This window comes from Nuphar pumila, chromosome 16 (genome assembly GCF_984573655.1).
Source record: "Nuphar pumila chromosome 16, dmNupPumi1.hap1.1, whole genome shotgun sequence".
Lineage (NCBI taxonomy): Eukaryota > Viridiplantae > Streptophyta > Magnoliopsida > Nymphaeales > Nymphaeaceae > Nuphar > Nuphar pumila.
In genome coordinates, this window is record NC_143264.1 from 27,042,665 (window position 1) to 27,114,753 (window position 72,089).

The window sequence follows — 72,089 nt, forward strand, 5'->3', positions numbered from 1 at the left end:
TTATGACATGGAAATTACATCATGTGAAAGCATTGAAAATTTCATTTATGAAAAAGATTTAAAAATGCATGAAGTAATGATGGAAATGCAAACCAATCAATATGTGATATATGTGCTTTGAATGGACTAACATTTAATGTTTTGAATCATATTGATAAGGGGAGTAAAATCTCCATCTATGCATCTAAATGCTTCATCTTTGATTAAGTTTGTCATCATAAAAAAGGGGGAGATTGTTACGACAATGAAGTCGTACATGATACTTCAAGTATAAGGTTTTGATGATGAGCAAGTGAAATCAACTGCATTTCAGCTAAGGCAATGAAAAAATTGAACAATTCAATGAAGAATCTTTGAAGACTAGTGTGCAAATGTTAAATTCATTAAAAGTCTTAGATTCTTGTAAGAGCCTTACTTAGAGTGCATATTTAGGTTGCATTTTACCTAAAAAGTCTTTAGAAAAACTTTTCTAAAAGAACCCTTCATGAAAATCTTTTTAGAAAACTCTTTTCTTAAATTTTCGTGTTTATTAGTCGACCAATAGACTCACCAGTCGACTAATCCTTTCGCACCATATTTTCTAAAAAGTCATTTTTGTAAAATTAGTCGACCGAAGGTATTATCAGGCGATTGGACAGAATGTCTGTTTTCTGGAAAATTTAGCAGCAGTCGACTAATGATTTTATCAGTCGACTGGACAGAACATATGTTTTCTAGAAATTTAGCAGCAGTCGACTAATGCTTTTATCAGTCGACCCTACAGAATGTATGTTTTTCAGAAGATTTTATCAGCAGTCGACTGAAAGGTTTTTCAGTCTACTGATGATATTATCAGTCGACTAATTTTATCTCTAGTCGACTAAGTTTCAAAAGTTCAGATTTTAAAACGGCTCGATAAACAGATCAGTCGACCGACGATAATTGTCAGTCTACTAATAACTAACTATTAGTCGACTAACTACTGTTTCAGTCGACTAATTTTGTCGTTTTTCCTGAAACTTCAAAAAGGCGTGTCTTTTCATTTTTCAAACATTTTGATCGTTCAAAATGGACTGTTTTGACACCCTTTCATACCCTCAACGTATGAAAACTTTCAACTATAAATATGAGTGCATTTTACACTCAAAAGTACTTCAATTCAATTAATTTGAATCAATTACTCTTTGCTTTTCACTCCTATTCATTTTCTCACTCACTTGATATTTTCACTTCAGTTTTTTCACTCAAATTCCTTTGAGAGATAGTGAATTCGTGAGTAGAGTATTTCAACAACCTCAAAAGCCAATTGCATCTCATTTGCATTCAAAAGAAGGGCTCATAGGTTGTATTATAAGTTTTTACTTATTTTCTGTAAAAGGAAGGACTCCTTGGTTTAAAGGAGTTGTTTGCTTTTAGTAGGTGTGTTACTGAAAGTGGGACCAGATTTAGTCTGTATGATCTTGTAGTTACACAAGATTGATAGTGGAAATCTCAAGCGGGTTTTGCTTGGGGACTGAATGTAGGTCGAGAAAGATCAAACCAGGATAAATTTTGTGTTCTTTGTGTGTTTGCTTTTCAAATTGCAAAATCCGTCAATATTCCGCAAACAATTTTTAAAAGCACTATTCACCCTCTCTCTATTGCTAGTTGCCTCGATCCTACTGCACTTTCATCAACTATTGTCAAGTTGAAGACCGATGGGCGAGTTAGACCTCTGGGAACAAAAAAGACTCGGATCATTTTCAAGTTGAAAGAGCATGTGCCAGATCCTTCTAGGGAAAAACCCCAAGAGAACTTAATTCTATGCCTCACAAAGTTCAAAAAAAGATCATCATGGGTAAAAGACAGATATCCAACTACCAAATTTCCAGAAATCATCTTTAGCTATGTGAAATTCTTTTATCAATATTATTTCATCCACTTGCTTTTATGAAACTAAGAACAAATTTGTCTCTTTTCATATCAAGGAAATGGATAGCTTCCTTTAAGAAACTCAACATCAATAAAATTGAATTTGATTCTTGATTCTATGGAGTTAGCCCGATTAGAGGTAATACTCTAGGTATAAAAAGGGAATATTTTTTGCACAGATGTGCACATTTAAATTGTTTTGAATCAATTATAATTTTTATCTTATTGGCAATATTTTCTGACTATCCCGACATGAAATGAGAACTTGATATCCATTTTGATATATCCTGACCCTGTTCAGGATTTGATAACCTGAGTTTTCAAGATCCTTTCCTTCTGTTTGGTCTGAGCACCCGGGCTCTCAGATCCGTGCATTTCTCTGCTTTCTCCAGTGTCCCACTATAGACAGTTATTTTCAGGTTCTAGGTTGAGCCTGGTTTTTGAAATAAGGTTATTTCAAAAAGCTTATTTTAGTCTTAGTCATGAGACACTCCATTTTCAAATCCCTTTTCAAGCTTTAGAGACCCCCATTTTCCTTGCCTTTTGCAAACCCCTTTCGGATTCTTTGTGCGAAATCTGAAAGTCCCATTATGGTTTCTTCATCTGAAGATTCCATATCTGTTTAGGTTAAGGATTGTACTTGAGCCTCATTTCATGAGGTATTTTCATCCCCATTCAGGTAAGGGTCAAACCTGAGCCTCATTTCATGAGTTATTTTCGTCCCCGTTCAGGTAAGGGTCAAACTTGAGCCTCCTTTCATGAGGTATTTTTCGTCTATTAACATTGCAAAATTTTACTTTTGCAAGTCAAACTGACCTTTTGAAAAAGTTTTGAAAATAGCTCACCTCCGTTTTAAAATGCAGGAAAATTTTGAAGAATGGGACTCGAGTGTCGGTACGAGGTTCAACCGTTTCTGGCGCCATAACCAGGGGTAATTGAACCAAGGATTTATCATGTACTTTACTTTGCTCAACTGTCTAAATCGATGTTCTATTTCCTAAATGCATAAAGAATCAGACATGTGCTATGACTTAGAAAATTTTTTACTGAAAATATGATGTGTGCTTGGAGTATTTTGAAATACTTGAAAAAAGGGATACCTTGAAAATCATGAATTGGATTAAAAAAAGATTGAAATTTTCTTGAAAAAAGGGGTTTTTGAGAAAATTGATTTTGAGGAAAAAGACAGAGAAAATAGATTTTTCTGAGATTGAATTGAAAAATATCAAAAGGGATGGGCGTGTGGCCCTGTGAAAGTTTTTTCATGATGAAATCTAACCTAGATGATACATGAATGCAGTTTGTGAAAATATTTTTTGAAGAACTTTGAGAGAAAATCATTGATAAAAAGGATTTTTGGTGCCTTATAGAATTTAGATAAAATAAATTTGCCACATATCCTTGACTATGGCCATGAATATGTATTGAATATAGTTCATTTGATTCTAAAAGGGAAAATACTTAGAAAAACTTTAGAAAATATACAATGATTTCTTAAGATAGCCTAAAAGTGTAGGTTGTTTGTGGCTTAAAAGAAGATGATAAATTTGGAAGTTGTTCGTATTCTGACTATGGCCATAAATACAAACTCAATCGAGTTTATTAACTCTTTAGAAGTGAGTGCACGTGAGATTCGTGTAGACCATTGTGAATTTAAAATATGCATGAATCATCATCCATCACACGATTAGTATTATTGAAAATAAATTATATGCAATGCAACCCTAATCTAAGCAGAAAAAGTAAATTCTTATTCCAAATTTATAATTTGCATCAATAATAAACTAAATAAAAGAAAAGGAAAATAAAGAAAAATATAATCTTGAGTGTCTTTGCAAAATTAGCAAACTCATTAGTGGACAAATGTTGGCTTTTCAGGACTTATCCAACAATATCTAAAATTGAGGGATTTATCCGGATATAAGCCTTTTTCTATGCTTTCATGAAATAAACACAATATAACATAATAGATGATGTAAAACTGAATAAATAATGAAAATAAACAACTTTAAAATTTAGAATTTGAATAGAACGGACCAAAATACCCTTGAAAATTGACCTTTATTATAAAACAAGGTTAAAAACATGATTTTTCAGAAAAGATTTTTGTAAAACGCTTAATCTGAGGATCAAACGGATTCAAAACAACACCAAATCGGGTGGAGAGCACCCTAGCATGACTATGAACATTATCAAACCCTGAAAATATAAACTGTTTCATAAAAAAATTTAAATATTATAAAAAATTCAATTATTACCCGTATTTCAATTGAATCAAGACTTCGCGGGTATCCTATTTTTATGAAATAACTAAATAATACATCAAATAAATTCCAAAATTCATAAAAATTGACATGGACACTTCTAATAACCCTAAACTTAAAATGCGATCAAAAAATATAATTTTTAAGATTAGTTTGATATAAAAATTAAATAAAAAGATGAAAATATGTGATTTTACCTATGGTCACATACCTGTCACAGTGTCAAACACGAATTAGATATCAAATAACAATGAAGGTTCATAAATTTTTACAGGAAGAAACTAAATAGATGAAAAAAAATAACCCTTTTTATAGATCAGAAAAATCATCTTTGGTTAGAGAGATATGATTCAGGAAATACGTACCTGATTTCGGCCTATACGTAACGATGTGAAATAGACAAATCTGGTTTTAGGTTTAAAGAATGATAACAAAATAGAATAAAAAATTATGAAAATTTTACAGATAATAGTAGACATGCAGATAAAGATACTCCTTTTTACGAATTATCAATACAATCTTCGGTTAGGGAGAAATCTTTCCTGCAAGTTGGCTTGTATTCTAAATAATGATTGACAGTTGTAGAAATACAAATCCGATTCTTAACTAAAATAAAATAGCAATCTACCATAGAAATTTATAAAAAATTCATAAAACATACTAGAGGTTCAGACAAAAACAACCCTTTTTACGGATCAGAGAGATTATCTCGGATTAGGGAGATATCGCTTCAATAATATGACCTAGAGTTTAATCAAGCTTATCGCTTTCTGAGAAACAAATTCTGATTTTGGTTTAAGGAAAAATAGAAATATATGGTAAAAAATTATGAACTTTTTACAGATTAAATTAGACATGCTGACGAGCACACTGCTTTTTTCGTATCAGAAAAGCAATCTTTGATGAGGGAGATATGCCTCCGACAAGATGACTTTGGATTTCTATAGCGTTTTCTTGACTCAGAAAACAGATTCCGGCTTTGGTTTTTCAACACAAGGTTACAGATGTCTAAAAATCTTGATTTTTTTATTGAAAATCGTAGGATTCATGACTTCACCATAAAAAAAATATTTTTTTTAACGAATATAAACTGGCAAAATAAATACATTAACAGACGACTAGATTTGTAAATAACGAATCTAAAACCCTAGAATTAAATAACGTGGATTATTCATGCTAAAAATATAAAAAAAATATATAAATAATGCAATGAATCATGATTTGATACTTGAACAACTAAAATAAATATGAATATGATGAAATAAACAAAAAAATTAGGAAAGCATGGTTGAAAATTTGATTTAGCCATTAAAAGAGGGATTCAACCTATAGAAAGGTCGAATCTCGATCTTTTTCAAGCATTTAACATAATAAACGTATCATCAACGATTCTAATGGATCAAAAACATAAAAATAACCATGAATGATCTGTAGATCATCATCTTGAATCATTTTTGGGGTCCCTTGAACAAAAAAAATGAAAAGAGCTCACACATAGAGCGGCAATGGTGGAAACGCATAAAAAAATAAGGAAAATAAGAAGAAGAAGAAGAGAGGCTTACTTTGGCTGCACCAATGGAGGAGGAAGGAGGTTGAGAGAGAGGAGAGAGAGCAATTCAATTTGAAAGAGAGAGATAGGATGCCTTGGTTGACCCCCCATAACCCCTTTTTATAGTTTTTTCCCAACTCTTAATTAGTGAGTTTTGTTTTTTTGAAACTCCTCTTAATTAATCCAATTAAGGGGGGCGATTTTGCTTGGGAGTCTTAACCTAACTAAAACACTTATTGTGCTAATTAAGTTCTAATTAACCTAAAATAATCTCAAATGTGGTGTCACCTATTGTGGGCCCACATTTGGTTTTTAAAGCCCTAATTACAAGATTTAAAAATAAAGTTTTAAAATGTTAAAATAAAGATTGAGTTTCAAAATCAATTTTGACTTTTTCAAACTTCTAATTTAATTAGAACACAAACTAAACTTGAAATAACCAAAACTTCTTCAAATGTGGTACCACCTATTGTGAGCCCCATTTAATTTTTCAGAAAACGATTTTGAAAATTTAAAAATAAAGATTTTAAAAGAAGTTAAAATGAAAGGTACATTTTGAAAATAAAAGTTTTCAAATCAACTAGATTCCTAAATGAGTTGAAAATCTCTCAAATGTGGTGCCAATTATGTGGGCCCCACATTTAGGTTTTGAAAATGTTAAAATAATGATTAAAAAGGGTTCTTAAAACAAGATTAAAATCACCAGATAAGAATCGAAAGTTTAAATAGAGCCCTAAACTAACTAAAACTCCAGACTAAAGTCCTAAACCTAGTAAAACTCTGGGATAAAGTCCTAAACCGACTAAAACTTTGAAATTTGATTTTTTGAAAGATAAATGAAGAGGGTTTTTTAAAAGATTTTCTCAAAAATTAATAAAAATGAAGTGAAGGTTAGAGTCCTAAACCAACTGAAACTCTGGAATAGAGTCCTAATCCAACTAAAACTCTAAAAGTTTGGTTTCTTTTGAAAGATTTTGAAATGTTTTCTTGAAAATAGGTAAAAGTAGAAATAAAAGGTAGAGTCCTAAATTGACTGAAACTTCGGGATAGAGTCCTAAACCGACTAAAACTCTAAAAAAAGGCCAAATAAAAGAAATGGGCAAGGGGTAAGGCCATCTCTGATTTAAAACCAATAAAATGACAGATTGAAAAGGTTTAAAAGGTAAAAAGACAAAGTCCTAAATCAACTAAAATTCTAAAATAACTAAAATTTGAGAAATCTAAATGAAAGAAGTGATCCAGAAGCGACGCCACCTAGATGGGTCCCATTCGAGAATTGAGATCAGTTAAAAATTGAGTTTAAAATGATTTCAGATCGCTTTCTAAGAAAAATATTTTGAAATAAAGGAATATAAGATCCTAGGGTTGACAAATGGCAAATGTTGATTTAAAACCCATGTATTTAAAATCAACTTCGAAATAAAGGTTTTAAAATTCGAGTCTGGATTTGAGATTTTGAAAAGCAAGAGTGTTGGATCTCGAGAATGACATGCAATGTGATGCGATGCGATGAAATGATATAAAATGATATGAAATAACAAGAAATGACATGAAATGATATAAAATGATACGAAATGATTACAAAATGTAAACCCTGGATGAGAGATTTGAAGTTTCGGGCCCTTAGCAAAGACAAAGAATTGAACATTCCTGTTCGAGGATGAAAATTGAGGATTGAACATCAGACCCGACATTGGATTCGATCCAAATGTAAATTGGGTCTCGGATATGACTAAATTTTTTAGGAAAGGAATTGATCCGAGCTCTAATTAGTGGTTGTACCAGTTGGGAGAATGATAAAAATAAAGTTTCAGACAAAATGACTGAGAAATGATTATGCCTCTGTGGGGCATAAAGTGACACTGGAGATGAGGTTTGAATTGGTCTTGACCGGTTTACCCTGAATCATAGAGTTTCTAAACTCAGGTGAACTGAAATAACACTAACATGTCAGAACTTCTATGTTGGATGATCAAAAAATGGTACAATTCTCAGAAAAATGGTGAGAAATACACACTGAAGTGAAATGACTAAGAGACAGTACTGAGTTTGAGCTGGAATAAAGGTCAGTAATACTGAGATGAACTAAATCTGAAGCTCAAACACTAGCTCAACTGACTAGATTGAGCTCAATTTCAGCTGAAATGAGCTGAAATGGGCTCCGACACTATGAAAAATAGATTTGAACTAAAACTGAATCACTTTAACTCTCAGTGAGCTCAAGTTGGACTTAGAAGAATAGAATCGACTAGAATTGACTGACTCAGAGACAATTGGCTATAATTTGAGCTAGAAATGAGCTTATTTCTCAGAAAATGAACTGATTTTAGCCAAAATGGTAAAAAATGGACAGTGTTTGCTCATCGTGAGCTCAGGAGGGCTAGAAATGACTGACATTCTAACTATTCTGAACTTGGAATGAGCTAGACTAGGTCTAGCTGGCAAGGGTCTAGGGTGAAATGAGAATTTTACTAAAAAATGATGAAATAACACCTAAACTAAGACAAACTTAGGGTAGACTCCTAAAGGGGATTGGCATCTACTAAAAAGGAGTGTATGAGGACAAATGAGGAAAAATTGGGGTGTTTACAGATGCCCCTCTTTACTACTAAGTCGGTTGAAAGCCGAGCTTATTGGCATAGAAAAACACACCAAATTTTGGCTATAAAAATGCCCCAGTTAGAGGATCTGACTGGGTATGAAATAATTATCTCTGGTGATGATGGTAGATATGGAATGGAGAATGGAGAAGAAGATTCACCTCATTGGTATGAGGCACAGGCTTGACCCTTACCTGAATGGGGGAAAGATACGTCGCAGAAGAGTCAAGTTTAACCCTTACCTGAATGGGGGGCTAGAGTGGGAGTCCTCGAGAGAAAAGATTAAGAAAACCGCAAAAAATACCTCATAGAAAATGAGGGTCTGCAAAGAAGGCAATGAAGATGGGGTTCCCTAAATGCTTTAGAAAATGGAGTGATCTTGGATGTCTCATTGTTGGGACTAAATAGCTTTTGGAAGATGGTTTTTTTGCGAAAGATGATTTAGGTTTGACCCTTATCCTGAAAGGAGAAAATAACTCATGGGAGAACGAGATTCAAGCTTGACCCTTAACCTAAACAGGATGGTACCTCATGGAAGAACGAGGTTCATGCTTGACCCTTGACCTGAACAGGACAATACCTCATGGAAGAACGAAGTTCAGGCTTGACCCTTAACCTGAACGGGACAATGGAATCCTCGAAAGAAGAAAACCATGATGGAACCTTTAGATTTCACACAATAAATCTGAGAGGGGTTTGTAAAAGAAAGAAAATGGGGTTCTCTAAAGCTTCAAAAAGGGATTGATCTTGGGCGTCTCATCACTGAGACTGAATAGCTTTTAAAATGATGACCTTTTGCTGGAAAATATAAATGTTGGTTCGACCTCAATCCAAAAACAAAATAAACTATTTATGGTGGGACAGTGGGGAGCACAAAGAAGTGTGCGAATCTGAGAGCCCAGGCACTCAGATTAAAAAGAAGGGAAGGATCTTGAAAACTCCTATTATCAAGTCCTAAAGAGGGATAACAACAACATCATGATATGTCAAAATAGACATCAAGCTCTCACTTCATGCCGGGATAACTTGAAAAATATTGCCAATAAGATAAAAATTATAGTTGATTCAAAATAATTGAAAACTAAGCACATTTATATGAAAATATATTCCCTCTTTTACCTAGGAGTATTACCTCCAATTGAGCTAACTTCATAGAATCTAGAATCAAATTTAAATTTATTGTTACTGTTTCTTCAAGGAAGCTATCCATTTCCTTGATATGAAAAGAAAGCAATTTACTCCCAGTATCATAAAAGCAATTTATGAAATGGATATTGATAAAAAAATTCATATGAATAAAGATAATTCTTGGCAATTTGATATTTGGGGTTTACCCATGATGATCTTTTGCACTCTTTTGAGACATAGAGATTGAGCTTTCTTGGGATTTTGTGAGAATTTCATCACATCAACCTTCAACTTGGTGATGTTCTGATTTTCCTGAAAGGACACGTCACATACTTCTTCAACTTGGAGGTGATCCGAGTATTCTTTGGTCCCAAAAATTATATTGATAATATGGTCTCTTGGATTGAAATCTCTTGATGGTAATAGTGATCAAATATCTTTTAGGAATTGGCAGGAGGTTCATCGCATTAGCCTTCAACTTGACGATGATTTGAACTTTCCCTAGAAAGACACGTCACATACTTCTTCAACTTGGAGATGTTTCGAGACTTCTTTGGCCCCAGGGGTCTAACTCGTCCATCAGTCTTCAACTTGGCGATGATTGAGAGGTCCCTTTTGTAGATAGTTAATTACAGATTGAATTATTAGAGAGATATTGAGTGGATTCTTTTTATCACGCGAGATATTTCCGTTGCCTTATTACCAGAATAATCTTTAAAAATATGTCATAGCTATGATCAATATCAATTCACTTATGGCTTTTCAACATAATTGGATTTTTCTTTACCAGTCATATCGGAGATTTTTATTCATCCTTTTGGTTGACCAACAAAAAAGGCTTTGAATTTTGAATCTTTCTTTGCAAAAGCTTTGTCCTTTTGGAAAAAATACTAAAGGTAATTTGAGGTAATTCTTTATGCAATAAAAGTTTGAGATCGACAATTGTTTTTTATGATAAATTGACAAAATATTCTTGAAATCCTTGATGAAAGAAAGTACTTGACATCCGATTAACACATCCATGACTAATTCTTCTCTCCTTTCCCCAAAGGAGAGACTCGAGCTTGACCCTTACCTGAACGGGTAATAAAAAGATACTCATCTCTTTTCTGAAGAGGGGGTATTTGCAAAGCGAGACTTTCAAAGAGAAATTAAGTTTTTGTCAAAACTCTCTAACTTTAGGCTTCTCTTATGGAAAGATGACCAATTGGATAAGGTCGATGATTGTCATAGAGGAGCAAGTTCATCACACTTTCCCTGGAAAAGGGTCCTCAATGACGAGATGGCCTAACAAAAGACATTTTGGTGATCACAAGAAAAATGAGCTTCCGTCGAAACTCTCCCTGGAAGAAGGGTTTTTTGTGTAATAATAAAAAATTATTTTGCAAACTATTTATGAAACATGAGTCCCTTCAAACTCTCCTTAGAAAAGGGGCTCAGCGAACAAACAAAAATGACACGCGAAGGGAACGAGCTCCCTCAAACTCTCTCTAGAAACAGGGTCCCTCGCAAGAAGAATGATTGATATATGATATTGAGCCAATTGGCAACAAGTTCAACACGAAGGTCGAATATGGGAAAACCAGGATTGACGAAATACAACCCAAATGTTGGAAAATAATTGACTTGATAAGATTGGTAACCTGGAGGTCTGCTTGATGAGAATTGGTGACCCAAAAAGGTCGATCTGATAAAATTGTTTGACCCAAAAGTCTGAAAATTGACAATGAGTCTGAATCTTGATACGAGATCAGTACACAGATTGGATCTGAAAGAGCAATCAGTACGAATACTGGATTTTGATAAAGCACCAACACTGGATTTTGAAAAGGCAGGCTGGCGCTCTAAAAATATCTGAAGATCGTGATGGGAATTTTAATCTCCACTTCCACAAAGAGTTGTCATAAATGACTGCCAAGGTCTCAGGATTTATCCCTTATCCTGAATTGCTAGCAAATCGATGCGAGATGATACAAATCGATGCAAATCAACACGAATGAATGCAGATCAAGGTGAATTGATGCCGATCGGTGCAAATGAATGCAAATCAGGCAAATTGGTGCTGATCGATGCAAATGAATACAGATCAGTCAAATTGGTGCCGATCGATGCAAATGAATGCATATCAGGCAAATAAAAGGACAATGCTTGATAATGTTTGATAATAATGCTTGATGAAAGAATTTGCTTGATAATAAAAGGATTTACTTGATCATGTCTGCATACAGGACATTTGAAAATAAAAAACAAGTTAACAAAAAGCTTGTCCCAGTGTAGCCTGGGAGGAGAATATTAGATAAAAGAATAATTGATCATTGAAGGAAATTCATTGAAGAATACAAAAGATAGAACAAGCGTTCTAAGCATAGAATTTCTTTAGATGCAGGGCATTGATAGGATCGGGAAATTCTATCTCATCTGCATTGATCAGACGATATGAATTGGGTGGTAATGCTTCCTTGACCACGTAGGGACCTTCCAAATTTGGTGACCATTTACCATGTGGGCGGTGCTTGAGATGAGCTGTTTATTTGAGGACCAAATCGTTGACTTAAAATCTTCTTTCAATGACTGACTTGGCATATTGTCTCGCTATCCTCGGACGGTAGGATTGAGCATGCTTTGCTGCTTTGAGTTTTCTCTCATTGAGTAGATCAAGTTGAACCAACCTCTGTTGCTGATACCGATCAAGTGGTAGCTCTAATAGCGATGTGAATTTAAGGGCGGGCTTCTGAACATGAAGAGGTAGTACCACCTCGATTCCATAAACTAGCTCTGATGGAGTGACATTAGTTGGGGTTCGAATAGTAGTTTGATACGCCCAGAGTGCATCATAGATTTTCTTGTGCCAATCACGACCCATCTCAACGATTCTTTCCAAGATGTGAATCGGGATTTTATTGGTGGCTTCTGCCTGACCATTCCCTTAAGGGTAATAGGGAGCTAAAAAATGATGATGAATCCTGAATTTTGAACAAAAGATCTTCATTCTCTCGTTCTTGAAGTGACTGCCATTATCTGAAACTATGTCATGTGGTATGCCAAAATAACAAAGGATATTCTTGTGGATGAATAAGACCACATGTCGGCCTTCCACTGTATGCAAAGTAACAGCTTCAACCCATTTCGTGAAATATTTTGTTGCGGCAAGAAAGTATTTTGCAACCTCACTTCATGAGGATCATTTTTTAGAGATCAATTCTTTCATACCTAGTCAGATTTCCTAACTAGGGCATTTTTATTTTTTGAAATTTGGTGTGTTTTTCTTTGCTACTAAGCTCGACTTTCAAACCAGCTTAGCAGCAAAGAGGGGCATCTGTAAACACCCCAAAATTTTTAGGTCCATTCCGGACACCCACCTTTGCAGATGCCAAACCCCTGCAGGGCGAAGTAGAGTCTCACCTCTAGGTTTATCCCAATCTAGAGGTCAGTTTGCCCCCATTTTGTCAATAAAATTATCATTTTACCCCTAAGTCACCCTTAGCCCTTTGTTAGTCAAACTTGGTCAAACTCATCTTAAGTTCAGAAAAGTTAGAATATCTATCATTTCTAGCTCCACTGAGCTCACGATGAGCTATGTCAGTTCATTCTGGCTAAATTTAGTTCATTTTAGGCAAAATGAGCCTATTTTTAGCTCGAATTTTAGCCAAACTATCCCCGAGTCAGTTAAACCCAGTAGATCCTATCCCCATGAGTCTAATAGGAGTTCATCAGGAGTTTGAATGGTCTGGTTCTAGTTCAAAACCACTCTCCATATCTCGGGACCTTCATTTTAGCTTGTTTGAGCTCAATTCAGTCCAAATTAAGCTAACCCCAGTCGATTGAGCTAGTGTTTTAGCTCCGAATTTAGTTCATCTTAATATAATTAACTCCCAATTCAATTCATTCCAATTCTAGCCTGTTCAAGTCAGTTTAGACTAGTTCAGTACTGTGTTTTCTACCCCCTACAGGGCAAAAACAAAAAAAAAATCTTCAGAACATCGTTTCTATCAATTTTGCAAACTGGGACAAGTCCCAATTCAGAATTGAATCAATTCCTTTATCTATTATTTTATCAATATCTAAGATCTAATCTACATTTTAAATTGGATACTGAATCCAATGTCGGATCTGATGTCCATTTTTTATCCCAGACATGGATTTTTCATCTAATTCATTCTATAATCCATATCCAGAGTCCAATTCACTTTTCTGAACCTGAAAGATCTCATTGGATATCCAGGATCCAATTAATCATTCCAGATCCATTTCCATTTGGATCCACCTTCTGATACATGCAGAAGAATAAAGTGGACCAATTTCTGATTTTGAACTCGGATTCCTCTGATATTTGAGACCCAATTTCACTTCTTGGATTTTGATCCAGATCCAAGATCCAATTCCCTTTCTAGGCTTGATCCAATATCCAAATTCGAGATCCAAATCCAAATTTCATCATGAGCTTGGATCTTTTATTTTAATTCATTTTATAAATCCATATCCATGGTTCGAACATCGTTTTGAACCAATTTCTTTCATTTTTATCTTCAATCGAGATCCAGATCCACTTTACTCAAAATTTTGAATCCAGATTTAAATTCAAAATCAAATCTTTATTCAATTTTCAAAATCAATTATCGAATTTCAAATCCAAATTCATCATTTTACAAAATCTTTTGAAAATTAATCTGAATCCAACTTTTAATTCAATTTGGATTTCAAAAAAAAATCAAAATGGATCTCAGATCTAATTGAGATCCATTATTTTTAATTGTCAATCCCCCTTTATTTTTCACCATTTTATCTCCCTTTTATTTTCAAATCTTTCATCTTTAGTTTTGAAAATCAAAAAGAAAAAAATATATTTTCTAAAGGGGGCGCCACTTGGCATTTTCAATTTTAAAATCCATTTTATTTCAAAATCCCCTTTTCTTTTGTAAAAAACATTGATTTTAAAACCCACTTTTAAAATCCTTTTTGCTTTTAAAAACCCACATGGGCATCACTTGCAAAGTGATGCCATGTGTCAAGGAATTTTTCAAAATTCCAACTATATCCATTTGAAATTTTCAAAAAGACCCACAGGGGGGGGGGTGCTTGTGGCCTCTCAAGGTGCCATGTGGTAAGGACCTTCTAGAGGCCTTGCCATATCAGCCCTAACCCTAACATCCCTCTATTCTCAATACCCAAAATTCCTCCAATTTTCATTATAAATAGACCCCTTAAGGGGGTCGATTTTCACAACTTGAAAAAAAATAAAGAATTCCTTTGAAAGTTGGAACTCTCTCTCTCTCTCTCTCTTTATCCCTCTTCCTCATTTGAAGCAAGGTATGCCTCTTCTTCTAATTTCATTCCTTCTTTGGTTTATTTTGATTTACATCTTGTAATTTCTATTTTTATGAAAAATCCATCAAGAAGATGGAATTTAATCTTCTAAAGATCAAATTCCTCTTCAATTGGCAATATCAAATCAATCTATGCCCTATTTCTTTTAATTTTTACTTTGTTAATTATGTATTTGATGACATATTACTATTTTCTTTCTTCTAAATTTCGAAAATATATCATCTATGTTTAATTTTTCATTTTATGCTTTGATAGATTACACACATTCATTCTCTTTTCTATTTTCCATGCATTTTGATTCTTGTCTCATTTTAGCATCTTAATTTCGAATGTTTTCCTTGTATTTTCACTCCAAATTTTTTATGGGTGATTCATGACTGTATCTACTTGAATATGTGAATTTTTTATATTTTTGAGGGTTACGTGCACTCACTAAAAAAATCAGGATTCGAATCCTATCATTCTGCACCATTGAGATTTTAGCAGAATCAGGACCGACTTGCCAGAGTGATTTCTCTCTAACCGGAGATGATCTCTCCAATCCGTAAAATGTGATATCTCTAGTATTGAATCTAGTTTTCTCATGCCAATATTTAGCAATTTCTATGGTTTTTTCATACCTGACTTGGATAAAAAACCACAACCCTGTCACCCTGTGTTACTTTAATGGCTCAGATTTTAATTCATTTTGTCAGAGTCATATCTCTCTAATGGGAGATTGTTTTCTAGATCTGTAAAAAAGTTTCTTCTCATCTGCATATTTAGTTTGTCTCTTCAAATTTTCAGTAATTTCTATAGTGGATTTTTATTTTATTTGCAAAGACCCTATCTATTTGCAATCTTAGGCGTTGCTCAGACTCAAGATCGATTTGTTGCAATCATATCTCCCCAATGGGAGATCATTCTCTAGATCTGTGAAAAGAAATTTCTTTCTTGAAATGTTTAGTTTATGCATGCCAATTGTTAAAAAATTTCATTGCCATTTTATATTTCATTTAGATAAAAAACTAGAACCCTGTCATTTTTCTTTGTCAGGCTTTGCTTAAAGTTTGAGCCAACTTGTTTGGATCAGATCTCTGCAACGAGAGACTATTTTTTAGATATGTAAAATGATTTTTTCTCCTATGCATGTCTAATTTACCTATGCAAATGTTTAGCCATTTCCATGAACATTTCATATTCCATTTGGGTCAAAAATCAGAACCTAGTTATCTTGTATCATTAGACACTGTTTAGATTTTATCTCATTTTGTTTAGATTAGATCTCTCTAATAAAAAATCATTTTCAAAATCTATAAAAAGGATTTTCTTACATTTTGTGTCTAGTGTATCCCAGTCAATTTTTATAAACTTTTATACTCATTTGCTATTTTAATTTGGCTAAAAATGGGAACTGGTTACAGAACATCATGTTATGTAAGAGGTTCATTTCCTGAGATGAAACAATGACTTTTTGAAGTCACAATTTTAAAACCAGAATTGATTTTCTATTTCTGTAAATTGGAGTTGTTTTTGGATTGTGTTGAACAACTTTTACCAAAAATGTGAGAGAAATTAAGTCGGTTTAGCCTTTGAAACACCCAAATTACAAAAGCTTGTCTGCTAAAATTCAATCTCTTGCTTCTAAAATTAATGTTTTGATGTTTCATTCATATCTCAAATTTTAAAAATGATTTTGAAGTTCTGTAAAAATAAAATGCTTTTATGATGTGTTCAAAATTTATGGATTCATTTTGAGCATGATTTGAGTTGTTTTAGACCCTCATTCACCCGAAATGCTTTGATAGGTTCTCTTGTAAATCCTGGTTTTATAAATTCTTATTTTAATTGGATAAAAAAATCTTATTTCAGATTTTTCTTCAATTTTTTCTTGTATTTTTTAATTTTAGAGTGTTTTTAAGGTTGTTAGGGATCTCCACATCAATTTTCATAAATTTCTATGATCATTTAACCTTTCATTCATTGCATTTTTCAAAACCGATTTTATAAAAAGCATTATTTTTTGTTAAAATGAAGTTAAATTGGGCATTTTAACATTTTAAAATTTATTTTTCAAATATAATTCATTTATTTCATAAATTGAAAATGTTTTTCATCAACTTAGAATGCCTTATCTTCATTTTAACAAGTTTATTTAAAGTTTATTCAAATCTTTTTCAAAACATTTTTTATTTTAGTTCAATACATTTTTAAATAATTTCCAAGTTTATTTTCAATCATTTTTAAAATATTTTCCAAATAAATTTTCAAAATAAGTTCAAATTTCAATTTTAATTTCACTTTCAAGATAAATCTAATTTCAATTTTAATTTTAAATCTCAATTCAGATTCAATTTCAAAATGATTCCAATTCCAATTTTAATTTCAACTTCAATTTTAATTTCAAATTCAGATTTAATTTTATTCAATTTTAAATTCAATTTTCAATTTCAAAATCATCTCAAATCAATTACATTGATTTTCAGGATAATTTTACAAGAATCAAAATTTTCAAATCGTTTCAAGTCAAATTTAGGATATTTTCCAAACAATTTTCCAAAAGTATATTTTCAACTCGATTTCGAAATCACTTGGAAATTCAATTTTTAAATCTTTTTAAAGTATTTTCAAATCAAAGCAAATTTTTCAAAGCATGCACCATATTTTCAAAATTAACTGAAAATTCATAGCACAAGCATGATTATATGCACATTTAGGATTTAGAATAATTTTTAAGGCAAATTTAGGCAAAATAAAGGCATAAATTCGATCATTGGTTCAACTACCCCTCGTAAATGGGCTAGGAATGGTTGAACCTTGTACCAGTGAGCGAGCCCTATCTCCCAATTTTCCTACATATTTTAAAAATGGAGGGAAATTATTTTCAAAAAAATCTTTTTCAAAAGGTCAAGTGGACCTTGCAAGACTTCTTCCTAAAAAGAAGAAATTTTTTGAAACGATCACAAACATGTATAACAAGATTCTGTAAAAAGAATTTTGTCAAAAGTTTTTTTTGTAAATCTTAAAAAATTGCTCAAAACGGATTAAATTTCTGCAGTTAATAGGATTTGTCTGATATTTTTTCTTAACAGGGTTCAGTCCTTAAATTTTCTTGATTTTATTACAATGAATTTTATAATTCTTTTTTTGGACTGTGTTCCTAAGATGATGAGGCAATCCTAGTAAAATTTTGAGAGTTAAATTCAGTTTCTAAGATTTTTGGTTGATTTTTCAAAATCGGATTAACAAGGATCCGAACAATACAATATGACATATTAATGTCGGATTTTATATTACTTTTTATATCATGTTTGTTGATGCTTAAATGAGATATTGGACTGATATACATGTTAAATGAATGCATTTCATTATTGATTGAATTGCGCATGCATAAATATCAATGATTAGTCTACCTTGACTATGTAAATACATAATAATTGCATTATTGTATTAATTTTATGGTAGAGACTAATCAAAAATATGCATAGTATAATATCACACATTTTCACACCTAATCATTTTTATATTTTGTCAAAAATTTGGCTAAGTCTGAGAGAAAAATTGCTCGAGCCTCAATTTTAGACCGATGTTTTTGAGTTTGGGCTTGGCCCAGGTCTCATTGACAAGGTCATAATGAGCCAATAGAAGCAAGATAAAAATTTTTACTTTCAACTTTAAAATTTAAGTGAAATTCAAACAAAATTTTGGCAAAATTCAGAATTTGATATTTGTGTAATATGTCGTTGGATGCGTCTTAAAATTTTAAGCGCAACAATATTTTGCTATCCTGAATTCGAGTTTCGGTTGGCTCGAAAATCATAATTTTTCAAAAAATTGAGCAGTTTATCGAAATGAATCTAGAGTTGGATCGGGTTGGATCTGATGAATATGATCTGAATTAATATGGGTTTGGATCTGATTCAAGACCCACTTTAATCTAGGTCTGATTCAGATTTCAATCCAATTTTATTTTGGATATGGGTTTGGATTTTTGGATCCGGATCCAAATCCATGTCAAAAAACATCTTAGCTTTAAATTCAGTTTAAAGCTTTAAAATAAAGTTAGTTAGGGTTAAAAAGACACCTCGAGTAATTAAACTAACTTTGAAAATTTGAAATTTATTTAATTAATTATTAAATTAAATTTTATTAATTCTGATAAATTGGTTTAGGGATGAGTAGGACTTTTTAAAAGAGTCCTCCTACTTACCTAAGAAGGCTTAAGAAGTATTAAGAGAGAGTTTTAAAAGAATTGGAAAGTTTTAGAAAAGTCAACATGGAGGAGTTGGAAAATTTTTGGAAACAAGAGAGGAGTTTCAATTTTTTTAGAAACTCACTCTCTCCAGCCCATTTAGAAAGGGCTAGAGAAGGGGGGGGGGTGTCACCCCCTCTCACCCTCTTTATATATAAAAAAAAAGAGAAGAGAAAGTAAGAAAGAGGGAGGGAGAGAGAGAGAGAGAGAGAGAGAGAGAGAGAAGGAAGAAGGAGGAAGAAGAAGGAGGACCTTCTTTTCCAACCATCCAGCCCATTTTCCACCATTGCTTCTCATTATTTTTCAATTTTTACAAAGGTACGGGTTCTTCTTTTGATTTCAAATGAGAAAAAGAATACAATTTCATTTTTTATGGAATAATTTAGTAGGAATCCACGTGGAAGAACAAATCTGGATATTTACTCTAATATAGGTTTGATGTTTCTCATTTTTAAAGTTTATTTTGGATATATATATATATATATATATATATATATATATATATATATATATATTGATGCTTGTATTTGTGGATCCCTAAATCGGGACAGATTCACCATGTTTGTAACATGCACAAATCTGGCCCAGATTTAGTACATGTAAGAATCTACATCTTGGTTGTTCATGTAGGTATTGATCGAAGAATTTCTAGGTTCTGATGTAGGTGGAAGGGAATGCATAAGCTAACTGATGTAAAATATAGGCATAAAGTTGACGTCATGTGCGATCATATTGTCCAACTCCTATTTTTTTTGGTTTCTCATCAAGAAACTTCATAGGCTGATAGTTTAGCTGCATACTTCTAATTGCTTTGCACCTTGTTAGCATTTTCTGTTGTGTTGATGTTCTCTTTTTGCTTGTATTGCATGTTGTGGTTAGCCTTTGGTGCTTTTGTTTGTCTACTATATTGTAATTGCTCCCTCAACTTACTGACAGTTTCATAATATTAGGTGGAGGATATTCCTGTTTCAATCATTTTGATACTTGTTTAGCACATTCTAGATCAGTCGATCTAATCAAGTTACTGCTCCCTTTGTTGTTTTTAGTTTTTTTTCCCTATATTTTATTTCTTGTTTAATAAAATGGTAGAACCAAGATAATCGGATGTCCGATTATAGTATAGCCTCTATTAGTGAAACCAATATTGTTGTAATATGTGTTATAAGTTGTGAGCTTGTTAGAAAGAATAATGATAAACTAATTTCAACCTACTTAACTCTATGTCTTTGAGCTGATGTGATCAATGATCAAACCAACATGTTTAAGCTAGATCTTGTCTGAACCTCTTTCCAAATTCAATTCTTTGTGGTCTGACTTGTCTGGATCTAGTCACCTAAATTTAACTTGCTTGGACCTGGCCAACCGACCAGGCCCACTTCAAGTTCTGGTCGGCCTGTCAGGCTTGGCTGAACTGGGTTCAGCTGGCCTGGTTTGCCAGACCAGCCGACTTTGCTGAACCCAACTGAGTGCGGCTCGGTCGGGCAACTTTCGAAATAAAAAAAAGAGAAGTATAACAGAAGTGATTTCTTTTTTTTTTCTGTATCACTTGGGCCCCAACAAATTCATTGTCAGCTGGGCAACTGGCCCAGAACGGGCTCAATTAGTTGGTTGGTTGGGCTGAGGTCAAGCCCCAATCGACTGGATCGGCTGGGCTCAGTTTGGACAGATTTGAAAAAAAAACTATATGTTGTGATTTATTTTTTTTTCAAATGTAAAACTCAAAAATTGGGATCAACTGTATGCGTGTAAAGGAATAAAAAGTTTGTATGTTGGCATAATAGTACATCATGCTTAATTAAAAGGTTATGACATAGTTGTTGCACATACATGTGCATATGTGAAATTTATAGTTGTAACATGTAAATGATGGCATGAGCATTCCTATGTTTTAAATGAAATGATTTATTAATAAAAACATGCATTGACAGGTAAGTGCAAAATTAATGAAAATATGCATTGATAGTCATATGCAAACTTAATGAAAACATGCATCTACAAGTAAATGCATATTCAAAAGAAAACATTGCATTGATAGTTATGTATACACTTGATGAACTTATGCATTGATATGCATATGCATATTAAAAAAGAAGCATGCATTAACAGGGTATGTACACTTAAGAAAATTATGCTTTGATATGAATATGTGTTTGCAATGCAAGTATACAATTGACATGAGTATGTGTAATGAATGGAAGTATGAAGTTGATTTAAAGATGAGCATTAAATGAAAGATTGTATTTGTCACTAACATATGAAATAAAATAAAACATGCATATGAATATTTTTGTATCATGTGCATAATTAAAGATTTGCATATATGAATGTGCATTTGGAAGGCATGTAATTTATATATGACATATTTATAAGGTTTTTGCATATGGTGAATCAATGATCAATATGAATTATTGTAGGCCTGGAGAGCCTTGAGCTTTAGTTTGCTCTTGATTTACTTGTTTAAATGCATCGCAAAAATCACATTAATATTTTGCACTGTTTTATGCTTTTCTGCGGGCGGTGGTCCTGTGATGGTTCTCGTAGAAGAATATGTGAGTTATTGTCTTTGTTTGCATGCTGAATTACAAATTAAAGAAATGAGATAATAATAATCTAATAAAAATAAAAGAACAATGTAATATATATTCTGAGATCTCCCATTGAAAGAATGAGAATCTTAGAGTTTCAGTTTTGGGGGACCACGAGGATACAAAAACTATATGTGCTTTATTGATTACCCCTGAACCCGATATTGAGATTCTTTCTCTTAGCCATGATTTTAGGGAGTTTTCGCCACTTTGTCTGGGGATGATGTGTAGACACAACTGTTGTTTTGGTATACCAAAAAAGTGGCACTTGTGGATGGGTGATCCCTGGTGTCCCTGACATTAGATGGGTGGTCTAATGTTCTGAAGGTTGTTTTGGTCGAGAGCTAAGTTTGGAACCCAGTAATAAAATACAAATTATGTGCTAAGCTACCCTGAAAACTTAACTTGACCTTGGAGATTTTACTCATTTGGTGTATCCGCGGGCAACGATAATTAAAAAGAGAAACTTAAATTATCTGCATTTAATAGGGACATGCATATGAAAAAAAAAATCTAATAAGAGGTAATAATTTACTCATGCATTGTACTGAAGCCATGCATATTCCTGCTATGCATTAAATCATGCATGTTTACCTGTTTTCCTAACTATTAAATGTTGGTGAATGCATACTATTGTTCCGTAATGCATGTTAAATGATTGTATTGCTTAAATTGTGATCACTGTTATTTATTAAATATTTTTTTATGCTTAATAATTATCTCTAATGCATGAATGCTTAATCGAATTATGAATTTGTCATAATTGCATACCTCTAAGTTATTGCATGAATCTTATCTATATTTTTTATGCTCATTTATTTCATTAAAGGGATTCATGCACAGAATTCCTCATATTTCTGACACACCTACTTTTATGGTTTTCACAACCGTAGGGGATCAGTGAAGCGACTCACTTTTAGAAGAGCTATGAGTGCTACACGTTTGCTAAACAACTTCACAGATGGACAGCGTGACTCTGCTTTTCTTTATTTTTTTCTTACATTTAATTGTCTATGCACTCTGATTTCTAATGCAATTGTCTCGTGACTATTATTTCTTAATTAATAAAATTTAGTTTGTTATGGTTTGGATGATAAGTGTAAGATCCCTTGTGGTTGGTTGAGTTATCCAATGGTGAGTGGAACTGTAAAGACCCCGGGTCTCTGGAAATATTTTTGCAATGGTTCTTACATTTTTTTTTTTGCATTTTTCAGTGGTATGAGTTGGGGCCGTTACACATAGAGTGACATGAATATTATTGCATTTGAATCTTGAATGTGGTTGCATGTTTGTATTGGTACGATTAACAAAAGAGTTAATTAAGAAATCAAAATAAAATTAATTCTGTTGGGGCTTATTGAGAGAGTAAGCATGATACTGACGATTATGTAGGATATTTGGCTTAGCACAAAAAGTTGTTTTTGTCCTCCATCCACAAGACCAGTAACTGAGAGAACTATCATGATTTGTTCACGGTGTGGTAGGTAAGACTCATGAGGAAAATCTGATATATCGGGATTGCAGGAGTTGAGAACTCTCTATAAAATTATATTCCCTCTCTGGATTATGTACAGTTAGGGCATCAAGGAGGTTAATAAGATACAATTATTTAAAACTAGATGGTGAATTGCATACAGATAGAACATGTCATGCACCATTTAAGCAAGAAAATGATAATTAAAGATAAGAACTTATTCATGCATGAAGCACTCACAATAGTAAAATGGTAAGTTCATATATATTGTGTGTGTTCATGCATTTTGTAAATGTTTATGCATATGCATAATTAGTATTGATGCAAAACTTAGCATGAATGGATGCACATATAACTGACCTGTTATTTTAATTATTAGCATGATTTTTATGTTATTGATTGCTCATATGTGTGTTACGTGAGTGATATATGAGGTTGTGTTTGAATGTGTTCTGATATTATACATTTATTGAAAGTATGTTATTTTCTATCAAGCTTTCATGAGTTTGACCCATTTTACTTTCAGGTAAATTATAATATGCAATTGCAGAGTGGATGCAAAATGCTTTGGCAGCATCGAGAGCCAATCTTTTCCTTTCTCGGGGATAGTTTTGAAAAAATAATTATTGATATCAAAATACTTTGATATGTATTTTAAATTATTAAAATTGAATTAAATCTTAATGTTCACATTTTAATTCAGTTATGATGATTGATTGTACTGTAAGCTACCTAGAATATTTAACTCAAAGAAAAAGTGTTGTTTTCACTGTTTAAAAAAAAAATCTTTGAAATTTTAGGGTTAAAATTTTGGGGCGTTACAAGAAGTAATTTATCATTCAAACATTCAACAACATCATGCTAAATCAAATATTAAAAAATACATGAAATTATTGCTGAATAGTAAAGGATGCATAAAACAATACACATGCATGAATAACTTCTTAAGTTATTTATAAAAGTTGTTTTCACATACATGTCTCTACTAAATGCACATAAATTTAATTTTCATTTTTTCTTAGAAACCTGTGGATACTCAAACTGGGTAAAGTTCTCGAGGTTAAAGGTAGTTTTCAGTTATAGCTTCACACATAATTTTTGTTTTAATTATTGGGTCCCACACTTGTTCCCTGATCGATATCAAGAATCCTCACCTTCCTTCATAACATTAGGAATCTTCACCTAATATTGGGACATTAATGAAAATCCTCAACCATTGACGTCACTTTCTTGGTATATCAATAACTATAGCTAAGTGAACAACATCACCCATAGGCAAAGTGGTTGAAAGCTTCCTAAAACCGTGGCCGAGAACATGAACCTCACATCGGGTTCTTGAGGACAACAATTATACATAAAGTTTTAGTATCTTCATGATCTCTCATAATCGTCATCCAAAAATTTTACACTATAAAAGGGATATCAAGAAAGAACATTATTACACTGTTTAGTCTCTTTTACCATTTTAATCAATTATAAGTTCTTTATACAAGAACAGTTATGCAAATCCATATGCAATAATAATTTCGAACCCTTGCCATAACAATTCAACAATGTAATTAATTTTAAAAAAATTATTTTACAAGGCATAAACAATTTCAATAGCACATGAGCAACACATGCTTCTAACTTACATAGGCTCCACAATGGTTCACATACAACCACTAATAAATATAAAAAATAATTCATGTCATTGTCAAATTTCAGTGAACATAAAACACACTCAGTTACACAAATTTATGTTCACAATACATATTCACAACATAAAAAGAATGTGTATTTGACTAGGCACATATACATGTATATAAAAAACTTGCAGACTTATCCAATTATAATCAGATTTATGCATATGATTAGTAGATTACAAACTATTAAATTATGATCAAGTTTATGATCAACAAACATGTATGTTTTATTTAAGATCAGATTTATGCATATGATCAATAGACTGCAAACATCTATTTATGATCAGTTTTATGCATATGATCAACAAACTGCAAACATCTATTTATGATTAGTTTTATGCATATGATCAATAGACTATGATAAGGTTTATACATGTAATAATCAGCAAACTATCTATTTATGGTCAATTTTATGCATATGATCAGCAGACTAGGATCAGGTTTATGCATATGAACGGCCGACAACAACCATAGCTACCTATCATCAGGTTCATACATATGATCGGGTGACAACAACGTATATACACTTATGCACATGATCGGCTGACAACAACCATAGCTACTTATGATAAGGTTTATGCATATGATCGGGCACAAATTTCTATACCTTCTCTAAATGCAGTCCTTGGCATAGAGGGGAAAATATAGGGCTCCTCTGCAACAACAGACCCTTGGAACTATGTGGCATGAAACTGAAGTCCTTATCTGGGTGAACCAAGCAGGACCTCGTGACTTAAAACAGCCAAAACTGATCAACCGAGTAGTCGAAACATCTCCTATACTGTCTTGACTGCTAGTTACATGTGATAGGCTTGCTAAAGATGTCTCCTTAAAGAATGGGAGCAGCAGCTCCGAGGGGAGGTCCCTTGAGTTCTAGACAGGTGACCATCCAGGAGTGGCCCCCACCATCAGACTGCAGTAAGTTATAACACTTGGCATATACTATATTGTTTCAGTTTTCTTGATGCTGCACCAATTACATGGGAGCTCATTCTTCATCAGCACTGTGTCTGTATTGTCACCGAACCTCATCAGTTAACTATATGTATGGTATGCTCTTACCACATTATGAATGTCATACAGTACATACTCAGGTTAGATATCATACCCATGGAACCAATACAGTTAGAGATTATTAAATAGAATATGCTACATATATTGAATTTTGGATATAATAAAATTTTTGATACTGATCAAATGCAAACTTAGACATTCTAGATGATAATCACAAGAATCTTCTGCCTATATTATGTAATATGATTATATTAAATTTGATCATACCAATAATCGGAGCCACCATTATGCTCAAGAATCCAGTATAAAGTCCAAGTTATTCATTGCTCCATACCATCTCTCATATGCTTTTGCTGGTGCCGAGTAATTTGTTGCCCCCACAATGACACAAGTGTTGAACACCATTAAAAAAATTTGTGTTCTTCACAATAGAATTGCAATACACTTGTTTTCAGCAGTAAAGCTTGTAGTGATCTATGTCACAGGGACATACCATTTTGGCTGCGTGTCCCTGGTGACATAAGCAAACATGTGCGGACATGCTGATTTTGAAACGGTTTTCTTGATTATTTTTTAATAATATTTCAATAAAATTGTATTTTTAAATATTAAATTATCAAAAAATTTATTGCTAAAAAATATTTCAATTTTTTGTTTCCTCATTTCCCATATATGAAAAAAAATCCAAACTTAAGAGTCAATTCCTATGTCCTTTTTTTTTCCATATTTTGCCTTGGGGAGACCGCATCCGTGACTGTTGGCGTCACTAGCCCGACGACATAAAATGCCAGGGTTAGGACGCTCACTCCCCTGGGCCTATGCTGGGTTTTGGTTTACACAAGGGGGTAGCGTGCATGGGAGTCAAACCCCAACTGCTCGTCTGATAGCTGAGGCCCACTCCTACTATGCTAACCCCTTTGGGGTCACATCTCATGTCCTGGAGTCCACGAATCTTTGTGACATATATATATATATATATATATATATATATATATATATATAGGTAGTAATTCCAATATATCATGGAAAATCTTTGTGACGAGAGATTTTAGCATTTACCAAAATATCACAATTTTCTCCATAGCATATATTCTTTCTTGTTCGAAAAATATTGCAAGGTTTGTCACTAAAGTTGCATGTGGTTTCTATGTATAGACCTGTTTGTCTACTTGCTCTTTTGCTTACTTTGCAGCATCCCGATTGTAGCAAAAGGAGACACTTTCACACTCAAAACAGAGTTGTACCTTATGGGCACAACTTCTAGGCTTCCTTTCAGCAGTGCAAATGCTTCCACACTGATAAGATTGTTCGTCAGTGGAGATCTAATCGATGTCTGTTTCTGCTTCAAGAGTTATGATCATGGGCAAGCTACAGGAATTCGATTGATAACAGAGAAGTTATAACTTCCTCAGACATCAATTCTCGAAGCCTCTGCACACAAAAAAGGAAAACTGACTCGGTCCCCTCTACGCTCAGCAAAACTACTTGAGAGATCAGTGAACTCACCATTGCCTATTGTATGTATAAAGTACCCCAAAAAAACAATAATGTGTTAAAAGGGATGCAACTACTAAATTATGGTATCAGTTTGTAAGATGAAAATAAAGTTGGCTTGCTAAGATTTGCTCTTAAAATCTTTAATTTAATGCCTCTTGTATAAAAAAGTTGAGGATAACCTGCATCAATTTGCTTAGTCGAATGAGATAGATAGATAGATAGTTGCAAAGTCTTGGGTTCGAACGCCATGGGTCATTTATTTGGTACCTCCCAAGGAGCGGGAATTGCCATGCATTAATGCTTCTCGATCGGGGCGGGGGCTTAGAATTTGTCATGGTCATGCACCGTACAGTGCGGGCAAGATGCCAAAACTAGCTTGAGCTTCTTTTAAAATGAGTTCCATTTATCATCATTCCCTTTGGTCATACTACTCCTAAGATCTCATTGTTGTAAGTTGTTTTGATTAAATCTGACCTTATAGATGTAACTTATAGGGTTTATATAGTAATTAACAACTAAAAACACCAAAATTTTATGACTTGAAATACCATATTTTCATCAAGAAACATGTTTCAAGGGTCGATTCCTATTAAATTGACCATGCTAAATCTATCGACAGGGACAAATTTGATTGAAACGATGATATCTAGTAGCGGTATTGCAAGGGTGGTATGACAAAAGGCTATGAGTTTGGGGATAACCGGGACCCGCATGGGCTCCTTTTAAGCTCAGCCCACTGGTCGATCTAAGGTAATCTAGCTTGGGTGCAACCCGACCTTGTTATAAACGATCTGAGTTTGGCTTGGTTCTTGATGGAGACTTTTTTTTTTCCAATGAATCAATGGACTGGCCTGCCAACCCCTGGGTTGGGGTTGGGGTACACCCAACCTCATTTTATAGACAGACAAGGTTTTAGCTCGAGCTTTATCGCACGTATGCCAACACTATGGTCCCTAGTCTCTCATAGTACCCGATGCATTAATTGAGGCCAATGACTTAATTGAGATTTCAAACCAGAGTTGGATGTTCACCTGGACCAACAATCGGATAAGTGGATCAATACTATATATTATTAGGTTTTCATCAATAGATGTTATTTAGAGATCTTGGGTAACCAGATTTCCCTTAAGCTGGAGTCGAGAACTACCTCAGATCATAATACCCTCGTCACCAGACCATGGATGTTTTTCATTTTTCCATGCCATGGTGAATGGGCACCAGAGAGAAGAATAACATTAATTTCAAGGCTAGTGGTGGATGGGGCAGGCAGAAGTTTTCCAATCCACTTGTCAAGTGTACATTTCCAAGGCCTCTTATCTGATAAAGGTGCAGACTGTCAAGGTCTTTTTACCGACCTTGCGATGCCTAGGATGCGGATTAGGCAAGCCTATAGAACTACTAGGGACACGACAAGACGGCGGAGACATTGTCACTCTCTTCACCGATGGTTAAACCGGGAGAGAATGAGATGTTGACGATGTCAATAGTGTCTGATGAGGAGGTCAGGGAAGCCATCTCTAGTTCAGATGGAGATAGAACCCTGACGGTTTTCCAAGATGCTTTTACCAGCATTTTTTGGAACATCTTAAGGGTGGGGCGTTTGTCTCACCATTAAGGAGTTATTTGTCAAGGGTAAATGTAAATTGGTGCGTCGAGTCAACCAAACTTATAAAGTGCTCATTCCAAAGAGAGTGGGTGCTAATAGTCTATCGGATTTTCTACCAATCTCCCTGTGCATTTTTTTTTTTTTTTTTGTATAAAGCCATATCCAAAATCATGGCCATTAGGATGCGGCCTATTCTTACTAGAGTTATTTCTCATGACCCCGGGCACCTTGTTGCATGATTCAAGACATCTTGCTTGCTCATTGAGGTGATTGATTATCTTCAAAGTCAAAGTTATGCAGTGGTTTGCATGAAAATTGATCTCGCCAAGACTTCTGATCGGGGTCAATTGGTTCTTATTGCATAAAGCCTTGAGTCAGCTTGGTTTTCAGCCGGAGTGGATAGACCACATGATGTTGTGTTTTCACCATAAAATCAACAATACTAGTGAATGGTATGCTCGGTGATAGGGGTGCATGCGAACCGAGTTCAAGCCGAGCCTAGGCTGTTCAAACTCGGCTCGCTCAACAACACCCTTGTTCATGCTTGGCTCAAGCTCGGAGCTCGCCGAGCTGGAACAGCCTTGTCCAGACTTGACTCGGTTTTGAGTGCCAGTCAGAGTCAAGTTTTACCAGAGTTAAAAAAAAAAAAAATTATCATTCACTTTTGAAGAGGTGAGATATTATGCCCAACCTGAAAAGTTGTAATGGCAGAATATTTGATACCATGACCTTTCAAAGAAAAGTCAAAAGCCTAACCATTAGAAAAGCACTTACTACTGTTTATATGTTTGCAAACATATTTTATATATACTATCTTTATGAGCTGTACGAGGTTTATCAAGTTTAGTGGCTTGATCATGCTCGGCTCATTTATGTTGATCGAGCCTAGACTTGTGTACAAGCTTGACTCATTTATTTTCATGGATGAACTTGAGAACAGCTCAAGCTAGCTTGGTTTTTTTTTTCCTACCCAGTGATATGTCCCATAAATAGTTGGAGCTACGACGAGGGATCCGTTGTCGCCCTATTTGTTCCTCTCTATCATGGAATGTCTTATTCAAAGGTTGGATTTTGCAATGAGTAATAGAGAGATTGAAGTTCTCAAATTCCAAAATTGCAGGATTTGCACTCACTCTTTAGTTTACGCACATGATGCAATTTTCATCATGTACCTGTATTTGAGGTTTAAGGTTATCTTAGAGGAATTTAAAGGTCCTGTTGGGCTCTCAATCAAACCCTCTAAATCCATCCTTCTCCTAGTTAACACCCTAGAGGACCATGCCGTTCATTTGCGTAACATCTTGTAGACACTTCAATTTTGAGTCATTTTACGTCCGAGTCATGCGAAAATTTAGCATTTTTACTCTATTTCAAAGTTATGCTAATTTAAAATTTATTTTTTTATCTTTAAAATTGCATCATCAAGGTTCTTGCTCAAAATCCATTAATCTAGAGGAGTTTAGCTTTGAAATAAGTAAAAAATCAAGTCAATCCAATATCAGATTCAAAAGTTATAGTATTTGTTGAGTAAAATTTTTATTTTTTAAGTAAGGTACAATTCAATTGCATTTTGACACTATTGTATTTTAATAATCAAAATGATCAAATTTGATTTTTTATTTAAAAGATGAAGTAAAGTAGATGATTATAAATTTTCAACGCTTTAAAAATTACTTCAAAAGAACCAAAACAAGTTAACTTATCAAGCTTGTTTTAACTATTTTTGCTAACTATAATCCATGTGTCGTTAAAAAAATATAAACATATGAATTATTTCACTTTTGAACGTGTGGTTAAGAGAGTTATCTCAATCAAACTCTTACTGCCATGTGATGTCCCAAATGCTTCACAATCATTTTCAAACGACCAGCTATGCCTTTGAGAGAGAGAAAGAGAGACGAAATAATGTGACCCGTCTACAATGTACATGTCATTGACAGACATCCACTAAGAGAGAGAGAGAACCATGGAGACCTCCCCAACTCACAACAGGAGCGTCCTGGACGGCCTGGGTGAAGAAATCATCCGAATAGTCTCCATCTGCATGTTCCTCGTCGTCGTCGTCGTCACCATCCTCAATTCCTCATCCTCACCACCATCATCATCCATAGCCACCCTCATCTACACCGACACCACCTCAGACTCCCTCTGAGACCAAATCAAAGGTGCCATCTTGAACGCTCTAGCCTTTGTTCTCGTTGTCACCATTGCCACCTTCCTCCTCGTCCTCCTCTTCTACTTTAGATGCACGAAACTCCTCAAATTCTACATGGGCTTCTGCGCTTTTGTGATTTTGGACTTCTTGGGTGGTGAGGTTTTCATCTTCTTAATCGAGCATTTCAGTTTCCCTGTTGATTGCATCACTTTCTGTATTGTCCTATTCAATTTCATCATTGTTGGTGTCATGTCTGTGTTCATGTTCAATATGCCAATTTTTATCACACAGAGCTATTTGGTTGTTATTGGAATGTTGGTGGCCTATTGGTTCACTATGTTGCCTGAATGGACCACTTGGGCAGTGTTGGTAGCCATTTCTGTCTATGACTTGACTGCTGTGTTGCTCCCTGTTGGGCCTCTGAGGCTCTTGGTGGACCTTGCCATTGCAAGGGATGGAGATATCCCTACTTTAGTATACGAAGCCCGTCCGGTTAATGGTAGCGGTTCTGAGGAGCTATTGTTCAAGGGGATTGTCGAGATCCCCCTGTAGGAGAGCGGATGGAGGGTAGGCGAGTGTGGAAGCAGAGGGGAAATGTTGGTACTGGGTTACATTACATCCCGCTGTTGGTGATCTCTTATCAAGTGGTGGTGATGGGGAGAATTCTTCAGAATTGAATCGGCGACTGCTTCCTGCCAACAAATCCAATCAGGAGGGGAATATGGAGACGAGATTGACTATCAGTGATGTTGTTCGAATTCCCGGTGGTTCTTCTGTTAATTCATCTGTTACGGATGAATCGGCTACCTTGCTCGAGCAACAAAGAGTAGCCGATGATTTGGAGAGTAGGATTGCGAGTAATTTACCAGCAGGGGAGGATGAAGGCATCGGGTTGGGTTCGTCTGGGGCTATTAAGTTGGGTCTAGGTGATTTTGTATTCTTCAGCGTACTGGTTGTCCGGGCAGCAATGTATGATTTCATGACTGTGTATGCTTGTTACCTTGCTATCATCGCAGGCCTTGGTGTCACTTTGATGCTCTTAGCTTTTTACAAGAAAGCGTTACCTGCTCTCCCTGTATCTATATTGCTTGGGATAGTGTTCTATTTCTTGAGACGCCTCTTGCTAGAAGCTTTTGTATTTGAATGTTCATCCAACCAGCTCTTATTCTAGATAGTCAAATGGTTGGCATTTCAAATTTTCAATTGTATATCATCAAGCATTGCTTTTATATTTTGGATATTGTAATTGTTATCTTTGCCCATTTAGTTCCCTATCAACTAATTAAATTCAGCCAATGGATTTGTCAAGTTATTCTTCCTTATGCTGCTTTCTGTTTCTTTTTAGTTTGATAATTTCATTTTTTTAGTGTTACTTAAATGAAATATAGTTCATAAAACATTAGCCCGGAAATGCATATTTGAAAAGAAAAAGTGGTATGTATTCATCAGAATGATGATGACTGTTTTGGTGAGTATCGCTGCATAACCGCATAACTGTGGAGTAATGAAACATTTGTGGATATTATTTAGAACTTTTGTGCTTTTGCAGTGGGATGCCTGTGTTAAAGTATGCCTATATATATTCTCAATATAAAGAATATATATATATATATATATATATATATATATATATATATATATATATATATATATATATATATATCAGGTGTGATGGATGGCCCATGGTTGCCAGTTGAGGAAGCGGGAAGCGAGGCACTTTCAAAATTTTAGGAAGCGGGAAGCGTGGGACGACTTAGGAGCGAATTAGGAATCGTCTCGGAAGCGACCTAGTAAGCGAACCGGAAGCGACCTAGGAAGCGAGGGAGAAACGAAAAAAGAGAATAAATAAATAAAAATAAAATAAAAAATACAAAAAAATTGAAAAAAATGGGGGAAGCAAGGGGGGAAGCACACTTTCCATAAAAGGGAAACACATTTCCCATAAAAGGAAAGCGCACTTCCCAAAAAATGGCGCTTCCCTGCACGTTTTGGAAGCGTGACGCTTTGCGCTTTCGAAACGCGCTTCCCCATTTACCTAGGTGTTTCTGGTAACTCTGGGATGACAAAAAAAATGCTGAAAAAACCACATTTTTTTTGCATTTTTGGCTTTAGGAGCGGGCCCTTCAGCGGTCAAAAATCTGTCACTAAAGGCCCCAACAGAAACTGGGGCCTTTAGTGAGTGGTTTTTGACCATCGCTAAAGGTCCCAGTTTCCACTGGGGCCTTTAGTGAGCGGTTTTTGACCATCGCTAAAGGTCCCAGTTTCCACTGGGACCTTTAGCAGCAGTCAAAACTATCGCTAAAAGTCCAAAACGTGTTTTTGCGCGTTTTGGCACTGATCATCCATCAAGGCCCACTAGTCCCGCTGGTATGCGTAGCTACCACTTTTTCTATATATATATATTTATTGTAATAAGTAAAGCTCAACATGGGCATTTTGGTCATTTTTTTTGTTTTCTTATATTTGTAATTCCTTTGGTATTGAGGGGCTCTATGGTAAACTGCCATAGAGTCGTTGGGAAACATGAGATAGCTCTCAACGGTTATAAATATAGCTCTTGGAAGCTCCCAAGGCCTCTTGTCTCTCATGTTGTTTGTGTATAAATAGGGACACATTGTCCTCATTCATGTTATACTTTTTGCTAAGCATATTATCAATAAAATACTATATTTTTTTTATATTTGTTGTAAGCCCTTGTAGGCTTTTTATATTGTCCCTAGTGGACTTGTGATTATGTATATTGAATTATGTTTTTATATGCTCTTAGTTGGATCGTATTTATCTTTCGCTCATTTCATTACATGGTATCATAGCCATAGTACTCTTGATCTTGTGGAGAGTGGTCATAAAGTGTTTGTGTTTGTGAGAAATCATCCAAAAGTGTTCGTGTGTTCGTGGTGCTTGCAAGTGAACATATTCTTCCACACTTTCTCTTTCTCCCTCTTTCTCATTCAAAATGGAGTATGACCACAAAATTGATCTCTATTTCAAACTCAATAGTACCAAGCCTCCGCTATGGAGAACAACCTCAAAGGAACTTTGAGGATATGTGATGGGCATGATTTCCGAGCCTCAACATAAGCTCATCAAACTAGAAGGAGGTCATGAAAAGGCTCTAGAAGAAGATGCTCAAACTAATGCTATTGAAGATCATTAATCAAAAGTAGAAGATTGGGAGAGTAACCATGCTAAGATTCTTGCATGGTTTATGAGTAACGTTAAAATGAAAATTTGTGCTAATATTGCTAAGATTCTTTCATGGTGTATGTTGTTTGTTGATGATATTGTTTTGATTGATGAGTCTAGAGCTGGGGTTAATGCTAAGTTAGAATTATGGAGACAAACATTGGAAGCAAGAGGTTTTAAGTTGAGTAAGAGTAAGACAAAATATATGGAATGTCGGTTTAGTCAACAACGAAGTAGTGATGGGAGTGTAGTGAAGCTTGGTGAGCAAGAAATATCGGTGGATGATTGTTTCAAATATTTGGGATCTATCATTCAAAAGTATGGAGAAATTGATGGAGATGTAAATCATAAGATAAAGGTTGGGTGGATGAAATGGAAAAGTGCAACTGGAGTGTTGTGCGTTCGTAGAATGCCATTGTGGTTGAAGGGAAAGTTTTATAGGACGACTATTAGGCCCGCTTTACTATATGGTACGGAATGTTGGGCGGCCAAGAGACATCATATTAAAAAAATGAGTGTAGCTGAGATGCGTATGCTTAGATGGATGTGTGGAAATACAATAAAAGATAAGATTCGGAACGAAGAGATACGTAAGAAGGTAGGCGTTGCACCCATTGAAAATAAGATGAGAGAGAATCATTTACGGTGGTTTGGACATATTCGGCGAAGGCCTAATGATGCTCCAGTTAGAAGGATGGAGAAATGGGAAAGTATATTAGTTAAAAGTGGTCGGGGTAGGCTTAGGAAGACTTAGATGGAGATGATAGGAAAGGATATGAATGCTTTGAACCTCATCGAGGACATGGCATTGGATAGAAATGATTGAAGGAGAAGGATTCATGTGAAAGACCCAAAATGATTTTCTTTGTTGGTTCATATCGCCGACCCCAATTGTTTTGGGGTGAAGGCGTAATTATTGTTGTTGTTGTATTGCTAAATTTAGAAAAACAAATGAAGCTTGGTTGTTCATGAAATGCATGTACACTAAAAAACATCTTATAAGACAATATTACTTGCAAAAGAAAATTATAACAACCAAGCACGGTGTAACGACCCCAAATTATACCTTTAGAAAATGCGGAATATATATTTTTTTTCAATGCGGAAACCTTCCCAGAGATCTGGGGTCCTCACAGTTCCAATTTCCATTGGATAACCCAATCACCACAAACGAACTTGCAACCATCATCCATAAGAACCAAAACGATTTCTTTATTTATGAGTAAGAGTAAATTGTAGCGACAATGTTTTATTCGACTGAAAGTAAAGTAACAACTGAAAAAACAAACAAGAAGGATTGAAGAAAGAGCCACTATGTCCCCTGCTGAAGCTGACAAGCCCAAGTATGACTCTCATCTATCCCCAGTAGTAGTCCAACCTCACTGTTCACCATATCCTGTGAAAAACCAACAAAGTAGGGTGTCAGAACCGAAATTCTGAGCACAACTACTTCTAAAGAAACCAGGTGAGACAAAGAACATGGATAAGATTTCATGTAATGATTTGAGTGAGTGCAGATATAAAAATTTGCAGAATCTAAATAACCATTCATGCAACCAGTTACATATGCTAAGCATAAAGAAACAGTAAGGCATGAGCATAGACAAAAACTAAGTAATAAGATCTTTCAGCATGCTTCTTAGGAAGTAAATAACATACACCCACCATTCTATCATGATTTATAAAACAATTCAATTATGCATGATCTAGTGCATTGCAGGAAAATGCATGATTATGTTCAATGCATGATTCATTTTTTGTTATCTTTCATTTAAGTTTCATATTTTCATATGCATGCCCTATTAAATGCACGCAACTTTAAGTTCCTCTTTTTAATTACCGTGGCCTGCGGATACACCAAACGAGTACAATCCCCAAGGTCAAGTAGGTTCCCAGGGTAGCTTAACACACAATTTGTATTTTATTACTAGGTTCCAACTTAGCCCTCGACCGAATCACCTTTGGAACATTAGACCTCCACATCTAATGTCGGGGACACAAGAGACACTCTACGCCCACAAGTGTCACTTCCTTGGTACCATAAACAATAGCTGTGTCAAACACACCACTCCCGGGTAAAGTGGCAGACTCTCCCTAAAACCGTGGCCAGGAGAAAGAACCTCAATATCGGGTTCAGGGGACAAAATTACAGCACACGGAGTTTTTGTATCCTCACAGTCTCCCCAAGACCGGATCTCTAAGATTCTCATACTCCAGATGAGATATCCCAGAATATATATTACACTGTTTTATTATATTTTTATTAAAGTTAATTCTTTAAGTTTGCAACACCATATGCAAAAGTAAAGTGAAAACCCGCATCCTCCCTTGTGAGGACCCTTACGGGACTCCAACCCGTATAAACAACTAGAACAGTGTAGTAATGTGCCAAACCATCTTATGTGGTTTAAGTGATGCAGTTCAAAAATATATATGAAAGAAACTCAACCCACGGCTCTCTCGGCCGATGATGGTCCATTTAGGCCATCAATGCATCACATAATAAAACCAAGTAGTGTTTACTCATTACACTATGCCAAAGTGCCAAAAGCATGTGCACTCATGCAATCATAAACCCAAACATATGCATGTCATTACTCATTCATATGCATTTTCACTATGTGTGTTACCTACATCACATACGGGTATTAACCAATCCATGGTTTCTTTGAGTGTATGAGTGTACATGTGCAATTTCACATATTAATCAAGCGTACATGTTCAAGAAGCAACATTAACTGAGTCATGCTCACATTCATGGTTGCACAACCAGTATCGTGAAATGCAAAAACAATATTTACAAAATTACCAGGCAGAAGTGTAAGCTTTACCATATGCTAGGGAAGTTAGTCGGGCTTAACAATCCCAGACCCGCCAACCTCCTAGCTAGAATTATAGTCAATCCAGTCCAGCTAGTAATACTCTCAATGCCACCACATATTGAACATCATATTAAAAAGCATATAACCCCATCTCCCTAGGTGAACAATCATTTTGACCCAGCCGACTACAAATCCACCGATCATACCGAAACTACACGGTCAATGTCATCAATGACTTCCCAAATGTTGCAGATCAGAGATATAAAGATGATCCCAACAACAATGGTGTTGGGGATAACACCACTACTTATAACCCTCAAGCTACAGGATATTAGATTGAGGTGCAACATTCTGTCAATGTGAAAGTGAAAAGTACAGTGAAGAAATTCCAACTTCTATCAATAGATTGCCTAACAGAAAAATACTAATGAACCCATTCAAGATTCTGTTAATGAACAACCTGAAATATCAGTACAGATGACCAATACTTCTGTAAATGGATAACTTAGAACACATTAATGAAAACAGTCAAACTCTCAATAAGATTTTGCAACAAACAAAAATTCAGTGAGCTAATGATAACAAATGTGCCCAGTTTACATGTTATACCAAATATGAATGGGGGACAGTACAAAAGAGTGGAGGTCGGCTATGTGTACCTAATAATTCTGTCCTATTTAGCACATCACGGTATGCAATTGCAAGATAAAATTTGAAATAGATTTCTGAGGCTTGATAACCCAAATCGAAACAGCAAAAGCAAAAGCAAATCAAACGCAAAGATTTCAACAGGAGCAAAAGACTAGGTTGGGCTCATTAACTTGCACAGAAATTTTTCTTCTAAAAGAACGAATCGGGCCATGGAGGGCGATCCATGGTTCACCCCCACTATTCTCGAGGGAAATAGCCACCCAACTTTTCAATCAAGAACGTGAGGTTACTCACCCGTATAGAGATTCAGGTCAGCACCTCCATACACCTCTTCCCCTCCTTCCCCAAATCCTCAACATATCGGTTTAATAAAAAAGAGGAAACAAGTTCTCTCTCAAAACCTCGCTTAATCGTGTTGTACAAACGGGAACAACATTTACGATTGATTATATTTTTTTTCTCTCTTATTTAAATCCCAGCCCAAAGATGCCATCGAAGAAAAGAGGGGTTTCTCCAGGACTCATCTCAAATCAACGTATGAAATCGAACCCCTATTCGATTCCTCACCCAGGTTCGAAGAAGAACTGTACCTGTTCTCGGCAACTTTTCCGGCGATCGAAGACTGTCGTCGCTGCGAGAGAAGGGTCGGCTGAGCTTCGTCAGCGCTGCCGTGACAGGAATGCTCGAGGAGGGCTTCAGTGGCAGCAGGTAGCCGGAGCTTTGCCAGCGACGATGGCTGCTGTTTGCCGCAGGTTTTCCGGCGATCGGAACCCTCTTCTCCCTCTTGCGCACACAGACAGAGATAGAGATAGATAGAGAGACTGAGTGAAGAGGGCAAAACCCCCCTCTCCACTCCCCCTTTATCGGCTAACCCCCTCCCCTCTTGCCGAGAGGCACGGGGTCGGTTACGCCCTGCGTAACCCCCCCTGCCCCTTTCTTGTTTTGGATTCTTGAAAACAAGAATCGTGCCCTAAGCACGATCCTGTTTTAACGCCCCTTTCCTTTTTTTTTTAAATTGAAATCGGGTCCGGGTCCAAACCCGCGACCCGCGACGCTGGGTCCATTGTTAAAATGGACCCGGTTTGCCTGTGAATGACGGATCCTCAGTTGGACCCGTATCCAACTGTGGGTCCGACCCTATATACTAAAATTTATTTATTTTTTTCTTATAAATACTATTAATTATTTATTTAAATATTATAAGTATAATTTAATACCCCATTGTGGGTTATTTACGGATTCTTTTATGGATCCGATAACGGTAACGGATCCGAGGCCCAAATTGCATATTTCGTAATATAAACGAAATTTATTAGCATTTTTTTTTTTGTTTTTACACACGGGGACACAAATGTCCATGATTTTTTTAGTGCATTATCCCCTATATGGGATGAATTGACACTTTTAGAGCCTAAGTGGGTGGCCATCAAAGATCTGAAACTTAGGCGGGAACAAATGGAAAGTGAGCAATTTTTTCAATTTTTGTATGGATTATGCTCGGAGTTTGAAAAAGATCTTCTCTCCTTCATCGAACATCTTCACTTTCTTTGGAAGATGCAGTTGTCGAAGTATGCCAAGCAAAAACTCGTCTAGGAATGGCTAAAAGAGGAGATGAAGTGTTTGTCGTATCTAGGCCTGACAACAATGTATGAGCATATAGACCTCCATAATTTGGGAGGCAAAATGACTCATTGAACAACTATGGAGGATAAAAAAGGGTTGTTTATCATTTTTGTAATGATCCTGATCATAATTAAACCAGTTTGCCCAAAGCTTAGAAATAAGGTGGCTTCCGTAGAAGAATCTACACCAAAGGAGGAAGAAGGCAAAAGTGGAGGTGAACTAAAAGACAGTCTATCTCAATTAACTGTGGCGCTACAACAAATTTTCAAATCTTCATCTTCTACATCAGGTGCCGCCAATGCTTTCTCTTCTTATCCTGGTGAGTACTCATGGATTCTTGACTCAGGTGCTTCCTTTCATATGACTCTACATGAGAATGTCTTGTTCGATATATGCACTAACCCAATTTTTTTTGTGTGTTTCTACCGCAAATGAAACATCTTTAAAAATTAAAAGTATTGAAAATTTAGATTTTAAAAACTCTCAAAACTTTTTTGTTCAAAAAATTGGAGTTGTTTCTAAGTTAAATTTGAATCTTTTCTCCGTCTTTCAAATTTTTGACCATTGATATGGAATCTCCTTTTCATCTAAAGTTTGCTTTGTGCAGGATCTTCGGTCTGAGAAATGGATTGAGTAAGGCCATAGGAGGGAAAATCTTTATATCATGGATTCTTTATATCTTCCTTCAAAATCTTTTTGTAATTATGTCCAAGATAATAATTTGAAACTTGGCATAAAAGACTTGGACATTTAAGTCATTATAAGATGTATCTTTTCTCTCTTAAGAAAAAAATTTGTAATGAAAAGGATGTGTGCAAAGATTGTATACTTGGCAAAATGAAATCTATTCATTTTCCAAATAGAACTTTTATTTCTAAAAGACCCTTTGAGTTAGTGCATTTAGATGTTTGGGTTCCTCCGATCATATCGAAAGGAGGTTATTCATATTATGTTGATGCTTTTACTAGATATATATGGGTCTACTTTCTCAATTTAAAATCAGATGTGTTTTCTTTCTTTAAAGAATTTCACGTGATAGTCAAAAATCAATTTCAAAGCAACATTTCTATACTTAGATCCGATTCGGGTGGAGAATATTTATCCAATAAATTTCAAAATGATTTAAAATAAAATAAAATTTGCCATCAAAGATCTTGTCTTAGAACTCCTCAACAAAATGGGCTAGCAGAAAGAAAACATAGACATATTATGGAAACTAATAAGACCCTTCTTATTTATAAAGATATTCCAAAATCTTTTTGGGTCGAGGCCATCCTAACTTCAACTTATTTGATAAATTGAATGTCATCATCATTTTTACAAAATATTTCTTGTGAAAAATTGTTTAAGATGACACCCTACTTCAAATGATTATGAATTTTTTGTTGTAAATGTTTTGTACTCCTATACAAAAGAGATAAATTATCTCTTAAGTCCATTGAATATGTTTTTATCAGATATAGGGAAAAACAAAAGGGCTATAGATGTTTTGATTTAAAAAATAACAAACTTTTTATCTCTAAAAATGTGACTTTCTTAGAAAATGAAAATGGTTTTGATAAAAGCAATAGAAAAGAAAAAGTAGACTACTTTTTTATTTGATCTCTCTCGAAGAAATGATGATTCTAATTGTGATAAGCCCTTGAATAATGAAGATGTTAATGATAATCATCCTAGTGATGAAAGTATAGAACCTTGTGATAGTTATACTAAAGCTAGTGATATAGTAGATGAAAGACCTACTAAGGATATACATGTTTATGTTAAAATATACATGTAATCAATATATTTATATATATAAATATACATATATATATAAATATATTCACCCATATCCGATAAGGGGTATTTCTGTAAAATCGCCCAATAGGGGCAGTATAGTCTTTTTCTTTTTTTTACTTTTTCTTTTCTTTTTCCTTTTTTCCTTTTTCCTTATTTTTTCTTTTTCTTTTTTGTGCATTAAATGCACCTTCATTGGGGGCCCCAACAAGGAGTCGTTGGGCCCCCAACGGTCACAATTGTGACCGTTGGGAGCCCAACGACACCTTGTTGGGTCTCCCAATGGTGCCTTTTCTCTCTTTTCTCTAAACCCTCTCTCACTCCTCTCTTGCCTATAAATAAGTGGGGTCTCCCCCTTTGTAATGTGTGGCTTCTTCAAGCCCTTTAGTGCATTTATAAGATTTTATGCTTTCTAGCCATTATTGGCTTTTGTGTATGTCCTCTTTTGGACTTGTTCTTTGATTTCTATGTGTGAATGTCCATTATAGGACATACATTTCTTTTCTGCATATTTCATTATATGGTATCAGAGCCTTGGTTGTGCTCTTGATTCATATTGCTAGTTGTCTTGTTCTATCTCTCTTTGCTTGTCCTCCATTGTTGATTATATAATGGAAGGAGAACAAAAGATTGATCTCTCCTTCAAGCTCAATGGTACTAACTACATGATGTGGGCCGCCGCCATGGAGAACAACCTCAAAGGTAAAAAGCTTTGGGGATACGTTATGGGCACCATTAGGGAACCTCAACTTCAACTTACGAAAATAGATGGTGATCAAGAAAAAGCCCTAGAAGGAAATGCTCGCATGAAGGCTATTGAAGATCACCAATCCAAGGTTGAAGATTGGGAAAGTAAGCATGCAAAAATTCTTGCATGGTTCATGAACAACGTGGAGCTAAAGATTTGCGCCAACATTGTTAAATTCCGCCTAGCAAATGAAGCATGGTTCTTTATGAAAGGTATGTATACCCAAAAAGACCTTGCTCGTCAATTCTTTATCCAAGAGAAAATTCGTACCATTAAGCAAGGTGAAATGAGTGTAAGAGATTACTATAGCACTCTTGGCCCTTTGTGGGATGAGTTATCTCTTCTTGAACCTAAATGGGTATCAAGTGAAGATGTGGAAATGCGAAGAGAACAAATGGAGAAAGAACACTTTTTCCAATTTTTACATGGGCTTAGGCCCGAATATGAACAAGTGAGGTCCTCCCTCCTTCATAGATCCAAACCACTTCCTTTGGAAGATGCAATAGCCGAAATATGCCAAGAGGAAACACGTCTTGGTATGATTAAAGGAGGAGATGAAGTTCTTGCCGTGACTAAACCCGGCAATCATATGAAAACCTACAAGCCTCCACACTTTGGGAGGCAAAATAACTATAATGGCAATTATAGGAAAGCCATTTGCCATCATTGCCAAGAACCGGGTCATATAAGACCTAATTGTCCAAAGATAAATGAACCTTCAAAAGGTAAAGTTGCTATTAGTGAAGAAATCCCGCAAAAGGAGGAGCCAATGAAAGGGAAAGAGTCCTTCTCCCTTGCTCAACTATCCGAAGCACTTCAAATACTACTCAAGTCACCATCAACTTCGGGAGCCGCCATTGCCTCTTCTTCTCCTCCAGGTACGCCTTCTTGGATTCTTGACTCTGGAGCATCTTTTCATATGACCCCTATTGAAAATGGACTATCCAATGTATGTAGCAACTCCAAAAATTCCTATGTTTCCACCGCCGATGGTACCTCTTTACAAGTTAAAAGTTTTGGAACCTTAGATTTTTCAAAAGATTTTTTTGTGCCAAATGTAAGAGTAGTACCTCAACTTAATTTAAATCTTTTTTCTGTCTCTCAAATATGTGATCATGGATGTGAAATCTCCTTCTCAACCCAAGATTGCTCTATACAGGATCTCCAGTCCGGGAAGCGGATTGGGCAAGGCCATAGGAGGGGAGATCTCTACTACATGACCAATTTGAAACTTCCTACTAACTCATTTTGTAATCATGTCCAAGATAAAAATATAGAGACTTGGCATCAAAGACTTGGACATCCAAGCTTCTCAAAAATGTACTCCTTTCCTTTTGGAAAGAAATTTTGTAATGAGAAACATTTTGTTTGTAAGAGTTGTATTTTTGGAAAAATGAAATCCACCCCCTTTCCAAAGAGAACATTTTTGTCAAAAAGACCCTTTGAACTAGTTCATTCGGATGTTTGGGGTCCTTCTCCGGTCATATCAAAAGGAGGATACTCATATTATGTTACTTTCATTGATGATTTCACTCGATATGTGTGGATATATTTTCTCAATCTAAAATCCGAAGTCTTTAACTTTTTTAAAAAATTTCATATGATTGTCAAAAGTCAATTTTCAACTAATATCTCCATTCTTCGATCCGATTCCGGTGGAGAATATCTATCAAATGAATTTCAAGAATATTTGGAAACCAATGGAATTTGTCATCAAAGGTCATGTCCTAGGACTCCCCAACAAAATGGTCTAGCCGAAAGAAAGCATAGACATATCTTGGAAACCTCTAGGACTCTTCTCATTTCCAAAGAAATTCCAAAATGCTATTGGGCCGAAGCCGCCTTAACCTCTACCTATTTGATAAATAGGATGATATCCTCATCTCTACAAAATATATCTCCATATGAAAAACTTTTTGAAAGAACACCCGATTTTAATAGATTAAGAATTTTTGGGTGTAAGTGTTTTGTCCTTACACATAAAAGAGATAAGTTATCTCCCAAAGCTATCGAATGTGTGTTCTTAGGATACAGAGAAAATCAAAAGGGTTTTAGGTGCTTCGATCCCAAAAGCAACAAACTATATGTATCCAAAGATGTTACCTTTTTAGAAAATAAGAACGGTTTTGAGAAAAATAAAGATATTGATGAAAGCGAATATGCTTTCTTATTTGATCTTCTCTCTCAAGAAGATGTGACTCCCCACGTTGAGGATGTTTATAATGATTTAGAGGATACTCCTCTTAGTAATGTTGAAAATGGAAGTAATGATGTTGAAAATAGGTCAATTCAAACCTATGCTAGGCGTGGTCAAGAAACTCCCATTAGTGCATTAGAAAAATATTCTCAAAGTTCCAACATAGAAGAAACCTCTTTAAGGAGATCTAGCCGGATCTCCAATCCACCAAATAGGTTTGTTTCCTATGAGTCCCTAACACCTAAATATAGGGCATGCCTAATTGCATTACACTCTTATCATGAACCATCACACTATAATGAAGCCAAAAACATTCCTCAATGGGTTGAAGCCATGAAACTAGAACTTAGTGCCCTTGAAAAGGCTAAAACTTGGGAAATAACTTCATTACCCACTGGAAAGAAGTCTATTGGATGTAGATGGGTCTTCAAAATTAAAACTAAAAGTGATGGGTCATTAGAACGTTATAAAGCTAGGTTGGTAGCCAAAGGGTATGCTCAAGAGTACGGAATAGATTATGAAGAAACCTTCGCTCCCGTAGCTAGAATGACTAGTGTTAGGACTCTTATTGCAGTTGCATCCGTTAAAAAATGACCTATCTATCAATTGGATGTTAAGAACGCATTTCTTAATGGCGAATTAAGTGAAGAGGTCTATATGGATCCTCCACCGGGAGTATCTATTGGTGAAAACAAAATTCTTAAACTAAAAAAGGCACTATATGGGTTAAAACAAGCTCCGAAAGCTTGGCATGACAGATTTAGCAGTGTAATGACTAGTTTGAATTTTCGTTCATGTTATACTGACACTGCGTTGTTTGTGAAAAGTGCAGGATCTTCAGTAGTGATTCTACTACTATATGTTGATGATATGATCATCACTGGAAGTGATGAACAAGGAATCCATGATATTAAGAAAGTTTTAAAAGAAAATTTTGATATGTCTGACCTTGGTTTCTTAAGATATTTTTTAGGTATTGAAGTTGCCTACTCTCCCCGAGGGTATATTCTCTCTCAGATAAAACTTGCTGCTGACATTTGTTCCAAATCTGGAATTTCCGATGATAAGAAGGCAGACACCCCTGAGGTCATCAATGCAAAGTTAAGGTTGGAAGATGGAACACTTCTCGAGAATCCTACTCCCTACCGGCAACTTGTTGGGGCCCTGACCTACTTATCCATCTCTCGGCCAGACATAGCTCATGCAGTTCACTCAGTCAATCAGTTTCAACATGCACCTACATCTGTGCACATGAGTGCAGTCTTAAGAATAGTCAGATACATTAAAAACACCATAACTAAGGGAGTTTTTCTTTCCTCTTCATCATCTCTTGATTTAATTGTTTATACTGATGCTGATTGGGGAGGAAACCCTAATGATAGAGTCTCAACTACAGGTTTTTGTGTTTTCCTAGGTGACTCTATGATCTCTTGGAGATGCAAGAAACAGCAAAAGGTGTCATTATCCTCAACTGAAGCGGAATATCGTGCAATGGCCACTACAACCATGGAGCTTGTATGGCTTAGAAGTCTCCTCAATGATATGGGCGTAATCATCTCCACTCCTTCGAAGATGTGTTGTGATAACAAAAGCGCCATTTACATTGCAAGCAATCACACCTTCCATGAGCGGACTAAACACATAGAGATGGACTGCCACTATGTTCGAGATGAATACTTAAAAGGAACCATAGCACTGCCCTACGTCACATCCGAGTACCAGTTGGCGGACTTCTTCACTAAAGCTCTTGCTACTCCTCGTTTCATGTTTCTTCTCAACAAGCTTTCGGTTGTATCCCCGTAAAGCTTGAGGGGGGGTGTTAAAATATACATGTAATCAATATATTTATATATATATATATATATATAAATATATTCACCCATACCCGATAAGGGGTATTTCTGTAAAATCGCCCAATAGGGGCAGTATAGTCTTTTTCCTTTTTTTATTTTTTCTTTTCTTTTTCCTTTTTTCCTTTTTCCTTATTTTTTCTTTTTCTTTTTTGTGCATTAAATGCACCTTCATTGGGGGCCCCAACAAGGAGTCGTTGGGCCCCCAACGGTCACAATTGTGACCGTTGGGAGCCCAACGACACCTTGTTGGGTCTCCCAATGGTGCCTTTTCTCTCTTTTCTCTAAACCCTCTCTCACTCCTCTCTTGCCTATAAATAAGTGGGGTCTCCCCCTTTGTAATGTGTGGCTTCTTCAAGCCCTTTAGTGCATTTATAAGATTTTATGCTTTCTAGCCATTATTGGCTTTTGTGTATGTCCTCTTTTGGACTTGTTCTTTGATTTCTATGTGTGAATGTCCATTGTAGGACATACATTTCTTTTCCGCATATTTCATTACAGTTTATACCCGACGTGAGCAAAGAAACCCTCAAAATGCATGTAAACACCCCAAATTTTTTCCGTTCGTTCTCAGACACCCCCTTTCAACATATGCCAATCCCCTTAGGTTAGCCTAACCCTAGGTCCAGTCTAGTTTAGGTGTCATTTCGCCCCTTTTGTCAGTGAAATTACCATTTTATCCTTAGGTTAGCCTAGATCGTCGTCAGTTAGACCTAGTCAAGCTCGTTTTAAGTTCAGAGTAGTGAAAATGTCTGTCATTTTTAGCTCCTCTGAGCTCACAATGAGCGAATCCTGTTCATTTCTGACTATTTCAGCTAAAATTGATCAATTTCCTAAGAAATAAGCTCATTTATAGCTCGAATCTAAGCCAATTGTCTTCAAGTCAGTTAATTCCAATCAACCCTATTTCCATGAGTCTAATTTGAGCTCATCAGGAGTTCAAGTAGTCCAATTCCAATTCAAATCCATTTCCCACACTCTTGGAGTTCACTCTAGCCCATTTCAGCTGAAATTGAGCTAAATCCAGTCAGTCTAGCTAGTGTTTAAGCTCCAAATTTAGTTCATCTCAGTATAACTGACCTCCATTCCAACTCAAACCTAGTATATTCTCGCAACCCACTTCATTCTATTGTTCATTTCTCAGCATTTTCTCCGAGAATTGGGCCATTTCTTGATCATTCAGTCCAGGAGTTTAGTTGAGTCAGTGTCTTTTTAGTTCCTCTGAGTTTAGAAACCCTAGAATCCAGTTCAATTCAGCTTAAGCCAGTCCAAACCAGTTAAAACCTTGTTTTCCAGTGTCACTCTTTGCCCTACAGGGGCAAAATAATTTCTCAGGTCATTTTGTCCAAAACATCAATTTTATCATTTTTCAAGCTGGTACTATTGCCAATCTGGGCTCAGATCAATTCCTTTTCTGAAATTTTAGCTATATCCGAGATCCAATTCATATTTGGATCGGATCCAATATCGGATTTGATATCCAATTATCAATTCTCATCCTCGGACGGTAATTTCTGATTCTTTGTCTTTGTCAGGGGTCTGGGACTTCAAATCCCTCATCCAGGGTTTGCATTTTGCATGTCATTTCATATCATTTTATCGCATTTCATGTCATTGCATATCATTTTCGAGATCCAACACTCTTGTTTTCCAAATATTAAATCCAGACTCGATTTTAAAACCTTTCTTTTCGAAATCAATTTCAAAAAAACTGGATTTTAAATTGATATTTTTGCCATTTGGCCAACCCCAGGGCTTTACATCCCTTATTTTGAAGCATTTTCCTTAGAAAAACGATCTGGATTCGTTTTAAACTTGGTTTTTAAACCAACTTCTAATTTTACCCATTTTCTTCAAGTGGGGCCCACCCTGTAGGGGGCGCCAAACCCTAATGTTTCCATCCTTATTCAATTTTATTTTATTTCATATTTTACTTATTTCAAAAATACAAATTTTTTAAATATAGTTGTTCTTTTAAAGCTTTTAGAAAATCTTGTTTTTAACCTCTTTATTTTCACCCTTTTAAAATCGTTTTTGAAAAATCAAATGGGGCCCACGTTAGGTGACGCCACATTTGAAGGTGTTTAAGTTAGTTGAGGTTAGTTAGAGTTTTAATTAAATTGAAGTTTGAAAAGTCAAAATCTACTTGATTTAAAAACTCCATTTTTATTTTAGCATTTTAACCTTGTTTTTAACCTTTATTTAGGTTTTTAAAAACCAAATGTGGGCCCACATAGGTGGCGCCACATTTGAGAATTTTCAGAATCTATTTAGGAGTTAATTAGGTCTAATTAGTTAGAGTTTTTTTAGGTTAAAACTCTCCAAGGAAAATCGCTCCCCCCCCCCCCCCCCCCCCCCTTTTGGATTTATCTCTTTTAATTAAGAGAGTTCCAATTCATTTGGAATTCTCTCTAATTAAGTGTTTTGAAAATCTATAAAAGGGGACCCATAGGAGGTCGACTCATCTTGTTCTCTCCCTCTCTCCAGCCACCTTCTCTCTCCCCTCAAGCTCCTTCAAGTTCCAGCAGATCCTCCATTTAAGCAGCCAAAGGTGAGATTTCCTTCTCTTCTTTATTTTTTTATTTGTTATTTTCCATTAAAACCCCATTGCCGCCCCTTCTTGTTGGATCTTTTGCTTTCTTTTCTCTTCAAGAACCATGTTTATGATTCAAGAAGATGATCAGCTGAGTGTTTAATGTGCTTTACACATTTTTGATCCATTAACAATGTTTATCTTACGTTTATTTCATTAATGCCCGAAAAAAGATCGAGATACGACCCCTCTATGAATCAAATCCCTCTTTTAATGGCTAAATCAAATTTTTGTTCATGCTTTCATGTGTTTTTATTTTTATTTCATCATGCTCATGCATATTTTCGTTATTTCATATGTTTAATCATGATTCATGGCATTAGTTACACGTTTTATCAATTTTATCATGCGTAATTAGGTTTGCTTTTGGTTCTAGGGTTTTAGTTTCACAGTCTTCAATTCTAGCTGCCTGTTAATGCTATTATTTTACTGGTTCATATTCGTTATTTAAATTTGAATTTTTTATGATAGATTCATGTATATGTCCACGGTTTTCAGTAAAAAAATCGGATTTTTTTGAGTTCTGTAACCCCTCATAAATTCAAGAACCGAAACCTGATTCCTGCACAGTTAAAACGCTATGCAAAATCAATAGCGGTTTGTCAGGGTCATATCTCCCTAACCGGAGATCTTATTCTAGATCCGTAAAAAGCGACGTGCTCGTCTGTGTGTCTAGTTTATTCTATGTAATTTTTAGATTTTTTCACAGTCGTTTACTATTTTTCCTTCATCAGAAATCAAAACCTCTTCCTCTGGAACCGTTAGGCGGGGTTCATACCCCGGGTCATCTTGCCGGAGTGGTTTCTCACTAACCGGAGTTGATCTCTCCGATCTGTAAAAAATGTCATGTTTGTCTGCATGTCTAGTTTCTCCAGTGTGATTTTGATGATTTTTGAGGTCTGTTTGCTATTTTTATTTAACCCGAAATCAGAACTTTCTTTTCTTAAACCGTTATATGTTGGCCATAATCAAGCGCAACTTGCCGGAACGATTTCTCCCTAACCGGAGATCGTATTTATGATCTGTAAGAAGAGTTATTTTTATTCAAATGTTTAGTTTCTCCCTGTCATATTTCATAAATCTTCATTGTTGTTTGATATGTCGTTCTGGTCTGACACCGTGGCAGGTACGAAATAGCAGGTAAAATAACATATTTTCTTTTTTTTATTTAATATTTATATCTAAATAATCTAAATAATTTATTTTTTGATTGCATATTATTTTTAGGGTTATTAGAAGTGTCCATGTCTATTTTCATAATTTTTGGAATTCATTTGATGTGTTATTTAGTTATATCATAAAAACTAGATGCCCGCGGAGTTTCGATTCAACCAGAACACGAGCAAATTTCATCATTTTTGCATATTTTATTATTTTCATACATTGTTTTTGTGATTTTTGAGTTTAATCATTTCATAATCATATCAGGGTGCTCTTCACCCGATTTGGCATTGTTTTGAAACCGTTTGATCCTCGGATTAAGCGTATTACAAAAATCTTTTCTGAAAAACTCTGTTTTAACCCTGTCTTGCAAATAACATCCGTTTTCAAGGGTATTTTAGTTATTTTCCCCCAATTCCGAATTTTCAATTTGTTTATTTTTATTATTATTTATTTAGTCATGTATCATCCATCATGTTATTTAGTTGGTTTTATTTCAGAAAAGCATGGGAAAAGGCTTATATCCAGATAAATCCCTCAATTTTCAGATATTGTTGGATAAATCTAGAAAAACCGACATTTATCTACTAACAAGTTTGCTATTTTTGTAGAAAAGCTCAAGATTGTATTTTTCTTTATTTTCATTTTCCTTTCTTCGGTTTATTATTCAATTATTGATGTAAATTGTAATTGTAATATTGAAATAAAAAAATTTCTTTTCCTATTTAGATTAGGTTGCATTTGCATATAGTTTGATTTTGATATTAACTGTTATTGCTTGTCATTCATGCATATTTCAAATTCACAATAATCAACACGAATGGCACGTGCACCTGCTTCTAAGGAGTTAATAAATTCAGTGAAATTCGTATTTGTGGCCATAGTCAGAATACGAACGAAACTCAGATTTATCATCTTCTTTTAAGTTACAAATGACCTACACTCTTAGGCTATCTTCAGAAATCACTGCATATTTTCAAAAGCTTTTCTAAGTATTTCCCCTTTTAGAATCAAATGAGATATATTCACTACATATTCGTGGCCATAGTCAGGGATATGCAACGAATTTATTTCGTCTAAATTCTATAAAGTATAGAAATCCCTTTTACAAATGATTTTCTTAGATTCCTCAGAAAATATTTTCACAAATTGCATCCATGCATCATCTAGGTTAGATTGCATCATGAAAAAGTTCACAGGGCCACATGCCCATCCCTTTTGATCTATTTCAGAATTCCATCGATTTTCTCAAAGCTACCGAGGTTTTATTCAGAAATCAATTTTCTCAAATGCATCAGGATTTCTCTTCTTAAAAAAACGATTTTCTTAGAATAGTTTTCCTTTTTCAGAAGTGTTTTCCCAAGTTTGAAAAATGATTTTCAAAGCATCTCCCTTTTCCAAGTATTTCCAAAATATCCCAAGCATATATCATGTTTTCAATCTGCATTTTTCTAAGTTTCGTGCATTTAGGAATATAATAACAATTTAGACAGTTGAGCAAAGCAAAACACATGATTGATCCTTGGTTCGATTACCCCTGGTTATGGCGCCAGGAACGGTTGAACCTCGTACCGACAAACAAGTCTCATTCTACGGAATTTTTTCGCATTTTAAAAATGGAGGGGAGTTATTTCAAAAGGTCAGTTTGACTTGCAAAAGTAAAATTTTGCAATGATAACAATGCATTAGAAAAGTATTTTTCTCTCTCGAAAAGATCTTAGATAGTAATTTAGATATTGATCATGATTTCTCTATAGAAGAATCCGATCTTAGAAGATCCAGTTGTACTTCCATCCCACCCAATAGGTTTGTGTCTTATGACTCCTTGTCCCCAAACTATAGAGCTTGCTTAATAACACTGTTGAGAATAGGTGGTTTTATGTTAAGTTCTCTTATATTAGAGGCTTTCTGAATTTTTGTTCTCATAAGGGCTTATATGTAATTTTTCCTTCTTTCTTTCACAAACACTACATTCTTATCATGAACCATTTAATTATAATGAAGCTAAAAAAATCTCCCATTGGATTAAGGCTATGAATGTAGAATTAGATGCCCTTAAGAGAGCCAAGACATGAAAAATAATTACTTTACATCTAGGAAAAAAACATAGGTTATAGATGAGTATTCAAGGTTAAAACCAAGAGTGATGGAACTCTAGAAAGATATAAAGTAAGGTTAGTAGCCAAAGGTTATTTCAAAAAATACGAGATTGACTACGAAGAAACATTTGCACCTGTAGCTAGGATGACTAATGTTAGGACCCTCATAGCAGTTGTTTTTATAAAAAAATGGCCCATCTATCAACTTGATGTCAAAAATGTCTTTCTCAATAGAGAATTAAAAAGGAAGTTTATATGCACCCTCTGTCGGGCTTTGGTATTGATAAAAAAAAAATTCTTAGACTTAGAACGACCTTATATGGTCTCTAACATGCTCCTAAAGCCTAATATGATAAATTTAGTATTGTTATGACTCATTTGGGTTTTCATTATTGTTATACTGACAGTGCTCTTTTTGTCAAAAGCATAGGTACAAATGTTGTTATTCTTCTACTATATGTGGATGGCATGATAATAACAGATAATGATAAACAAGGAGTTAATGAAATTAAAAATGTTTTGAAAAAAAATTTGGATATGTTTGATTTGAGATTTTAAGATATTTTTTAAGTATTGAAGTCGCCTACTATCTCAGGGGTTATATTCTCTCTCAAATGAAGTTTTCTGTTGATATTTGTTCTAAGTCTTGGATTACAACTGACAAAAAAGTGGATACTCTTGAAGTTGTTAATGCAAAATTAAGGCTTGAAGATGGAACACTTGTGGAAGATCCTACTCCATATAGACAATTGATTGAGTCACTAATTTATTTGACTATCATCAGACTAGACATAGCTCATGTTGTTCACTCTGCTAGTCAGTTCCAACATGCTCCAACCACCGTATACATGAGTGTTGCATTACAGATTATGAGATATATAAAGAATTCTATAAATAAAAGGCTTTTTTTATCATAATTATCATCTTTAGATTTAATTGCTTATACTAATGCTGATTGGGGAGGAAATCCCAATGATAAGGTCTCAACCACTGTTTTTTGTGTTTTTTTATGAGGCTCTTTGATTTCGTGGAAGTGTAAGAAGCAACTGAAGGTTTCACTGTCATCTATTGAAGCTGAATATAGAGCTATGGCTATGACAACCATAGAACTCGTATGGCTAAGGAATCTTTTCAGAGATATGAAAATAGTCATCTCCAAACCTTCGAAGATGTGTTGCGATAACAAAAGTGCTATTTAGATTGCCAGCAATCACACCTTCCATGAGCGCACCAAGCACATTGAGATAGACTGCTATTATGTGCGGATGAATATCTGAGAGGAGTTATCGAGCTACCATATGTTACGTTTGAGTACCAACTTGCAGACTTCTTCACTAAACCGCTTTCTGCACCTCGTTTCATCTTTCTTCTTAACAAATTTTCGGTGTTTACACCGTAAGTTTGAGGAGGGTGTTAAAGTATGTCTATATATATCTATATATTTCTTTATTGTAATAGTTAAAGCCCAACAGGGGCATTTTGGTCATTTCACCTTTTGTAACTAGGTCTGTTCTATAAGGACAATTTAGTTAGTTTTATTTTTTGTTTTCTTATCTTTGTAATTCCTTTTGTATTGAGGGTCTCTTTGGTAAATTGTCATAGAGTCGTTGGGAGCTCCCGACGACTCTACGGGAGCTCTCTATCTTCTTGTCTTTCATGTTGTTGTGTATAAATAGGGACACATTGTCCCCATTCATGTCATGCTTTTTGCTAAGCATATTATCAATAAAATACTCTATTTTTTATATTTGTTGTAAGCCCTTGTAGGTTTTTTGTATTGTCCCCAGTGGACTTGTGATTGTGCACGTTGAATTGTGCTTTTGTATGCCCTTAGTTGTCTCATATTTATCTTTCGTTCATTTGATTACAGCTAGGTTGTAAAAGTTGTAGAGGTTATGAAATGCTGATTAATAATAATTGTCTGAGATAAGATTCACTATTTACAGTTTGAAATTTTATACTATGATGCTAAATTTAATGAGACACCTCTTCAATATTCTTTTCTAACCTGCATTCAGAACTCTGTTTTCCCTTTTACTCTTCTCAAGTATTGGATACTCATTGCATTATTCAAATTTCTGTTTTCAGTTAAGAAGCAAAATGTTAGCTCTCTTATTATTTTATCATGACACCCCATCCTTATTTTTCTTTCTTGATATATTCCTTTAAATTATTTATGTAATAGCAACATATAATGAAAAATCAACTTCATTCATGATTCCCTCAAGCTCATTCATGCCAGCACATCATATTGCTTTGTGTGTTTAATCACATTATAATTTTGAACATACATAGTTTAGTTTTTTCTTAACACTATTATATTGTGAGGGTCATAAGAGAATGGGTCAAGTGGATCTAACCATGAGGGAAGGTTATAAGAATGTAGCTTGGAAAATAAGCCGCATATGCGCTGATTTGTTTTAAGTTCTTGTACTGGTTGTTTTTCTTGTTGGATTCCCAGGATCTGCCTAAACCCAGATGTACGTTGGGTGTGGATCAATCACAGAAAAATCGGGTATGTCCGATTTTCCCGTGAGGGGTTTAGGATTAACCCGAAAGTCTGTCCAAACCCAAGTTTTCGTTGGGTTTGGACTGATCAAAATCAGTGGATTTGGTTTGACAGTTTCTCTATGGTTTTTTTTTTCTGAACCAGGGTTGGTTTGGGAATTGTTCACATTAGTTCTTGACCGAACCAAGAACCAATTGATTGTAAGGCTTCATGTTGGGTTTGAACTGATCATAGAAAAAGGAAATTTTAAAGAAAAAGTTGGATTTCGAACCAGGCATTTTAAATCTGGAAATCTCAGTTATTTTTCAACTTTGATTTTTATGCCTATTGTTTAAGTAATAATGGGACTTTTCTTGGTTTAGAAAAAAAAATCTAGTTTGAGAGTTGAAGTAACAGCTGATTCTATTTAATTATTAAATTTGGGATTTTGAAGAAATAAAACCTGAGTTTGGTTGATTAATCTAAATCTGATTTTTTTTGGAATTTAATAAACCTGAATTTTCTTTTGATCTGGCAAATCAAATTTTAAGATAGGTAAAAATCTGAGTATTTATTTAATTGACTAAATCTGATCTTAATTAAGTGATTTCAAGTTAGTTTTTAATTGGTTAAACCTGAATTTAATAAAGTTCAAGTTTGGTTTAGTTAAGGATTCAAATCTGGAGGTTAATTATTAAAAATGAGATTTTTGTTAAATGGTCTAAATCTGTAAATTCATTAAGAAACATCTGATTTTATTTTAGTTATAGCAAAGCCCGTAAACGCAATCTTCGATGTAGTTCAAACCATGCATTGAGTTCGGTGGTTCTTTAAATCTAAATTTTTAAATAGGATTAGAATATGGTTTCTTTTGACTATGTTATGGGCCTCTGTTTAGCCGTGAACAAAATTCTGTGTTTTATTTCATGTGATCGAAAGTGAATATATGTTTGTATATTTTTGAGTCATGTGAGCCAAATGTTTATATGAGACTGTGATATAATGGTGACACAGGTTGTGTAATGACTATGGTTGGGCCATTTGAGGGCCTTTTGAGGCTATGTGTTTGTGCCATATTATATTATTGAGATAATTGTGAAATGCATTGATATGTTGATTTTATAATGACGATGATTTAATTTCACATGTGGTACAATATTGCACTATTATGACCTAGTGGGGTGAAGGCCCAGTCAGATAATGCATGCATCTCTTGTGTAAAGAACCCTTAATAATTTAATAAAGGTTTAAGAGACTCAAATAGTGTAATTATTTTTCTTCTTTGATTGCCCTCTAAAATGGTGGGATCCTTGAATGGCGGTTATAGGGGATCATGAGGGCACTGAACACCGTCTGCAATGTTTACCCCAAGAACCCGATAGGTGGTTCGTGTTCCTATTGTTAAAAGATATATATATATATATATATATATATATATATATATATATTTATTGTGTATGAAATGTAACTAAGAATAATCTCTTTAGGTTTTTCTTTTTTGGTTGCATTTGAACCAGTCAACACATGTTGACTAGTCAACATAGGAAACCATTGGGGTCTCAACAATTCTCTAAAGCCTCCTTTACTTGTGTATAAATATGGGACAAAGCCCCACTACAAACTTATGAATCTTGCATATGTTGAGATAAATAAAATCATTATTTTTTCTCTTATTTCTATTTCCCTTTAGTGGGTGTTTGTGAGAGAACCCATTTTGTGGTTCTTTGAGTGTTCATTTTAGTATTTTGTTGGAACTCTCTTGGGTGTCCACTATTGGTGATTGAGTGAACATTTTTAAAGGAACTCATTTCCTTACATGGTATTAGAGCTTGGTGATCAAGCTGAAATTATTTTTAGTACATTGGGCAATGTGCCACTCCAAATTTGAAAGTGTTGAAGCTCTCTTGCAATTTCTATTCAAAGTGCTCGTGATTGGTGGCATTTGCTTGGTGGTAGAGTGCTCGTGTCTTCTACCTTTACTCTTGTTCTTTTCTCTCGTCTTTCTCTATTCTTTTCTTTTGTCTTACCCTTTAAAAATTGATGACAATGAAAATGTCACCATAAAACCCATTAAACTCAATGATTCAAACTATGTAACATAGGCTTCAATTATGAAGCACCTTATATGGGAAAAATGGTTGTGAGGATTAGTGGATGAGACCGACCCAGAACCCAAAACAGTCCTTACCAAAGTAGAAGGTGAGAAAGAGGTACCTCTTATGGAGGTTGAGAAAAATAGAGCAATGACCACTTATGAGAAAAAGTGAAAGGAATAGAGAATGAGACATGCCAAGATTATGTCTTGGATCATTAGTAGCGTCAACATTAAAAAGTGTTGAAGTCTTGCTAAATTCGAACATGCAAACAATGCATGAGATTATCTTAAGAGAATGGATTCTCTTAAAGATATTGCATATGTATGCAACCTGTAAGATAAGATACAAAATATGGTTCAAAGAGACAAAAGCATTAGAGAATACTATAATGTTTTGTCCAAACTAGTGTTATAAAAAACGTGCCTTGAGGTGCAAAAAAAAAAGAAAGGAAGAAACGCAAAAAAGAAGAAGAAGATCTCATACATAAATTTTTTAGTACTTATTTGAGATTTTATATTGCTTATTGGTTGTTGCTTTATAGGACACTATATTTTTCAATTATATAATTAGTTTTCCAGTTATGTAATCAGTTTCTTAGTTATTTTTATATGTTTATATCATATTTTTTAGTACTTATTTGAGATTTTCTAATCTTGTTTGTTGTTACTTCATCAATAAAGCATTTCTTTATTTATTTGTATTTTTAGATATTTTTTTTTATAAATTTTTAAAAGTTTTCAAAATTTTTTTTTAAGGCTTACGCTTTATGCCTCGAGGCTTACGCCTTGCCTTGGTTTTTGGTGGAGTGCCTCAACGCTTTTCGCAACACTGGTTCGAACTACCGAACTATGGGAAGAGTTGACTCTTTTTGAACCAAAGTGGCATTGTCTGGAAGACATAGAACTTCGCCAAAATCAAATAGATGTGGAGCACTTTTACCAATTTATTAATGAATTGAGATCGGAGTTTGAATCCACCAAACTCGAACCTCCAAACATCGCAAATACCTGAGTTATTTTGCATACAAAATTCCTAAATTCACATAAAAAATCTACGATTTTTTTTTTAAATTTGAATCAAGAAATTGCTCAAATACCTGAGTTCGCTTAAAATATGAAATAGCGTTGTATAAAAAATGTGGACACCCATGCTATTTTTTAGGGACAAGTTCTTTAAAAACAGAATCGGGTTATTGGACTGGATTTTATTGCAGCCAGATCCAGACCCGTGTGTGTTATGCGTCAACCACTTAATAATGGCTTTGTTGTAATTTTTATTTGCAGCTACATGGTGGTTTAGTACCCTAAATTATTGTAAACCTAAATATATGTTAATGATATCTCCTCTGCAGCTAATGATTGCTGTTGTGGGTATACAGTTGATACCAGCCCTTCCCATCGTGTTTTCCTCTATTCACTGCAATAGATCCTGATGATTCAAGAATTAACATGGTATTAGAGCAAGGCCATTGTTGGATTTGAAAAAGTCTCCAAAAGGTATGACTAGAGAGACGTCTGATCTCCAAGTCAATATTTTCGTTCTCCTCCCTCTCTTCTCTTTTACTTCTCTTTTATCGAATGTGTCTCTAAACAAAATTTGTTCTACTCTTCCAATCTGAATCTCCTTTTGGTATCTGCTAAGATTTATTTCTGCGTGAAATCGTTTTTTGTTTTGGATAACACGCCTGTGATATGGTAAAATCAGATCATCGACTTCTAGTTAATGCTCTTTGCCTCTCTCTACTGAACATTAAATCTAAATATTGTCTTTGTTTCCTGTCATCTTGTCTTTTTTTTTTAGAGTTAACGTTCTCCTCCTCCTCTCTCTCTCTTTCTTAAATCTATCGTTCCTCTTTACGTTCAGATCTGTAAGAAACAGATCTAAACATCTTATCTCCCATTCCTTTTTAAAGTATTAGCTGATTTCAGTCTAGTATTCCCCATACACGTGCTTTGAAATTTCTTTTCTGTTGTGCATGCTATTCAAGGCTGAAGTATATATCTACGTCAGGAAGAAATCTGCTCTTTGCAAAAAAAAAGGGAAAAAAATATTGGTTGATTGTACGGTCTGAACGTGACTGTTGACAGCTGGTTTCAGATCTGACCTCGTTGACAGCTATTGACCCTAGATCCTAGCTAAAAAAAAAGGAAGTTAAGGCACGACTTACACCTCGTGATTGATCTTATTCACGCCTCAGCCTTGAATTGTGTGCGTCTTGTAGTTTTCTTATTCTTGTGTTATGGATTCTTCTTCGTTCTTCCCATCTCATTCGGGTCTTTCCTCAAGCTTCCTTAATCAACTTGTTTTTGAAAAATTAAACTCCTCAAATTTCTTGACTTGGAAGAGATAGATTATTCCTTTTATAAGGAGTCAAGGTCTCCTTGGTCATCTAGATGGAACTACTCCAGTCCCTCCAGAATTTGTTGCACGTGAAAGGACGGATGACAATGGGGCGACCTCAATTGTGTATGTCAAAAATCCAGAGTTTGAGACTTGGGAAAAGAAAGATCAGTCAGTTATGGCCTATATCACTTCAACTCTGTCGCAGGAGGTGCTCGTAGCCATACCTGATGATTGTTCAGCTAGCCAGCTTTGGAATAGATTAGTTTAGACATATTCTCAGGTCTCACAGGCGAGAATGGTTTTTCTGAAGCGAGAGTTTCAGTTGCTCAAAAAGGACAATATGACCATCATGGAGTATTTGAATAAGATGAAGACTATCATATACCAGCTTACCATTGTGGAGTGCAAGGTAAGTGACACATATATGGTTCAACAGACTCTGAGTGGGCTAGGCCTTGATTACAACATGATCATTACTTCTCTACTGTGCTTGCCTGTCCTCCCTACTTTTGAAGAGTTGCGTGCCAAGTTGATTCAGTATGAAATGACTCTAAAGGGTTTTTCTAAGGAGCCACAGTCTCGCACAAATACTCAGGAGGTCCTTGTTACAGGAATGCCATATGGGCGAGGACGAGGAGGTTTTGGGTTTCGTGGAAGAGGAGGACAATGTGGACTGCTGCCTACGCCAAATATATTGCCAAATGCGCAAGGACAAAAGACAGTACCCACTTGTTATCTTTGTAATAAAAGATGACATATTAAGGCAAATTGTTGGTTTAATCCTCAAAATAAAGGAAAGTCACCACAAGCAGATGTCAAGAGAGAGTCTGGTAGTGCCCAGGCTAATGATGAAATCAGAGAGTTATTGTTATCTACATTGACAGGATTGAATCTGAAGCAGAGTGATCAGGGGACTTGGTACGTTGACTCAGGTGCAACAACCCATGTGACTGGTGATGCTGGTAAGATTCTTAATCCTATCCCTTATTTTGGTAAAAGTAGTATCGTCACTGGAGACGAAACTCATCACCTTGTCTCTCATATTGGAAACTCCATTGTTCCTATGTCAACCTCTACTCTTAAGTTGTCTAAAAATCTTCATGCTCCCAACATTAAGAAAAACATTGTTTCTGTTTCTAAGCTTGTCGATGATAATCATGCCTCAGTTGAATTCACTCTCTTTTCTGTGTAGGTCAAGGACCTTTGCACGAGAGAAACATTCGCTGAGGGAAAAAGACAAGTGAACATGTATATCTTCCAAGAACGTATCTTGGATTCTGCTCGTCCTGCTTGTTCCATCTCGAAAACTTCACCTGTGTCATCTTTAGCATCAAATAAGTGTGTTATGAATGTCTTTGAATGTAATAAGCCACATATTTGGCATAGTCGGTTGGGTCATTGTGGGAGTCATTTTGTTGAAAAGTTTGTTTCCAATAATCTCATTCATAAAGATAGTCTGAATACAGGGATGAGTGATCAAATGTGTTCCAGTTGTCGTCTATGCAAGAGTCATGTACTGCCTTTTAATTCTTTCAATAAAAGAGCTTCAAAGCCTTTTGAGATTATTTGTTCTGACGTGTGGGGGCCTGCTCCTGTTATTTCTGGTTCTGGAAGCAGATATTACTTAATCTTTATCGATAACTACTCCCGCTATACTTGGATATACTTTATGAAAAGTAATTCTGAAGTTTTTTCTTTGTTCCAAAACTTTCATTCTCTAGTCAAAAACCAGTTTTTTGAATCTATTCAACATTTCGAATATGATGGAGGCGGTGAATTTTCCTCCAGTGACTTCATACATTTTCTCCAAATTAATGGGATAGGAAAAAGAGTGTCTTGCCCACATACACCACATCAAAATGGGATAGCTGAATGAAAGCATAGACACATTGTTGAGAGTGCAATGAGTATGATGCATGACAACAATCTTCTTAATTCCTTGTGGACAAAAGCTTTTCATTCTGCTGTGCATGTGATAAATAGATTACCTGTGACTATTTTGGAGAATAAGTCACCTTATTTCTCCCTTTTTGGTGTCCATCCCAACTACCATGACTTGCATGTTTTTTGTTGTGTTTGCTATGTTCATATTGATGGATCCTTGGGGCACAAATTTTAGGACAAGGCATTAAAGTGCAGGTTTGTAGGGTATGCAAACGTCTACAAAGGATACATATGTTATGATCTCATAAGCAAACACATCAAGATATCGAGGAATGTTATCTTTGATGAGCTGAATTTTGATCTTCAAACCAACATGACTCCTGCAGATTCCCCACCAGGTGAAATCTATCACCCTAATTGTCCTTCGAGCTGTATGCAGCCACTTGAATGTACTGGCGCGGAGGATAAGACACTGTCTCCAAGAGAAATGACATTACCACTTGGACTAGACAAGAATAAGGGCATTGTTTACACCCGACGAAATGGGGAGGATCCACCTATTTCGAGATAAGGGACTGAACAATCATCCACTTCCTCGCGTACTCTTGATGGCAGGAGGTCCACTCGTGTTCGTCACCCAATTGAAAGATGGGTTAGTTATGACAATTTCTCTATGGACTTTCAGTTGTTCCTGACGGCTCTACAAAAAAGAGGATGAACCTGTTACATTCTATAAAATAAATAATTCTAAAAAATGGGTGGAAGCCATGAATGGTGAGATGGAAGCTTTGCATGAGTGTGGAACATAGGAGATTATCTCCAGACCGTCCAACAGGAATGTGGTAGGATGCAAGTGTGTGTATAAAATAAAGTACAAGTCAGACGGAAGCATTGAAAGGTACAAGGCAAGACTTGTAGCTAAAAGATTTACACAGGCGCTAGGTTAGGATTATGACGAAATCTTCAACCCAGTTGTAAGAATGGGGACCATTAGAATTATTATTTCCCTAGCAGTTGTACATGGATGAAAGCTCAATCAGCTCGATATAAAAAATGCCTTCCTGCTTGGCGACTTAAAGGAGGAGGTCTCTACATGGAACAACCTCCTGGATATGTAGAAGGGGATCCTAGGAACTACGTCTGCCGATCGGAGAGTCCTCTATGTGCTGAAGCAGGCGTCCCGCTCTTGGTTTGACAGTTTTTCGTCTGAGATACAGAAACATGGTTTTCGTTGATCTTTTCTAGACCATTCCCTGTTTATATTCAAAAGTGAAGATGTAGTTACTTTACTGGTTATATATGTGGATGATATTGTTATTACAGGTAACTCAGAGGATCCCATTGCAAAGGTGAAACAATTGTTAAGTCAGAGATTTAAAATGGACCTTGGAGACTTGCGATATTTTCTTGGGGTGGAAGTTGATAGAAGAGAAGATGGTTTGACACTCACTCAACACAAATACACAGTGGATGTCCTCAGCAAAGCAGGTATGAGGGACTATAAGCCTTTAGCCACTCCGAGCATTCTTCATAAAAAAATGAGTGTCCAAGATGGGGATTTATACGAGGACCGTACCAGATATAGGAGCCTAGTTGGGATGTTACAGTATCTTACGTTCACCCGACCTGACATTGTCTACTCAGTCAACCAGGTGTCTCAATTCATGCATGAACTGCACACTGGACACATGGAGACGGTCAAAAGAATCCTTAGATATTTAAAGGGGACAGTTGGTGATGGACTTCTCTACAGGCAAAGATCGACAGGACAAAGCGTGCATAAAATTTATGTCTACAGTGATGCGGATTGGGCCGGTGCTCCAGATGAGTGAAGATCTGTCTCAGGGTATTGTGTTTTCATTGGACAAAATTTGGTCTCTTGGAGAAGTAAGAAACAAAAAGTTGTAGCTAGGTCAAGCACTGAGGCGGAGTACCGATCTATGGCTATTGCCACTGCAGAAATTACATGGGTCAGACACATATTGACAGAAGGGAAGAAATTTCATGATCATCTTTACTATGTGATAATCAAAGTGCTATCAACGTGTCTTTTAATCCAATCCACCATAGTCGAGCCAAGCGTATTGAGATAGATCAACATTTTGTGCGGCAGAAGGTTGAAGAAAAGGAGATTGAACCTGAATTTGTGAGAACCGGAGATCAAGTAGCAGATCTGTTCACAAAAGGATTAACTAAAGGCAAATTTTGGATGCTCAAAAACAAGTTGTTCATAGTACAAGACCATGCACAACTTGGGGGTGAAAAACAAAATCGGGTTATTGAACTGGATTTTATTGGAGCCAGATCCGGACCCATGTGTGTTATGCGTTAGCCACTTAATAATGGCTTTGTTGTAATTTTTTATTTGCAGCTGCAGGGTAGTTTAGTACCCTAAATTATCGTAAACCTAAATATATGTTAATGATATCTCCTCTGCAGCTAACGATTGCTGAAGTGGGTATACAGTTGATACCAGCCCTTCCCATCGTATCTTCCTCTATTCATTGCAACAGATCCTGATGATTCAAGAATTAACAGTTCTTATATCAAGAGTGAACAACGCAACTGAAGAAAGCTATAATCTGGGGCAAAATGATGGTGAGAAGTTTGAAGCTATTGGGTGATACACAAGGTTAGTTGGTAAATTAATTTACTTAACAATTACTAGGCCCAATATTGCATATACAGTAAGCGTGGTTAGTCAATTTTATGCATGTTTCCACCATTGCCCATATAGCTACAGTTTGCTGCATTTTAAGATATTTGAAATAGAATCTAGGTAAGATAATTTTTATATACGAAGAATAGTATACTTTGATATTGAGGTGCACATGGATGCAACTTGGGTGGCTCTTTAAAATCTAGAAGATCTACCTTTTACCTTGGGCTATTATTGTATCTTTGTCAGATGAAACTTAGTCTCATGGAAGAGTTAGAGGCAATCAATGATTTCTCAGTCAACTCATACCTGGTCTCTCTCTCTCTCTCAGGTTTTTTTGGGTAATGGGAGAAAATTCTCACTCGCAAATTCATGGTGTAAAAACCCCAGGTTTCCCTTGCCTGCAGGAAGTACACCCAGCTTCAGCCTCGCAGCAAGGGATGAACACCTGTGGTTTTCGAACTCATGACATTCATGAGTTGCCCCTACTAGATGAGCAGAGCCCTCATGGGCTTCTCTCTTTCTCTTTCACCTATCCACTCTTAAAATCTGTAGAAGAATAGCTAAATGTGCAGCCCTAATACCTGTAATGCATATGATTGATTTGTACAAAATTTGAAAATGAAAAATAAAAAGAGATGCATATTCATCTCTTTCAATGCACCATATCATTTTGGTTGCTTTTTGTTGTCCTATGCTATGAACCATGTAAGAGATCAGGTCCTATTGAAAATAATATTCTTTGTTTATCATGTAACACACAAATATATTGTCTTTATCTCACCACTTACAGCAAATGCATTAGCCTACCGCATCTCATTATGTGGTAGACATCAAACACCAAAAGTCTATTGAAATATGGAACTGCAGGATCTTCTACTTTGTCTGTAATCGTCTTTGCATTCCATGCTTGCATATCATAATCTATATTTAAACCGACTTTTAAGCCTTTAGTAAAATGGTGGTTTCCACTTTTGTGGATTTTTTCTTCATAATCATTTGACTAATTAGTAATGTAACTTTGTGAATATATGCTATAGTGCTCCTCTGTTTTGTTGCTATGACTATGAATTCATCTACAATTGACTCAAACTGTGATATGTCTTGGATAATCTTAATAGTGGGATAATGCTTATGAAGTAAGCCAAACATTATTGAAAACCAAAACTGGGTTTATCCAGCTATGGCAACTAGGGAAATGTATAGGAAAAGATCTGCACATCCTATTGTCGACATAGAAAAGGATACAAATCTTGAGCAACTAACTTCAAATTGCTATTTCTGTTTGTTCTGTGTCGAGTATCGTCAATAATGTGAAATGATGTCCTATACCTCGACTACCAAGTAGCCTATTGGTAATGAAGCAAATAAAGGTATGGTTGGAAACAATCATTGGGCTAAAGCTTAAGGTGGTCTAGAAAATTACTAGAACAAAAATGAACCACATGGGATGCAGTCTTAGCAGGCATTACAAGGCAAAGAGGGGTATGTTTGAAATAGCCATATTGCAATAGATTTGAGTAGTGATACTGGATTTAAATTTTCAAGAAAACAAGGGTATGAGAGCATGTTTTTGTGGAACATATGCATTACTGTGTTCAGGCCATGATTCAGCAGCAAATTGTGTAATGGCGGAGAATAGAATCTCGCTTTTGTTGGTAGGTTTCTTATTAAACTTTGCACCAAGTTACATGTGTAGCGCTGAATGGGCGCTGATTTTTCATATATCCTTCATGATTAGATCAATGTTGTGTAGGAAATGCCATCCAATGGGCACTTTTCCTTCTGTCATTAAAGTTACTTCAGAACTTTATAATCTGGGGCACCATCTCTGATTGCATTTTCTTATCCAACTTCAATACTTTCTTTCTGTGCAAAAGTTCTGTGTTCTCGATGTCAGAATATCAGTTCATTTTAAGAACAGTATGCTGCTCTGTTTTGGGTGTCACTGTTACCTCATACCCCTGATCAAAGTTTCACAAATCACTGATCCAGGTCTCTTTTTCTCATCTCCTTAAACGTGCACATATCTCATTGTGGCTTAGTAGTCGAGTCCTTGTTCATAGTTAGTGAGCACTACAAACGCACAACTGACATTGCAAATTAAATATAGGCTTCCTATCATGAATGCATATGGAAGAACTTAATTCAATTGGTATTGCAGGTGTGTGAAGGCATCCGTGAGTTGCTCCAGATTCCTTCCTAGGTTTATTTGCTTTGAAAATCTTATGAATGTATGACAGGGCAGGTCCACCCTCTGCTCATTTGACTTTCACTAGATTAATTGTTTGAGACCATGGATCGTGTTTCTATCTAGAAGTAGCCTTGCAAACAGACTTTTTACTTGTATCATTGAGCTTACATATTGCAGTGTCTGCTCCAATTAGATACCCAATTTTCAGATACTTTCAGACTTGTCTGAACATGCCATTAGCACGTGTGTGTGTGTGTGTGCACGTGTGTAATCACAGCCTGCTGCCTAATCCGCGTCTTGATAGTTGGTCGATGCTACTTCCATCTTGAGTTTTTGCTCTGGCCATTCTGTCTTTGATTCTATGGACGCTATTCTGATCCCTAGAAAATTGTAGTTCACAATGCAACCAATAGTAACAGGCCCCACCAATTGGTCACGTCAGAAGTTTGTAGATTGTCAAATGTGATAGTCTGCAATATGATACCGAGGGGTTGTCTGGTCTGAATCTGCCGAGGGCTACCCTCCAGCTTGGCTACTAAAAAGGGCAAGAAAGAAACAAAAAGAAAAAGGAGAGAGAGAGAGAGAGAGAGAGAGAGAGAGAGAGAGAGAGAGATCACCATCTATTACAGGAATCTGGCTTGTAGGAGCACGGGAGATGTTTGAAGGTTTGGACTTTAGGGCACAGCTGGAAGTAAGAGAAAAAAAACGTGAATTTTTTGTTCCAAATGGAAAAACAGAACCTTTCTGTATTTTTTTTCATGATTTCACCAGCCATACGTATGAAAAACTTATCCAAATAAAGTGGTGGGGGAATAATGGTGAAATTTTTCACCAGTACACCTCATGCTTTTTATAAGATTATTCAAAATTTCCAAGAAAATTTGTCAGTTCCAAAGTTGGGGCTGATGCCACTACAGTAATTTCTAGTTCTCATCCCAATGCCAAACATTATTCACCATAGGCGGAAGAGGCTGGAATTTCTCGTTTCTCCTGAAAATTTCATGTGGATCAGACAATATCGTTTCTCCTGAAAATTTCAGATAACTCGTCTGTCTTGCTCCCTTTTTATTCCTGCCAGCTTATGCCAACCAATACTCACGTGGTGTGTTTGGGAGCAGATCGGGTGTTTAGAGTAGAAACCCATTATATGCAGCGACCTGCTTGACAGCCACCCATCTTGGCATTTCTCGAGATGGGTGTGGTATCCATCTCGAAATATACAGATGGGTGGCCATCAGCAGTGGAGCTGCATGCTAAGCAGCAAACATGCAGTGCTGCTGCATAAAAAATGCCCTCTAATATCTGTCATCGTTCGTGCAGATTTGTGGATTTGTAAACCCCTATCAAACATTGCTGGAAAAAAAATAAAAAACATTCTTTCCCTGTGAAGATAAGTCAAGATCCAGCAAGAATCTATCATCCAGTTGGACTCCATCTTGAGGACTCGCCCGATGAAGCCCCACACGTTGGAGAGGAGAGTCTCCTTTCTGGTGGTTGTCCAGTCTCACAATGAGACCAAACCTGTAAAGAAGAGTCTTGTATTAAAGCAAGTTTGTATTCAGGTAAAGTCTGACCTTAATATTGACGCCTTGTGTTTAAGGTATCATACTCAATGTGATCTTGAAAATATCTATATAAGGGGAGGGCGTCTCCTTCTCTTTGTTGTGTAAGTCAAAGAGAAAGGGACGCCCAACAGTGGATATAAGTCACATTAACTGGACCACTATAAAATTATGTGTGTGTGATCTTGTTTGAAAAATGTTTCAGCCTGATCTTTTACATGGTATCGGAGCCACAGTGATTCCATAGTTGATACAATTCATTATTATCCTTTATCTGCAATGGCCTCAAGCTCACCCTTCCTGCCACCCAATCTAACAGTTCAATGGAATGCGTTCTCCTTGTGTTTGTGAAACTCAACAAGGACAATTATTTGTTGTGGTACTCCCAATCATGACCTCATGAAGTACGTAGATGGTTCTCATCCTGCTTCTACTTCATTTGTTTGAGAAGGTGAGCAACTAAAACCAAAATTTGATTTTGTTGCATGAAAGTGTGCTGACCAACTTGTTTTAAGTTGGAATAAGCCCACTGTTACAAAGGTCATACTAGGCCATCTGTGTCCCATCTCACAAACGATATAGTTAGAGCCCGGCTGGTGAGCTCGGCATGAGCAGAGACCAAGCTGACTCATTTTTTATAAAAAAATTCTAAGTATTTTTTAAGCTTGATAATATATCAAATACATATTATGTAAAACACACATTTTGTGCTCGGCTCATTTACTTAGACGAGCTGGCTCGTAGCTCGGCTCACCGAGCTCAATTTTTGAGCTGAGTCGAGTTGAACCCATTCATATTGTTTGCCAGACCTAGACCTAGTTGGCAACTCCAGTCTCATCATCTATTTTCTTTTCCACTCCCATTACCCCTCTCATCTCGTCAACGCCCGCCTCCAAACAGAACCTAATAACTCGTGCCTCATGTTAAGTGTTGATCCTGACTACTCGCAACAGGATGGATGTCTAAAGAGCGGTTAATATGCTTGAAGCTGGGTAGAACGAGAGGCAAACATTCACTTGAGAGAGAGAGAGAGAGAGAGAGAGAGAGAGCCAAACAGCTGAGCAGTTACAAAGGCATTGCAGCAAGGTCTTCGTAACCTAACAAAGCACTTTTGCCTCCTACAAGTGCTCACACCTGACTAGTGGGTCAGCTTAAGGAATTCAAATTGAAAGAACATCAAGAGTTAAAAGATTAAGTGCACGTTCATCATTAGCCGCACAAGCTAGCTCATGTAACTCTCTTTCATTCCTGCTTGAACGTTACAGTTATCAAATAAATTTATGAGTGCTCAAAATTGAGGCCTTCTCTTCCTTCATGCACATTATGGTCCTCTTGCGCACTCGTACTTGCTTACCATTCGCACTCTTCACTTGTCATAATCTAAACATCTTAACCAAACGCTAAGTTTAGATTGCATGGAAGGCTTTACAATCAGTCTTTTTGGAGGTGACAAACATGGTCACAGGAGGGCGTCGCAGATGATCAACGATCTGTTCTTCATGAGTATACTCCTTGGTTAGCAAGAATCTGATTTGTGTCAGCAGTAGAACATTAGCTTCTTCACTCTGTCATTCGGTTTTGGCAGTGGAATTGTCGTCAATGGAGGACCAGGCCGCGAGAGAGAGACTCTAGAGGGGCCTGAGCTCACAACCATCGACACCGCTCTTTCGAGATACAGTCGACCTCGATAAGCAGCAAGGTGGGCATAGTAAGCTGGTGGCACCAGGGACACAGGCTTTGTGCATCTCACGAAAGTGTAGCACAAGTTATGTATGAGCTGCTGTAACTCATCAGAACCGAAACAACTCTCGTCCCAAAGAACATGGTAGTGTGTCGGACGGCTGGTACCTTTCATCCCTGAGTGACTACAGAGATAAAAATCGAACTCTCTCGGATGCGTTATCACCGTATCTACAACAGTCCCTGGGGGGATGTTTCCACCATTGGCGGCATTGTTGTTTCGGTCATTGGGAAACAATCTGGTATGGTGCCTCTTCTGTACAACCACGAATGTGATCAAGGGCTTATAGCCAGGAAACCTCAGACAAGCCGATTTAATGGCCTTTAGCTCCTCCTGCAACACTTTGTAGAATTGGGTTTCACTAACACCGTCTCTGAAGAAAATAATCCTTCTGGGAAGCCTGTTGATCCCATGGGAGAAGTCATCCAGCAATTCTTCGACCATTTCCTGGAGATCTTGTATGATTTCTTGTCTGTGTGTTTGAGACCTCATCTTGGATATGTATTTATTTGCAGCTGGCCAATTCATGCTACCAACCACAGCCGCAATGGATGGGCTGTAGTCGTCGAGCGGGTGAGGATGAGTCACATCTGCACCCATAAACATCGTCGGCTCATCATCGCCAAACACACACGGATTTTGTCTGGGCAGTGGACTGTACAGTGAGACCGTGCTTCCACCAACCTTGGCATTGATCTTTAAAGCTAAGTTGGTCAAGAACTGGGGACTCAACTTGCTCAGATTGTGATACAGGCAGCACTGACTTATAACACCTATGCTTGTTTCCGCAATTCGTTTCAGATCTGCATATCCCTTGTGCTTTTTCTCCATGATGCAGATGACCAGCTGCACGTTACCAGATGCAGCTTCATGGAGTTCCCTCAGTATGGTTTCAAGTGTGGAGACATTGTTCAGTGCATGAATCTGCTCAAACTGCGGGTTAATTATGGCCGTCCGTCTCAGAGTAATACCTAATTGCTCACATCTCTGGGCGAGCTGGAACATAAATCTGGGAATACATGAACGCTGTTCAGATGTGCCCCCAAAACTAATGAGTGCCCATCTGTTGATCCTCACACCCTCGAGCACATGGCTGTCGATCATATTCCACTGCCGGTCCTGATGACTTGGGGTAATGTCTCTAACATGACCACCTTTCCCAAGTCTCAATTTGGGGGGACTAAGTATTCTGGCATTCAGCTTGGTCATTTCTTGAGATACGTGCAGCTTGAACCCTTTTGCATATTCACCACTGTTCAAGAACAGACAGACAGACTTATCACCAACGCAATTCTTAATTATCAGACGGATTGCCAACTACAAAGAAAGGAATACTGGCAATCACAGATTACACAATCCAAAACAATATGAAAGGAAAGCTAGAGAAGAAGAAAGCAACAATGATCAAGTATCTAAATTTAAATGTTTATAATTTGAAAGAGGAGGGAGGAGGTTAGAATTTTTGTCCTAGTGCATTTGAAACTATGAATCAATTTCCATAGATCAGTTGATGGTGCTTCTTTTACCATATGGATTTTACCTTGTCGGCCCTCCACCTCCGCGCATGACATTATTGACAATGGCTTTTCGTTCCCTCGGCCTCTGGCAGCCCATTTGAAGTATTCTTCTTGTTTGTTCATCAGAGAGCTTGCCCATATACTTCTGGCCGTCACAGATAACACACAGCTCCATTGGAAGATAACAGGGTTTGGTCCTGCTGATCTGCAAGCATGGCAAGTTCCTGAACTGAATGTCATGGTTGTAATGTTGCTTGAAGTAATCCACCACCCGCAGAACCTTGCCATCCTTGCCCTCGAATTTTAGATTCTCTGTGATTTCACTTGTCAAGCTATAAACCCTGAACCTCTGATCAGTATCCCTGTGGCACACGAAGATCCTGATGTTTCTCAGGGCCTTCTCGACCTCTTTCCGTTCCTCATCGATCAGACCTCTTGTCTTCCTCTGAGACAAGTCCCTCAGAAAATCGCAACGCTTCTGAAGATACTGAATTATTCCAATGCTCTCATGGAAAGCTGCCACAGAGAAATCAACATTGAGAGCGAGGCCTTGCTGCGTCGGCCGAAGGCTCTGAAAGAATCCTCTCAATCCGACAGCTCCTCCACCAATGTTCTTCTCCTCTCCCATCGATCTCGAGTAGAAAGATCGGTTCATTGGGATGCATTTCTCGGTCGGGCTCTCCCTCAAGACGACATCCAAGGCATGAAGATATTCCTGAGGAAGAGGGACATGATGCTCATCGCTCTTCAAGTAGTGATTCAAGTCTTCCCCCTTGAGCTTTGATGCCAGCTTGATGGTCACCTTGAAAAGCTTATGTTTCTGCGGCAGATGAGCACATCCACTGGATGGGGGGGCAGGAATGGGCAGATTGATCAGGAACTCTAGTCTATCACTCTGGAACCTGATGGGGCTATAGAGATTTCTTCTACCATCAAACACCGGGAGGCTGCCGGAAAGGAGAAGCGGGTGTTCTTTGACAAGTTTGCGCTCGATAAGCCTCGAAATCTCTTTCGATGGATATGGTGATATGTTGACGTCGTAATGGTACATCTGCTGGGAAGGACAGAATTCAACCAGGAAGTGGTTTGCAACAAGAGGGATCGGGATTCCTAGACTTCCACCAGAATCAGGCCTCCTCATTGCCACCAGAGGCTGAGAATCCGTGTCTAGTTGTTGCTTACCTTGAGATACAGAGGCAGCAGCCATGGTTATACCATCCACTGTGACGGAGCTCACTTTCTCCGTTGGTCCTTCACCAACTGTTTTAAAAGGCAAGAGTATGACAACAATCAAAAGGCATACATTTGTCTCAAGAGTGAATCAACCGCAAGAACCCCACTAAATGTGGCCTCCAAGAGAAAAAGAATAACAAAGAAAAGAAGCACCAGCAGCGTCCAATTTATTGTTTAAAAGGGAAAGAATGGGAGGGGCAAATTGTCATACATTCAGTACTGCAAAGGGAAAAGAAGGGGAAAGGAAAGAAAAGACCCCAACTTTCCTTGCTTTTCCCGAAATAAGAATACAAATACAACCTTTCAACCAGATACTCAAAATCACCAACCAGTGGAATGTTGAAAACAAACTCAACTTTGTTGGTTTTACACAACACGTCAGCGTCCATCTATTAGAAAAGAAGAAGGAATCCCAGAAAGATGATGGGTGCTCATCACCATGTTGAAGAATAACGCGAAAATGATTTTACGGTGTTATGAATTTGTCACCGTGCTCAGCTCGATGCCATTTTGGTTGTTTCCCTACCTATAACTCTTCACGTACATCAACTTCCGGATCGCTTCATCGTGAAAGTAATAAAGAACATTACCTTGTGGTGAAGAAGGAAGAGGAGTTGTTGACGCCGCTGCAAGAAACGCTCCATGTTTCCATTGATGACT

The 72,089-nt window shown here is 36.1% G+C and overlaps 1 protein-coding gene and 1 pseudogene across 2 annotated transcripts; one reads left to right on the forward strand and one right to left on the reverse strand.

The window, feature by feature from the left end:
- The first annotated feature begins 31,252 nt into the window (after window positions 1–31,252).
- On the forward strand, window positions 31,253–32,296 carry LOC149813123 (presenilin-like protein At2g29900 pseudogene; annotated as a pseudogene). Its single transcript, XR_016428361.1, has 2 exons — window positions 31,253–31,537; window positions 31,575–32,296. The product of XR_016428361.1 is annotated as a presenilin-like protein At2g29900 pseudogene (transcript).
- Window positions 32,297–68,475: 36,179 nt separating this feature from the next.
- AGO7 (Argonaute family protein) lies at window positions 68,476–71,403 on the reverse strand. The gene is made up of 2 exons (XM_089991063.1): window positions 70,220–71,403; window positions 68,476–69,931 (listed from the first exon to the last, which is right to left on the reverse strand). Exons 1-2 carry the CDS (start codon window positions 71,401–71,403, stop codon window positions 68,476–68,478), a joined length of 2,640 nt encoding a protein of 879 aa, XP_089847189.1.
- Between the last annotated feature and the right edge of the window lie 686 nt (window positions 71,404–72,089).

What these genes read in the sequence shown, in the direction of transcription:
- AGO7 (XM_089991063.1), bottom strand. Translation starts at nt 71,403, where the DNA reads ATGGCTGCTGCCTCTGTATCTCAAGGTAAGCAACAACTAGACACGGAT. An exon ending in GGAGGTGGAGGGCCGACAAG is followed by an intron (nt 69,932 to 70,219) that starts GTAAAATCCATA and finishes GTTCTTGAACAG; the next exon opens with TGGTGAATATGCAAAAGGGT.